The 69762-nt window shown below is 44.5% G+C and overlaps 6 protein-coding genes and 1 non-coding gene across 12 annotated transcripts; 5 read left to right on the top strand and 2 right to left on the bottom strand.

Moving 5' to 3' along the window:
* Window positions 1–1557: 1557 nt before the first annotated feature.
* chchd7 (coiled-coil-helix-coiled-coil-helix domain containing 7) lies at window positions 1558–4932 on the bottom strand. Of its 5 annotated transcripts, none has more exons than XM_018744276.2 (4): window positions 4913–4932; window positions 3471–3546; window positions 3231–3329; window positions 1558–2680 (listed from the first exon to the last, which is right to left on the bottom strand). In XM_018744276.2, exons 2-4 carry the CDS (start codon window positions 3522–3524, stop codon window positions 2576–2578), a joined length of 258 nt encoding a protein of 85 aa, XP_018599792.1. In that variant the 5' UTR covers window positions 3525–3546; window positions 4913–4932; the 3' UTR covers window positions 1558–2575. The 5 variants fall into 5 exon arrangements, with proteins under 5 accessions (XP_018599792.1, XP_018599790.1, XP_018599791.1 ...); XM_018744274.2 differs by having other exon boundaries at window positions 4853–4931; XM_018744275.2 differs by having other exon boundaries at window positions 4881–4925.
* Window positions 4933–11246: 6314 nt separating this feature from the next.
* plag1 (pleiomorphic adenoma gene 1) lies at window positions 11247–13226 on the top strand. 2 transcript variants are annotated; one of them, XM_029255098.1, is made up of 2 exons: window positions 11247–11506; window positions 11954–13226. In XM_029255098.1, exons 1-2 carry the CDS (start codon window positions 11247–11249, stop codon window positions 13224–13226), a joined length of 1533 nt encoding a protein of 510 aa, XP_029110931.1. The 2 variants fall into 2 exon arrangements, with proteins under 2 accessions (XP_029110931.1, XP_029110932.1); XM_029255099.1 differs by having other exon boundaries at window positions 11342–11414.
* A 7952-nt stretch (window positions 13227–21178) lies between these two features.
* On the top strand, window positions 21179–22504 carry mos (v-mos Moloney murine sarcoma viral oncogene homolog). Its single transcript, XM_018744287.2, has one exon. It carries the CDS (start codon window positions 21262–21264, stop codon window positions 22288–22290), a length of 1029 nt encoding a protein of 342 aa, XP_018599803.2. The 5' UTR covers window positions 21179–21261; the 3' UTR covers window positions 22291–22504.
* Window positions 22505–23487: 983 nt separating this feature from the next.
* On the top strand, window positions 23488–25385 carry rps20 (ribosomal protein S20). Its single transcript, XM_018744279.2, has 4 exons — window positions 23488–23600; window positions 24014–24113; window positions 24388–24461; window positions 25172–25385. Exons 1-4 carry the CDS (start codon window positions 23598–23600, stop codon window positions 25352–25354), a joined length of 360 nt encoding a protein of 119 aa, XP_018599795.1. The 5' UTR covers window positions 23488–23597; the 3' UTR covers window positions 25355–25385.
* LOC114911336 (small nucleolar RNA U54) lies at window positions 24244–24311 on the top strand. The gene has a single exon (XR_003797930.1). It is a non-coding gene; the product is annotated as a small nucleolar RNA U54 (small nucleolar RNA).
* Window positions 25386–26279: 894 nt separating the features above from the next.
* On the top strand, window positions 26280–33305 carry LOC108929622 (kinesin-like protein KIF20A). Its single transcript, XM_018744288.2, has 18 exons — window positions 26280–26643; window positions 26838–26933; window positions 27015–27134; window positions 27294–27432; window positions 27530–27714; window positions 28037–28127; window positions 28218–28397; window positions 28652–28763; window positions 28857–28919; window positions 29012–29158; window positions 30116–30281; window positions 30754–30933; window positions 31007–31146; window positions 31463–31628; window positions 31722–31851; window positions 32020–32090; window positions 32484–32603; window positions 32993–33305. Exons 1-18 carry the CDS (start codon window positions 26488–26490, stop codon window positions 33230–33232), a joined length of 2502 nt encoding a protein of 833 aa, XP_018599804.1. The 5' UTR covers window positions 26280–26487; the 3' UTR covers window positions 33233–33305.
* Window positions 33306–33824: 519 nt separating this feature from the next.
* LOC108929639 (tyrosine-protein kinase Lyn-like) lies at window positions 33825–52924 on the bottom strand. The gene is made up of 13 exons (XM_018744322.2): window positions 52615–52924; window positions 46958–47031; window positions 44901–44958; window positions 44711–44807; window positions 43851–43949; window positions 43269–43372; window positions 42509–42658; window positions 40701–40853; window positions 38269–38451; window positions 37623–37699; window positions 35818–35971; window positions 35367–35498; window positions 33825–34740 (listed from the first exon to the last, which is right to left on the bottom strand). Exons 1-13 carry the CDS (start codon window positions 52616–52618, stop codon window positions 34538–34540), a joined length of 1488 nt encoding a protein of 495 aa, XP_018599838.1. The 5' UTR covers window positions 52619–52924; the 3' UTR covers window positions 33825–34537.
* Window positions 52925–69762: the final 16838 nt, after the last annotated feature.

Raw genomic sequence — 69762 nt, forward strand, 5'->3', positions numbered from 1 at the left:
CACCTGTTCGTGATTCTCGTGTTTCTCTTCAGTGTTTTACAGACAGCCTCTTTTGCTAGCAGTTTGAAACATTTCTGATTGGTAGACACACCGAACAAAGGTGACACACCACTGGATGATGGGGAAATTGAGTGCAACAAAGGGCAATCTAGGAGGCTGCTTGTATTTTATCAGCATTTATTTGTTTCTGAGTTATGCTAAGAAGAAAAAAATATGTGTTGTTATGATGTTTTTTATGGGAATAAAAATAAATAGGAAGTGGCCCCTTCAGCTGGCAAGAGGAAGGCTAAAGAATGGTGCCTGTAGAGGGCTGATGCCGGGTTTCACTGTGCAAAATGTGGAAACACTGACCCCTGTTGGACAAAGTGAGAACATATGGAGACCCAGCCCTCTGTTCTCATGGTTCCATAATCTCTTTTTCTCAGTGTCCAAAGATGTCCTCAGGTGGATGATGCTCACAGGCCTGAGGAGATGGAAATAAAGCACTAAAACTTTCAAAATAACTTATCATTTTTATTATGATCAAAGATGATTACACATGAATGGATAAATAATTGTCGGTACCTCCATTCATTTCATTTGTTCATTTAAATGATCGTTTTCTCCAAAGCGACTTACAACGTTTGGGTACAAACGGGTGAGGTATAAATGGGTAAATACTTGTAAGTAGCTTAACACTGTAAGTTGCTTTGGAGAAATGTGTCAGCTAAATGAATAAATGTAAAATTGAAAATATCACCCAATGGGTCTTTAATGCCATGCAACTTCAGTTGATTTTACCCTCCTTAGACATTCTGACTGTAGTTATTTAGGGTGCAAAGGACTTTTATGTTTGAGACTTTAAGATTAACCAGCATTTTTCTTTAGAATGAAAAGTTTTCATGTAATATTTCGTGCAGTTTGTGCAGTTTTCAAGGATGTTTGGCAGTGGTTGTTTCTGCAGTGTTTATTTTTACTGGCCTGATGTTTCTTCTGAGTCAGTAACCTACGGCAAGTGGCACAACTGGAGAAAGATCCTCTAAAATTTAGTAGAAATGAAAGTGAGGGAATTCAGTAGTACTGACTTTATTGGACTTTCTCTGAGGGTTTCATGAGACCTTGAATAAACTGAGGGACATATGTATTAATGACCTTTTATAGCTTGTAACATAATGGTTGGCTTTACAAACTGAAATATAAGAAGACTGGTCCAAATTGTGTTTGAACGCAGAGGACCCAGCAGTTACAGGCAATTAACAATTAATCAAATATTATAATAGACACTATTAGACCCATCATCATATTCCATCTCTAGTAAAGTGTCAGTTTGTTACATTATACACTATATTCACAAAGTATATCTAACCCGGAAGAAGCAATTAAACAATGACTTTAAACTTTGCTGTTACTCTTTAGTCTTTGTTTTAACCCAGCAAAGTATTTTCCCAAAGCTCACAGCACCACCTAGTGCCCTTGACATCAGAAATTAATAAAAGAAAGGGATTACAGTACTTCCTATTTCTTTATTTACCAGGATATCCCTTTCAATCTTTCCATTAAGTACCAAAAAAAGGGGTGATTACTAATAGTACAGAATGCCTTGCACATTTTTGTGAAGACTCAACTACATTTCCAAAATGATTGCACATTTGGAATTATATGGATTCACAGGGGGCGGCTGGTGGTGTTGTGGTTTGAGTTGCTGCCTTGGCCTCCAAAGGTTTCCAGTTTGATCCCGGCCTTCTTGAAGTTGGATTCACGGCAAAACGACGACCCGTTACGCAACTCTTTTTCTTTCTTAATCGAGCACCAAAAATATCCAGTTAGTTGCAGCTGACTCACATCAATAACACAGTGATACACTGAGAGTTTCCGACAGTCCTTTATGTCATGCACTTTGTGTAGAAGATGCACTTACATAAAACTTTTTCCTCATCTCTTAGTGTGAGTGGTAAAGTACAGCAAACATTACATCCCTTTAGTACCGGAATTACTTTCACTGGGGAAGAAACTACAACACATTTTCTGTTTTTTGATCAAGAAAAACATTTTATATTGTGTTCAGTTTTTGAAAAATCATAAAATGTCTATTGATTACTTATAAATACATTAAAAGGCTAGTAATTTCATTCACAGTTAAACTGCTTAAACATTTCACTTACGAGAGCACCTCAAAGTCACTGGATACTCAGCAATCTCTTTGTGAGAGGCCAGCAAACACCAGGTCCAGAAAGGACATTAAGAGTACAGTACACACTGACGATTTTTCCTTCCAGAGATTTGTTCCAGGAAGCTAAACACAACCAATTATGAATGTTGCAGCGTTATGGTTTACCTTAACAGTACAAGAGCTCCCAGCATTCCACCCTTCATTTGACAAAAGTCATCCATCCTAGATGTTGCACAACATCTTATTCATAACGTTCACATTAAGCATACCACAAAGACTGTAAAGAAAAGTACGTCAGGAGTGCTTTTAATGACCATCTATATCCAAGCCGACCCACACGCACGCCTGCGCACTTGCACGGTCTCCGTCACTGTCACAAGTCGGTGAAAGCCGCTTGCAGCGGCAGCACCCCCCCACAGTTGTCCATCAGTAGGGCTTCTCCCCCATGGCCTCCAGGATGCGCTGCCTCTCCTCATAGGTGGGCATGTCTGGCTTCACTCCATCCCGCCTCCGCTGCACCATTATGTTGTGCTGGGAATATCAAGATGTATTAACACAAGTGGGCTGTTCATAACTAAACGCCTTGGAATATGAATTTGTACACATTACATATCTGCAACATGCAGGGAAACACGCAACATGCTGGTTAAAGGCAGGGAATTGTAACCTGAAGGTTGTTGATTCAAACCCAGTACTGCAGTACCCTTGTACAATTACCCTGAGCTGTCTCAGTAAAATACCATGCTGTAAATGATGTAAATTCTGTAGGTTGCTATGCAATATATTAAAAACACTGTCAAAATCTGAACTCCCAATAAAGCAAACTTCTCAGTGTGATACAACCAATATACTGTATAGTGTACAAGCTGGGTTAACTACTGTAAATATAATAGCTGAGTTTGATACAGAAAACATGAGAATAACACCTAAATCAAGCATAAAAGCACATACTGATAAATAACATCACCATTCTGGTATAATACATACAACCTGCCTTGATCAGATTTCTAACAAAAACATGACCGACGAGGGAACGAAACATGTACGGAATTCACAATTCAGTGTCACGAAAAGTACTCACCCAAAATTTCCTGCAGTTTTTGTACCTCATGAAATACGTCGAGCACATGTCCCTGTTGTAATTATTGGCATCTAAACACCTTCTAGAACCATCACTTTCCTTCAGATACAACAAGTGGGGAAAAAACATTACTCAATAGTATTTAAGGGTCTCTCCATGGATGCAGGAATAATTTCAATTTTTTTTTTTTTTTTAACGATAATATAATATGCGAAGCACATCTTGTAACAACGATGTTACCTCAATGCATGGGTTACTATCCTGGTTTCTAAGTCTCGCCACATTTTTAGACATCTTCCTGAAACATCAGACAAGTCTGTAATTGAAACAAATACATTATAAAGTGCAAATGCAGGCTCCTGCATTCATAAGCAAAAAAAAACTCAGTTATACATTTAGTAAAATATGAACGTAAATCATTTTGATAATGGGTTGTAAATTATGGAATTGCAACTTTTATGTAAATCTGGCAGCTACTTTAGAACTAAAACCATAAAACACATTCATGTACAATCAAATTGATATTTTTTGCAGAAAAACTTTAATTTGTAAAAACTTTAAGTTAATAGCTGGTTAAAGTGTTTGTTTCGGGACAAATACTTTGAAATGTTCACGTATGTTTGTATATTTCACATTACATACAAAGGTTAAAGAAGTTTATCATTTACTTGCTAATTTTAAGTAAGATGTCTCAAATCTACTTATAAAATTCAATCCTTGCCATAACAATGAAGCTCCTACGAGAATTTCCCGTTTGAGCTTCAAAGTAATAATGATTTTTTAAAAAAATGCAATGAATGTTACAGTGAAATGTTTTCCTTTATTAGAAGATCATCTTCTTAATAGTAACTTTAAATCTTGGTGTTATGGTCATTGCCGTAACTTTAAAAGTGGTGTAATAACGCACAAAAAAATATATTCCTGAAACAACTCAAATTACGACCAGGTCCAGGATGTCAATGGGAAGAACTTCTCACCCTTTAGCATTTAAAACCTACGTCACGAAAAGTCGCAAGCGGTCATTGGTCAGGCATGAAAACCCCAGCCAATTGCAGGTCAATCGTCTAAACCACAGCCAACCAGCTAGCCATTTCACACCTTAACCAATCATCGGTGAATCCTCAAACACCACCAGCCAATCGGCGACCAACCTTCAAAACTCCAGCCAATCATAATTGAATCCTCAAAATCCCGCCAATCATCATGTGCAAACAAAGTTGTAGTTCCCCGACCTGCTCTGACCGGATCCGTGAACTTCTAAACTGCAGGGCTAAGTTAACAAACTAAACGATGCATGTGTGTGACCTTCACGGTTTGGTTACCGAACGTAAGCGAAGTTGTCTTGTCTTAACTGCGGGTTAACAACAACAACAAAAATAGTGTTCAAAGAAAATACTGTCAGAACTAAATATTTATATTTTTGCCATTCATTGTTGGCAAAATTCATGCAAGTTCACGTAATCATTATTATGCTACACCACGGAAACACCGCGGAGGTTATCCAGCTGCAATTAGCCACAACAACAATTTCTTTTTTTTCCACACTCCGACAAAAAAAATCCTAAAAACCATCACCCACGTCGGCAGTGACATTTTACATTAAAGAGAGAGGCAGCCCGTACCCGTGGTCTAATAACGCCGCACACTTACAGCGCTCACTCGCCGCAATGTCGAGTACTCACGTTGCCAGTCGGGACGTCATTAACAACATCGCACAACCAAACAAACAAGGACGACTTTCGAAAACTGACGTTCGAATTGGCCAACCGCTGCACAGAGCAGGACTATGATGAAAGGCCACCAGTTTATTGTCACGTCTAACAGCCAATAGAAATCTCTCACTAGCCTATAGAGTCCACCTCTCGCCACAGATAACGGCAACGAAAATACATTCAGATTGACAGAACAATTGGCGAGTCCGCGTAAAGAGCATAAAAAGCAAAGACCAGTAGAAACGGTGAGCTGTGAGAATGACACCGTATGCCACCAATCGAAAGTAAGATGTGGGCGGGACTTTAAATGGGCGTGGCTAACACCAGGGTTTAGTTGCACCGCAGCGCATACACAATGGCTGCTGGAAAGAGGGGAAAGCAAACAATTTTCAGGCCCGCCGCGTCCAGCAAAAAATATGAGAAAAAAAATTATTAAAAATTCGGAAAATAGTTGAAAGTCAAGAAAAAGTCCGCAGAAAGGATGTTAAGGCTCCCGCGGTGAGTTTGACGTGAATTAAGTAAATTGTTACCTCCTTCTTGAATTAAAATATCGGGGTTATTCAAATTATGGGAGAGGGGTGAGCAAAGGAAAAAAGTTTGTGTTAATCAGCCCCCTGTTCGGGACCTCAGAGAAAGCCAGAGGAGCACACAAATAAGATTTAAAAAATTAAATAAATTGTGTTACCGTGTCACGCCGCATGCAAATCAGTGCCACTCATCAGGGGGAATTAATGGTGTTCTCCAAAGTTGCAAAAAAGTTTTGGAAAGATAGTTTGGCGCAAGTTTTTTTCCCCCTCAATATAATGACAACAGTGTTGCGAGGGGCATCCGACGGAGAAAGCTAAAGTAGCTCCAGTTATTGCTGCAGATGTTCCCAAATGCACGCTACGCGCGTGCCGTGTCAATTTTGACATGTATGTGTGCGTGGAAAAAGTGTGTGTGCGTGTTTGTGTGTGTCTACGTCGGCGCTTGTGTGGATTGCAAAGTGAGCTGGCAAGTCGCCTGGTTGCATTCTAACGCGAATCTCAACGCGTGCATTTAATTGTCATTAATTTATTTTCCTCAAAATGCCCCGATATTTTGCTTGAAGGATGACGCTGGAGCTGCGGTCCGGAGGACACATGTCCGCGGGGAAGGCGCGCGGGAGAGGGGAGAGGGGCAGTGTGTTAAGCGCGTGAGATTATTGCCTGTCAATATCACAAACAAGCAACATGGAGGGGGGATGTGGGGACAGTAATTAGGCTCCTCAACGTTTGCTCAACGTTTGCTCGCGCACGATCTCGTGCCAGCTCTCCCCATCGCAGACTTCCAGGACAGGAGGGAAAATCAATGGGGATTTTTTTTTTTTTTTTAAATTATTATTATTATTATTATTATTTTTCATTATCCATAAAGTCACTTTGTAATGGAAAAATTCTCCAACTGGATGTTGTGTGTGTGTGTGGGTGTGTGTGTGTTTTTAATTTTAATTTTTAATAATTATTTTCGCTATGAGAGATGATTGAATTAAAAGCTGGCAGGGCAGTGTTGGGACACTTTGTTGCAATGAACTGCTATTTGTGTTTGTAATGTAACGCTTAAGCGCTCACTTTGATCGTGGCCACTTTCATATTTTGTCTGGTTTATAGAGGGTGATCAGTTATGGAAGTTTATTTTGTAAGGTGATATGTTGGCGGGGAGGGGGGGCTGGAAATGCATTATGGAAAATTTGAGAGTGGGGACATCACTGCAGTGTTTGTGCCTCTGCTCTACTCCAGCCTGGGCTGCGACCCCACGCGTGGAGATGCACAGATGCAGGTCACGTCGCATTGCTCTGCTTTGTCTCATCCTGACGCATTTATTTTATCCCGACTGTTGTGTCGGAATATCCAGATGAGTGCCACACGGTCCACGCAGCCTCCATCCTTCCACGCGTGGGTGATCAGGGCTGTGATTTTTGTTTCCAGTGTGTTTTAAAGTGCAGCCGATGTTACTTTCACGTGGGAGCTGGGAGTTTGGCATCTTAAAGAGACAGTAACACTCAGCAGACACACTTGTGCAACTGCTGCCATAAGTTAGTCCAAGACCATGTCACTTAAAACACATCTAACATAACTAAAAGTGATGGTAAAATCACATTTACATTACACAGTTTGCATCTGTACAGTAAAATCCATTATTTGGATTGCCTTTCATTCTTTAGATACTGGTGGCTACCTTGTGATGTTTTTTCTTTTCTTTTAAATATTTAATGTGAATTATATAGAAACCATTATTGCAGTTTTACATGCAAATGTTTCAGGTAGAGGTGTGACTTGTGCTGCTGTGCAGTATGTGTTTGGATGTGAAGGTAGTCTGCTTGAGTTTCCTTGTAATTATTATTATTTTAGAAATTATATATGCACATTGTTGTGTACAAAAAAATGAAACATTTTAATATAAAAGTGAATTTTAGATTGGCTGAATTTTGAAACTTTCTTTCCTCCTTGTGCTAAATTAAGATGGAATTATTGATCTGAGTCAGAACTTTTAGCCAACATTGTATTGTTATGAAGTTGTTTCTATAAAAAAACTGTCCCTCTTTTCAGCAATGAATTCAAACGGTTGTTGTTTGTAACAGGTCACTTTTGGGGGACATTGCAATGGTTTAGGTGTGAAAAAACAGTGAACTAACTGCTCTACACAAGATCCTGTTGATGGTATTTCTTTGTACAGTATTTGTAAACTGCAACACCCCATGTGTCTGATAAGATGTAGAACTTACCTTAGAAATCTTTAATAATTATCAGTTATATTAATCTAAATTTTATCGGTTTACTCTGCTTGGGAATATACATTTAAAATGTTTATTTTTACCTTTGCAGTCAAATAGATAAATGTAGAAATGTAAAGCCTGGAATTTGATGGAAAATACTTTCTTCAGTTAAAGATTATTAAGCAATTATATTAGCATTTTTATGTATGAATGGTTTGTTTGTTAGTGTAATACTGGCTAGCTGAAAAACAAAATCTTTGTTTTTAAATAGATAGTTTGGTTTGAAAATATAATGCACATTTTCTTGAAAAATTTTAATCATTCATTGGACACTATTGCGTTGACATTTTATAAGAAAGTGGATAATTTCATTCCATTGATGTTGAAATTACACAATGGGTTTTAAAGATAATAAATTGCAAATAACATAATTTTTAACTACAATGTCTAAGTGAAATTATTCCTTAATAGAAAGTCCAGAGTTAGTTTGAGGAATGAAGGCATGCAAAATTCTGTACAATATGCTGTTGTTCTTTAAATTAGTTGATTTAATAACTTCCTGGCAAAGTTTTCTTGCTTGTTTGTTACACTGATGCAAGATTTAGTATGTTTTGTGTTTGCACAATTTTTCCTCAATTTCTGCCTTATTTATGTATACAGTAATGTCTGTAGCAATTCTACTGTAGAGAAGTGCTCACATAAGTTTTACGGAAAAAATGGAACTCTATCTCAGAATACAGATTTTTTTTTTCTAAGGTGTGTCCATGATTTTAGACCAAAGAGTGTCTTTACATTTTCACATGACAACGTACAGTAATTTCAAATTGTTTTTGCAATGCCAATAAGAGATGTTCCTGGGCTTTTCCCTGTAAAATGTTTTGGTGAAGCCCAAAATGCTGTCACTTACATAGTTCTAAAAAAAATCTAGATTTTACTGTACTGCAAGAGTTTGTGCTTTTAAGTAGTATAAACCTGATTAATCAAACTGTATTTATATGAATGGCTTCATCAGGTGGTTAAAAATTGGTAAACTGTTATGAGCAAATCAGATAGATTCAGGACTAATTATTTTTTCTGAAACTTTTTTGATGAAAGATGTGTCACTCAAAGCTTTTGAATGTCAGATTGAGTTATGAAGTGTTTTTGTTTTGCTGTACAGTTTATTTATATACTGCAAAACCAGATTCTGTGTTGTTGCAATCAATTCATGGGCATGGGTAATTTTAATTATCTTTAAGATTTGTTGTTTTTTTTATATATTATCTTTGTGGAAGAGAACTTCTGGTTTTGTAGATAGAATATGTGTTCTGTTCAGGAAAATTAACCTTTACATAAATGTCACTTTACATAAAATCATCATTTTAATTTAGTGGAAAACACACTTCTCAGTGGCATTAAAATATTCTTATTGTGTCTTAAACCTTTTTTTAAATATACATTTCTATGTTATGGTGCATAACAAATTCCAAATGGGATTATTTACACTTATGTTGTCCAAATTCTCACTAAGCGTGTGTGTGTGTGTGTATATATAATGTTCTTTTTTTTGAAAATGTACAAATAATGAATAGCATTGCCCATGTAAACAACAGAATTAAAATTGGATAGAACAGTTGTTTGAAAAGGCTTTGTTTTGTTTAGAAATCCTTGAGAATATGTTACGAAGAGAATGCGGTTGAGTAGAGGATGGAAGTATCCTTTACGTGTGGGACGTCATCTCAGAATCTGGCCAGTCGTGTGCTTTTCCGTAATGAATTGTTCTACTTCAAGGTGCACATGGGAGGTTAGTGGAGGACAACAGGAGATGACTTGTTCCTGGCTCAGAGAACGATGACAGCAACAGTCATATCCAATAGCTTTGTGTCACCCAGAGAGGAATTTGTTATTCCTAACAAAATCTTGTATTTCAGAGACTGACTACATGAACATGGATGTGTGCGGGGTTTTTTTTCCCCCCTGTGTGTTTACAATTTGGATAAACTTTATGAATGTGGCAAACAACTTTCCGTTAATGGATTTTGCTTTACGCCCAGACATCTTCAACAGCAAAGGTCTTCTTTATTAATACACGTTCATGTTATAACCTGCTCAAGTGGAACAACTGGCGCCCTGTCCTACTTTACATCCAGTCTTGTTTTCTCTTGGAATTTGTGAATATTTTACCATGATATATGAGCATGAACTGGCGAGCACACACGTGTAGCGGTGTGACTCGGACGCAGTGTGTTGCGGCCATCGCCGGTGGAAAAATGCTGCAGAAGGATGTTTCCCAACTAGGATTATTGAACAGAAAGCCTTGTTGACACAAAGGAGCCACTTTTCCTCTTAAAATACTTCTGTAGTTGGCTGTACCATCCTATTTTCAGAGAATGTGTTGTGGATTAATTTGTTTATAATTTCCTGCAAATATGGACTAAATATAAACTGGATGCAAGGCTTTGAATGTGATTATCTTGGCTTCCTCAATGTGTAGGTACTGAAATGCGCAAACAATCAAAATCAGCAGTTTTAAGATTTGTGTTTTCAGGAATTGCATTTGTTGTCATACTGATATTTTAAATGAGCATTTCTAGGGTGAAATTAAACTTTTTTTTTTTTCCAGACTTGCGTTTGCATTTCTACAATACTCCTGTGTACCTATAGATCACTTTATATATAGTTGTTCAATTTCAATAACTTCTTGTTAAGCTGTTTGTTTTATCTCTATGTTAAGAACCTGTTGTTTTAGTGAACTAGTAGATTATCCTAAATGTTCTTTAATTTTTTTTTATGACAACTTCAATTTTCTAGTCTGAAAATAAAAACATATCTTTGACATCAGAGGTTTTGCTTTTAATGATTTATTGTAAACTTATAAAATCTGCACTCCCAAATGTTTTTTTTTCTTTAAAAAATCACAACCGACAACACAGCACTGATACTTGTTCTCCTTTTCTTCTTAGATTTGCAGCCATGGGAAGTACTTATGTTTGGTTCCCGACAAGTATATTTAGATGAGCAGATCAAAGACTAGCACCTGGCTTTACCATCAGGTATGGCTTACATGATGATATGTCTAGTAAGTTTTTTTTTTTTTTTTTTTTTTATACATACTGTATATATAATTATTACATTCATTTACAAGCAACATGATAATGGATCGCACTGTGCTGGAGTAGCGTGCCATCTAGACATGAGAAGATCATGACCCTGCTTTGAAGAGTTGGTGATGGATGGATGGATGGGTGGTTAGATGGATGGATGGATGGATACTTAATTGTGTGAATAACAGGCAGTCCTTTTTCTTACTATTAGCTTATAAAACCACAGAGAAAAGTCCCAGGTTGTGTGAAAAGTCATCCATCTCCATACTAATTGCTGCTGTAGTTCACGTATGAAATGACCAGTTGCCATATTATCGCTCTTAACACTGATAAATGTGACCATGTTTGTGTTTCTCTGCACATTCCCAAGCAGCACGGAGCCTGTGGTGTCAATCGTGTGAAACTGGAGAGCATCCCTGAAGACCGAAAAGCCTCCCGCGTCAGCCCAAGTCCCCCCGTCCCGCCCGCAGGCCTGCCCTAGGCCGCGATGGCCACGGTAATTCCTGGGGATTTAGACAGAGTCAAGGATACCCAGAAGGCCCCGGCGGCGGCCGCGGTGGTGGCGGGGAGGCGCAAGCGTGGCGAAGGCAAGCCTGGGAAGAACTTCCCCTGCCACCTGTGCGAGAAGGCCTTCAACAGCGTGGAAAAGCTGAAGGTGCACTCCTACTCGCACACCGGGGAGCGGCCCTACCGCTGCTCGCACCAAGACTGCCCCAAGGCCTTTGTTTCTAAGTACAAGCTGCTAAGGTACATCGGCCACGTCTGCGCCGAGCCGGTCGCTACACCTCAGTTTGCTCGTTTGTCTTCTGTGTCTTGAGTTAGGCTGCAGACAAAACAACCTTTAACGGTGAAAGTTGGTTTTGTAGGTGTCGTTTCTTCTCCTGGCACCAGGGTGAGTTTTGAAGTGTTTAGCGGCTGTAGTGGTGTGAAGGAAGGAGTATATGTGGAGAATTACAGCGGTGTACGCATTTGGTATTGACCCGTGGACTGATTTTCTTGCGTGTCCTTTTTTTTTTTTTTTTTTTCCCTCCCCTTTCAAAGGTAACGGAAATTTATTGGCACTGAATGGATGTGATGAGTTGCACGGAAGTTCATTTGAAAGCATTAAATCCACTGTGCATAACGTGTGTTTGAAAGAATAAGTGAAAGGCTTCTCTAATGTAACCGCTTACAGAAAAATGTCTCTGTTCGAAGGCATATGGCTACTCATTCTCCCGAGAAAACCCACAAGTGTAACTATTGTGAGAAAATGTTTCACCGCAAGGATCACCTGAAGAATCACCTGCACACGCACGACCCCAACAAGGAGGCGTTCTCCTGCGAGGAGTGCGGCAAGAGCTACAACACCAAGCTGGGCTTCAAGCGCCACCTGGCCCTGCACGCTGCCAACAGCGGCGACCTCACCTGCAAGGTGTGCCTGCAGACGTTCTCCAGCACAGGCGTCCTGCTGGAGCACCTGAAGGCCCACGCCGGCAAGTCGTCAGGCGGGACCAAAGAGAAGAAGCACCAGTGCGAGCACTGCGACCGCCGCTTCTACACGCGCAAGGACGTGCGGCGCCACATGGTGGTGCACACAGGCCGCAAGGACTTCCTGTGCCAGTACTGCGCGCAGCGCTTCGGCCGCAAAGATCACCTGACCCGTCACGTGAAGAAGAGCCACACGCAGGAGCTGCTCAGGGTGAAGTCGGAGCCCGTGGACCTCCTGGACCCGTTCTCCTGCGGCTTCCTGCCACCGGTCAAGGACGAGCTGCACGCGGTGCTGTCCGGAGAGCTCGCGCCCAAGTCGTTCGGCGGGGGACTGCAGCTCGGCGCCTACGGCCCGACGGGCGCCGAAGGCTCCCTGCTACAGATGGGGTCCGCGGCCCTGGCCCTAGGGCTGACATGCCCGCTGGATGATGAATCCCCTGTCCACCCTTCCCACCAGCACTCGCTGAAGTATCCACTCAGTTCTACCTCATACCCGGCGCCCGCGCCGGGAAAGGAACAGCCTCTGAAGGGAGAAATAGAGACCTACCTTATGGAACTGCAGAGCAACCTGCCGCCGTCGGCCGAAGACAGCCAGCCTTCCGCTTCCAAGCTGGACCTGGGTGCCCAGGTGGGGGCGCTGGACGAGACGGCGGAGGACGTCTCTCTGTCGAAGCTGTCGGCCGTGGCCCCCGCCGGCGACTCGTTGCCCTCCTCCTCCTCCTCCCTGGACTTCTCCCAGCTGTTCAACTTCCTTCCTCTGAACGGACCCCCCTATGGCCATTCGGGCCACGGCGTGGGGCTGGGCCTCAGCTATGCCCAGGAGGAGGCGCTCTCGCTCCCCCAGCTGGCCCCGCAGCCCCAGGAGCCCCCGGACCCCCGCAGCGGTGTCGGCTCCACCCTCCTCGGGCTGTCGTCCTCTTTTGCGTCCAGCCTGAACTCCACGCCCACCACCACCACCACCACCACCACGCTGCCCCGTTTCCACCAGGCCTTTCAGTGAGCGAGCGGGACGGCGCCACAAACAAACTAAATGTATGTATCTGCCAAACATGACTTCTTCTTGTCATTCAGTCTCTTATTTTTTGCATTTTACGAAGCCAGTAACATGTTCTGAAATGCATCTGTCTATACAAATATACAACACGCATGAGCGTCCATGTGAGGTGGGTGCACGTATGCGTGTGTGTACCTCTGTGTAAATTTACACATCTTTGTATGTTGGTGTATAGCTATTAACTTCAATATACATTGAAATACATATTTATACATGTATAGCAATTTAGTGAATAGAAATGTGGTTTGGCTCCACCAAATGGTACAGCCCATGCGTTTTGTATGACTCTTTTGAAGTTGCAAATAATTATTTCACGATCACGGAAGACCAGCATTGACCTTTATATAACATGGAAACACCCATTTCGACGGCTGATTTTTATTATGCAGCAGTGAATTCCATTGTCTTTAAAACATTTTTAAGATGTTTATTCAAAAGTGTTTTTTGACAGTAATCTGGTTGCAGTGATTTTTTCTTTCTTTTTTTTTTTTTTTTTTTTAATAGTTATTTTACCTCCATTTGAGTTCAGTCGTTAAATTTTACATATAGCACTTTTACTGAGGTCTAAAGTCCAGTTGAAGCTACAAGCTTTTTAGAATCATAAGGTACGGATAATGATGGCCCATATGATAGTATTTTTAGTACCTTTGAAACCAAAAACAAAGAAACGTGAGAGCCAAGTAGAATATTGTTTTGCTGTTCCTTTTTTGTTCCATATAATGCTGCTCTTGAGATATCATACCTGTAAAGTATAGGCTGAAATAAGGATACTGGTGACCTGCTTGTCAATACTGTCGTATCTCTGAACATAATGGTAATTTGAGCAGTCTGTCATCCTCTCCTCTTCCTCTCGTCCAATAAGATCATAGTTCACGTGTACGTTTAAAAAAAGCTGTTGTCTCCAAATATTTGGACCCTGCAAGCAGTTTGGGCGTATGTGTATTTCTGTGAGTGTGTATGTAGATATTTTTAGAGAAAGGCTGGCAGATATAATGAGAAGCATTGACTAATCCTACTACAGACTTTTTGGGAGTATCCAGAGGGTTGCAAAACGATAGTGGTTTGGCCTGTCTGTGGCTGTTCAGTTTACCTTTTTTTTTTTCTTTTATTTTATTTTATTTTGATTTTTTTTTTTTTCTGTGTGGGAATGTGTATTGAGTTTCATTCTTAGGTGTGTTGTGTGTCTGTGTGAATGAAGGACATTTGTGCTTACACACGCGGAAACGGTCACGGTGGAGCTGGCTTATTATAGCGCGCGTCTATATAAAACTTTGGGTGTTTGGGTAATGCCGCGGCCCGGAAAAGTGGCACACTCTAACAATAACTTGACCGCTGGAATGGCATTTGTGACACAAGGGAGATGTCTGAGCATTGGCCGCGGTGGGGCACAGTGCTTGCAAATACTGGAATGTTATGAATGTAATTTGATATTGTAAAATATGTCAATCAGCAGTAAAACACCAACACTTAGTTGATTCACAGGCACAAACTTAAAATTTTTCTTACTCTTGTTTTCTGTTAATGCTGTAAAGGAAAACACTTTAGGGATAACAGGTGCGCTAATGTACTATATTGTAATTCAACTTCTAAGTGGTCCGACACTTAAAATTCAAAGCATGAGCAAAAGAAAGCACTTTTCACACGTGATGATTTAACGTTGCAAACACATTTTTGAAACTAGTTACTTCCATATAGCACTTCTTTCCCCCAGTTGTGTTATTTAGGGAGTATATCCAAATGCGTCGGGGAACATGGGAAGTTGCCTAAGTGTGGCTGAGATTACCCCTGTCAGATAGCCTTTGGGAACCATATGCAATCAAAATATGCATTGGTGAAACAAAAACAAAAGACAGATGTAGTAACATACCGCAAAGAACCCAGCTGGAGCTCAAGGGAGCTCGTCGTGTTTAGATGGCAGAGTGTTGGCGGTCAGAAGTGAGACGGCTGCACTGATCGGGGTTAGGAGTTTGGAGCTGGCATCGCCTTCGTAGGGTTTTCAAGAGGCTTGGCGTGGTATGCAGTGTTGATTCATGTAAAAAAAAAAAAAAAAAAAAAAAGTATTTGAGTTTTCTGAGATTCCTTCAGATGCCGAGACAATGAAAGAAAATGAGTTACTTTATCGTGACATATTGCCTATTTATGCTAATATCATATCTGTGGTCACTTACAGGGTTTAGCTATTTTTTATTTATCTGGAATAGAACATGAACTTCTAGCACTGAAAAAAAAGGCTGCATTTGAAGCATTGGCATGAAGGATACAGTCAGTCTCTATTTTCACAGTAACAGTACTGGTCATTCAAGAACCAAATGACATTCCAACACTTTCTGTGCGAGATACTGTAATAGAAGAATCTGCCATCGAAGTGGGCGACGCAGTTTCTGCTCGACTCGGTTACCTTGAATCGACACTTGTGCCAGAGAATCAAGTGGTCTGGTCAAAACCCATTTGAAAAATGTCACTTAAATGTGTATAGCACTGTGTGTGTGTGTGTGTGTGTGTGTGTGTGTGTGTGTGTGTGTGTGTGTGTGTGTGTGAGAGAGAGAGAGAGAGAGAGAGAATTTGAAAAGTTGTCATTTTGCGTGATCCTTCGTCATTTTATAGCACTCAGAAATGGTTTTTGTTGCCAGAATGTTTTTTTTATGTCTGCATTTTAGCAGCGTGAGACTGAAGAAAAAGGAAAAAAAAAAAAAAAAAGACTGATGGTTAAATAGCAGAATTTCCATGTTTCTTCAGTTTTTTTTTTTAATGTCAGAGCTGTTCAGAACCCTGTCATGTGATGATAGGCATGTTTTACCCTACGTTACCGGTTTTCTCCTCCTGTCCGCTGTACGTTCAGTTCACGCCCGTTGCCAATGACTTTGCCTCGTATAAAGGGAGACGGTTTAACAGAACCTCACACACAACTCTGGACCTCATTCACTTTAACGCAGTGGCTCCAATGAAAAGCAACCAATCAGTCTTTGCAGATAGCGTTTTAAACAAGTGCAGGAATTTGGCAAAGGCGACTTCTTCACTTCGCCTCCTTTGTCTTTTCTGTTGCATCCCCCCCCCCCCCCCCCCCCCCCCTTTTGTTTAAAACACATCTACGCTGCATTGCAAATTTGCAAGATATTAATCATAAATGTGTAAGTTTTCCCTTCTAACGTTATTTCCACAACGTAATTACAATTTCATCAAAGTGCTTGTGCAGAAAGGCGGTGACACATATTGAACACTTTGAGAAAGAAAGCATGTATTTTGTTTAAATTCACTAGTGCAGTTCAACTGTCCCCGTCATGTGCGTTTGCTCTGATTGAATAATGTCTGATTTTTGTATTATTTAAGGAAGGAAAATTTGGCTTGGAGTAACTCCCTCTCTGAATTAGGCTTATTTTTGTGTATATTGCCTTTGTCACATACAGTACACCTGAATATTATCCGAATCAAGGTTATTTTTCCGTCTCTTTTTACAGTGATGCACTGACAAAACAAACGGTTGTCATGATCAGATTTGTGACGTCACTTGATTAACAGTGAAGATCACAGGCGATTTGTGACCATGCCTCACGCAATACTGATTGACAAGGCTGGAAGGGACACACACCTATTGCTAAAGATGATAACCATGAGTTTCATTCACCCAACATGCGCAAACATCTCAATTGTTTAATCACTTTAATGTGTATTGACCCAATTAAATTTTGCTCAAGTAGCTCATGCCTGCAAACTGGTGCAAATAAATATATATATTTTTTTATATATAAAAAATAAAATATTTTCCACATTTTTTGAGTGTTGCCTGAAGACAAAAAAAGCACACAGCAGTGCCAAGGTCACAAGTCGCTGTATTCTGTGTCCATTACTAAGCACTTTAGATGCTGTTTTCAAGCTCCAATTTTATAATCCCCTAGAAATTAAAATGAGGAAAAACAAGCTTTAAAATATAGGTTGCTCTTTCTTTCAACAAATTAAATCATAATTCCACATGAGCCACATCTTACATCATGCAGTAGAAAGCTTTGTTGAATGTCTTCTTTCTGTCCTCCTTGCTATTCTTATAAAGTGGGTTGGGAAATTGCTATAAAATTACCTTGAAGGTGGTTTTCACAAAAATTGCTTGCTAAGCCTGTATATTGGGCATATTTGAATTATAGCACTTTCTGAAATCAGATGCCTTTTGAGTTGTCCCATAATCATTTCTATTGTAAAAGAACCCTTATTATAAATGGTGTGTGCCTTTTTAGATGTTATATTTAGTTGTCTAGGAAAATGTTAACATGTGTATATACAATGCTAAAAAATCTCTATTTTTACTGGTACAGTTTTTACAGTGTTTTTACTATCAGAGTGTCATTTTTGCTTTACTTGCACAGAACTTCTGTGTCTCTCTTTGAAGGGGACAGATGTCCGTTCAAAAACCCCATATCCCACTTCTGGCACCACTGACATACATTATGGTGTTTGAGAATGGGATGTTTGCTGTTTTGCCTGAGTAATCCACCTGGTTTCACTGCTGATTGTGATTTCTGTCAAATTAATTTGGTTTTAGTCTCTAGAAAAACTGAATGCATGTCACACACTTCTGTAGCGATGAGTTCCCGACTGAAAGTCGCCTAACGTTAACTGTTAAAGTTCAACAGGTGGCACAGGGACACCACAGGTAGCGCTTGTGCCAGACCTCTCCTGGGCTATGAATTTGGACGTAGGTTTGAATCTTGCTCATCTTGTGTGGAGTTTACAGGTTCTCTCTGTGTTTGTACAGATTTCTTCCCACAATCCAAAGACATGTGTTTGGGGTACATTGGAGAATCTAAATTGCTATTAGTGTGTCTATCATAGCTCTGTGATGGACTGATGTGCCATCCACTGTGTACACCCTTTGTTTCCAGGATAGACTCTATACCACCATGACTTTGCACTGGACAAGCTGTTATTGATTATGGATGGATTGATAATTTTCAGTGATATTGCTAGAAAATGCCGGCTTTTTAGTATAAAGTGGTTATAATGTATATACATTACTTTATTCCTAATAAGTGAGTTACTTTGTGAACTAATTGGGTGTCCTGCTGTGTCCAACTCCGCTTCACAGTTGCGAACATGTAGTCTACCTTTTAATTAAAAGGTAATCATTTCCATAAATTCATTAAATACGATATCCGCAATTTCCTTGGGTAGGCATGTTCTGTCACGTTTACTGCAGGTCTCAGTGACAAGTCCCATGGCTTTCATGGTAAGGGAGGGTACAGAAGTGATTTTTACCATTGCCTTCTTCCATACATGTCTTTGGGTTGCAAACACGGGAAGAACATGTGAACTCTGCACCCCTTGAACCGGATTCGAACATACACGCAGCCAAACGAACAAGTCGGGAACTGCGAGGCACCAGCGTTTCCGTTGCATCGGTTTTATAATTGAGTAAAAATCCCAAAAAAGCGTATGAATAATCCTATGGTCTGCTGCAAGCAGTGGCAGCCCCCTGGAATCAGAGATCCTTCAGCGAGAGACACGGACCTTTAGCAAATCATGTCTACGTTCAGTATAAGCTTCGGTGGTACCAAGTGAACCATATTGAATGTGTATGTTAGAAACACTCCTGCAATATTTTGGTAATGGATCAAGCTGCTAATGTATTCTTCAGAAAAGCCCCTAATGGTGCTACAGACCTCTTATTTTCTTTTTTTTTTTTTTAACTTGTTATGTATTTTTATTTTTTTTTTCAAAGTATCAAATTAAGCTGAATGGACAGAGATTGTGCTTAGTTGTACCATATATTTTTGTACTGTGATTTGTGTGGTCTTTTATGGACTGATCTGTAATGTCACCAGACACCTACATGCACTTGAGAGGACATCCTGTTCCTGCTCTCCAACTCCTACCCCCCCACTCCCCCTCATTTTCCTACCGTGCTGCTGTTTGTCGAGGTAAACTGTAAGGAAGTTTCCCCCTCGAGAGCTAACACTCTGGACTGGACCATGAGGAGGCGAGAAGGAGTGAAAAGATGGTATTGCTTCCCTTAAGAGCTCATTAAAGCAAAAGACTGAAGGAGGAACATCAATCGACTGGGGAAGGGGGAGGGGGGGCGTCACTGACACTGACGTGTGTTCACGTTGGAGAGGATTGTGCATTGCAGAGCGAGCAATTGCATTCAGAGGGAAATTTTCATTCCAGCCTTTTAGTCGTCGTTCATCACATTTCAGCAAATGCCATCCTGTGATTATACACTTGTGTTGCTAATCATGTATATTTTACTTAAATTTTATTTTACAAACTACTGTTGTATTTGTATAAATATAGACAGAATAATTCATATATATTTGTGTATAAGCTGTGTAAAATAGAAATTAACGCTGCAGCTTTCGTAAACTTCCTAACATTTTACATCATCCAAAGAAACAGATTATTTATTGTCTGGCAAATAACAATTGTTTTCCCCCATACCACTTTGCTGCTATAAAACAGAGCTGCAGATTACAGCCTACAGTGTTATTACTGTGTAAACAGTATATGGAAAGTTCAATAAACATACAAGAAGTACTCGTTGTTCAGAATATTTCTTTACGTAAACATGTCTCGGATGCTCTAATTTCTGTTGCCGATAAGGTGCTGCGGTGAGATGTGTCTTAAATGATAGAGGCATGTGGTGCGGATATGTACAAAACGTCTTTAAAGAAAATTCGTCCAGTGGAATGAACCAGATTTTAGGTGATTTGACTGGCACATTCATGTCCTGCGATATTTATTAAATTTTGTGGACAATCGGAATTGTCTGTAAATTATTACACCCATTCCTCAAACTCCTTTAGGTAAACTCTTGTTAGGGGGGTTTGTAGGGAAAAAATGGTGATGCCTTAAATGAAAATGTCACATTAATTTGAAAAACCAAAATAACAGGTATTTTCTGTGATGAACTGGCGTCCCTTCCAAGGCGTACCCCCACCCAGTGCTTCCGGAATAGGCTCTGGGTTCACCACAATGCTGCTGAGGACAAGAGGCTATTGAAATTGGATGGAACAGGTATTTCACAGATGAAAATAACACCAACATATTCCATTATATTTGTATTACAATGTTGAGCTTGTCTGGTACAAAGCTGCTCCCTTTTGGACCCAAAGATTGCAGGTTCAAATCCCCCCCACCTCCAGCTGTAGTACCCTGAGCAAAGTACTTACCCTAAATCACTCCAGTAAAACTACAAGCTGTATAAATGGGTAAATAATTGTAACCTTAACATTATAAGCTGCTTCGGAGAAAAGTGTCAGCTAAATGAATAAATGCAAGTCTGACTACTTTGAGCCCGATGAGTGTCCAGTACAAGTGTACATACTGCACAGTTTGATCATAGTAAAATTCCAGTGCAGAAGTCACTTAATTGCTTAGAACAGCGTGCAACTGACATCCCAGTGGCAGTAGAAACACAACATAAATATTCATTTGGTCCCTCTAACATCGTCTTTAAAAGCGCAAAAGAGTGACTGGAACACTTCGAGCCCCCAGCATGGTAGGGAATCAGATCTTGAACCCACTCGCGTCCAGGACCCTTGCGCGCGCACGTCGAGCGATTAGAACGCGCGGACCACTAACGCGCGCTCCCTCCCGCTGTTTAGCGCATGTTTTATGACACCCGAAGAGAACATCTGTTCTCGTTCCGTGTTGAAATGTATTCGGCTAATAAACATCAGCTCACACTCGTTGTTATTAATCATGCTGGTTTTGTTGTGTTTTCGAGAAGCGTAACAGTTCATGACGCTAAAAGGTTCGCAGCGTGTGGGTCACGGTGCGCTATACGAGGCTCGAGGCCGCCGCGCGGTGTGGTCACGAGCCCGACCGACACACACCTACAGAAGACACGTGATTCGCTGCGCCGCTTAATTGCTTAATTGGGCCACAGAGCGCAATCAGCCAGGCGTCGCTCCTTCAGCTGCGGGGAAGGCGAAGAGGAAACGCGGAGCGCGTGGGGCTTCCCGCCACACTCACTGCCGCACGTCTCGCGCACACGATGCCCTCCCCGATCCCGGTGAGCCGCCTGCTGCCGCCCAGGGCCCTCGGGCCGTACCTGCACCTGGGCGCGTGCAGCAGCCCCATGGCGAAGCGCCACGGCCAGGAGAACGCGCTGCGCGTGCCCGAGCGGGCGCCGCTCGACGAGCCCGCGCCCTGGCCCCACAAAAAGGCGGCGTGGTCGTCCGCGGTGAACTGGCAGGAGCTGCGCGCCCTGCGGCCCATCGGCTCCGGCGGCTTCGGCTCCGTATACGAGGCGCGTTACTACGGCGAGACGGTGGCCGTGAAGAAGGTGAAGCGCAGCGCGCGCAACCGGCTCGCCTCGCGCCGCAGCTTCTGGAGCGAGCTGAACGCGGCGCACCTGCGCCACGAGAACATCGTGCGCATCATCGCGGCCACCACGTGCGCGCCCGCCAGCGAGGACAGCGTGGGCACCATCGTGATGGAGTACGCGGGCAGCGTCAGCCTGCAGAGCCTCATCTACTGCGCCGCGGAGGAGCTCCGCGTGGACAGGTGCCTCAAGTACGCGAAGGACATCGCGCGCGGGCTCTGCTTCCTGCACGCGCACTGCATCGCGCACCTGGACCTGAAGCCCGCCAACGTGCTCGTCGCTCCCGACGACGTGTGCAAGATCGTGGACTTCGGCTGCTCCCAGAAGCTGGAGCCCGCTGAGCACGTGTCCCCCGCGACCCCCCACATCGGGGGCACGTACACGCACCGAGCCCCGGAGCTGCTCCGGGGTCAGGAGGTCACGCTGAAGGCCGACGTGTACTCCTTCGCCATCACCTTCTGGCAGCTCCTCACCAGAGATGAGCCCTACGAGGGCGACAGGCAACCCGTGCTCTACGCCGTCGTGGCCTTCAACCTGCGGCCCGCGCTCACCGGCGACTTCTTCAAGTCCGGCCTGGGCCGGAGGTGCGAGGCCCTTCTGGGCAGATGCTGGCACGGAGATCCCGGCCGCAGACCCTGCTCAAATGAGCTCCTCGGCGAACTGGAAATTCTCCACCTGTCCGCCACGAAAGTGACTTAGCAGAGATTTCTTGAATGAACGAACCCAAAAAAAAGTGATCAACTTTGCACTTGAACTTCGAATGTCATTTTAGATTGTCCCTCCTCATAACCTGAGCGAAACCGTATTTTTTATTTTTTTCCCCCACTTGTGCCTAATAAGAGATGTGGAAAGAGAATCGAGCGAAGAACTTGAACTCAGCTGGCAGCTCAGGTGTTGGAAGGAAGGTACCCCCCCCCCCTTTTTTTTTTTTTTTTTTGACTAACCCCCTTTATTCCTTACTTTTACCCTAGATTGAGTTTTTGTTACATAAAAAAAACTGATGTACAGGGGAAGGGGATTCTGAGATCTTTCTCTTGGTAACAATGTAGTTAGCAGCACTTGCTATACATGTCTAAAGAATGTAAAACTTTTTCTGATGACTATATGGTGAAGATGTTTGAAAAGGACTGTCAGTGAACTATATTTGTTAAAACTGTATTCAGCTAATTGTATGAAGGCTTTTTATGTCCAAGTTCTTAGAAAAATTATTAAACAATTATTTTTATCTGCTGTTTCGGTGTTACTGCTCCTGCCAAAAAAGGTTACGCGTAAGTGCAATGAGTGGAACAAGTGTGTTAAACATGCAATTTCTGCACCCCTGACTCAACAGACCCTCCATCCAGAAGCTGAATTTGTTTAAAAGGTCATTTATATTGTTACTCTTGCATTAATAAATGAGTTGAACTAATAGGGGATTGACTTATAGTTTAGAATATTACTGTAGTGTAATATTCGTATTCTATGTGATGTTTCTTTTGGATTCAACATCAGGTTATGGAGAGTTTCATTTAGTATGGTTTTCAGAATAGCAGGAAATGCCCGTCTAAAAAATTTTTTTTTTTTTTTTTTTTTTTTTGACAAAATATGGAACGTCAGAGATGTATTGAAATGAATTATTGGAAGATTTCATAGTATGTGCAAATCAGTAGGACTGCGTACGGAGTTCTTCGAAGAGGTAACGCGGGTGTCAAACATTACCTGTAGATCTGACTCTGGACCAGTTTATATTATCTGTCCGAAGTCGAGACTGATTAAACTGCTGCTTATCCGCTGATTTTGGATCGGTTTTTTTTGTACCGATGCGGTAGTGACGTGGGGGTAACGCGATTGGCTTCTTGCCTCAGTGGAAAGGTCACAGAGTCCCCGTATGTTCAATTTATATATGATTCCAGGCCTACATCCTGTCCTTTTCAGGAAGATCTGCGTCGTAGGTGGCTGCCGATTTCCTGGCTCACCGCTGTTCGCCTTTAATTCTAAAGAATAAGTCGGTCAGGAATATTTAAAACATGGTAAGGATGTTAACTTCAGTCATTACTTTCGCTGCGAGCCTGGTTGTTAGAAGATTTAGGGAACAGGATGTCTAGCAAGAGAAAAGTCTTGTTTACATCCAGTCGCACGTGTCATAGACATTCTGTCTGAGTCTGACTGACTGACCGACCGAGACAGTGGTCGTAACAGTTTGGAAGGACATGCGATGCATCATTGGCTGATTATGTACAGTTGGGGTTTATTTTAGGGAATGAGCACGATATTGAATTCTTTACTTAAATGCTTTGTTATCGAAACAATGACGTTACAGCAGAGAGCTGTTAGCTATATTAGCTAATGCTAGTCGACCCAAACTGTCATGGTCGACGTTTGTCCCGAAGTTGTGCTGTTGTAATGTTTTAATTTATTTAAAGAGGATTTTGTCTATATGTAGGCATTTAAGGATACTGGCAAAGCCCCGGTGGAGGCTGAGGTGGCCATTCACCGCATCAGGATCACACTGACCAGCCGCAACGTGAAGTCTCTGGAGAAAGGTAAACTACTACTAGTAGTACAGTTTCATCATCATCATTTTCGTCCGCAATTTATCTAATATTCTCTAATGCTTGACATTGCAATTGTGTTTCTGCTGCTGTTAGACTTGGCACAGAGTTTATACGATGCTGGCTATGAGGAGAAAACTTGACACATGAGAAAAGCTGATTTTGTCTATACGCTATTCTGAGCCACCGACAACTGAAACTTTCTCTTTTTTTTTTTTTTGAAGCAGACATTGTTTTCTTAATTTTTTTTTTTTTTAACTTTCAGTCTGTGCAGATTTGATTCGTGGTGCCAAGGAGAAGAACCTGAAAGTGAAGGGGCCGGTCCGCATGCCAACCAAGGTACCCCGCAGTACCAGCACTGATCAGTGTTTTGCCCTGAACTTAAAGCTAGAGACTTGCATAAGATGGAAAGATTTACCTGGGGGAAAAAAATCTGTAGAAAACTGCCTTCCTATAGCAGATCACCGCTGGGATGAGCACTCCTGTTATTTCATTATACTTACATGTATTCATTTAGGTGACACTTTTTTTTTCCAAAACCACTTACAGTGTTTGGGTATTTCAAAGTCAAAAGTCACTCTACTTTATTGTCACTTTCCCAGTATGTTTAGAACATACATCGGAGTGAAATTGAGTTTCTCCTGGATCACGGTGTGACGGAGAACAAGATGTACTGTTACTACTACAGTACAATTTGCCGTAACTACTAAACTAACAACACTATGGAATAAAGTGTAGTACTTACAATTATTTACCCATTTATACAGCTGGGTAACTTTTTTTACTGAAGCAATTTTAGGGTAAATACCTTTGTTAAGGGTATTGCAGCCAAAGGTGGGAATCGAACCTGTAACCTTTGGGTTCAAAGGCAGTAGCTGGCAGTAAGTAGTCCACTTTTACGGTTGAACTGTTTGCTAGTATGTTACATGTAGTGTACATTCTAGAATCTAGTCCGATTTGTCTTTTGGGTTGATATAGTAAGCAGCGTAAATATGTGCATTTCAGTTTACTGAAGGGGTGCATTTGTAAATTGTTCATTTCCTTCCTAGACCCTGCGCATCACAACCAGGAAGACCCCCTGTGGCGAAGGTTCAAAAACCTGGGATCGTTTCCAAATGCGCATCCACAAGCGCCTAATTGATCTGCACAGTCCTTCTGAGATTGTCAAGCAGATCACCTCCATCAGCATTGAGCCTGGTGTTGAAGTTGAAGTTACCATTGCAGATGCATAACTGTTGTAATGCAATAAAGTTTGGAATGTGATGTTTTGTTGTGGTGTGAATGCTCAGTTTTGAATGTATCTGGAACAAAGATTGGGCTTTCTGAGCACCCAAAGCAAAAAGAGTCACTGGAAATTTAGCATTGATAAATCACATTTAGCAATATACAGAAGTTGGGATTGCACAAAGCTAAAGTGTACCATGTGTCTATGGTCTGCTGAAGTTAATAGTAATCACAATTTGAAGTGGTAGGACTGGTAGCTTATTTCAAAGACTTAAAAAAAAAAAAACTATATGGAAGTGTGCAGTTCTCCAGTTGAGAAGCTGGAGCATGTTATAAGTAGAAGTTTAGAGGACCTCACCTTCCTACCTCTACTTATATTTGGCAGCTCTGAAATAAGTATAGCCCCCTCTCTTTCAGTCAGGTGTTCCTGGTGGTGCCTTTATCCAAAACATTCAAGAATCTTTAGAAATACATCAGGCCTTGGGAAAGGGGCCATTTAAAGTGTTCTGTTGTGAAAGTATCCAATTATTAATCTAAACAATTAGTTCTATAGCCACCCTGGTACCATTGCAGCAATAAGTATCTTTGCTGTACTTATTTAAAACAAAATACACAAGTTCAGCAATAACTCCTGACCACTTTTGATCATTATATATTTTATTTATAAAAGAAAGTTACATGGGAACTGGTTATTCTCAGTTCCTGTTCAGTTGCTAGGAGACAGAGACAGCCATTGGGCCCCACCCTCTTGCCCAGGTGGTCTCTTCCAATTAAACACATCACCTGAGTTTGGCTAATTAGGAAAAAGTCAAATGAACACAGCAGCATGAGCATATCTTGATGTTTCAGTGAAAACCAGGGATATCTTTAAAGAAACCAAGAGAAAGGGCTAGTTTTTGTTTTTAAATGTACATATATCTTAACTTCTTCATTTTCAAATCTCACCTCATCTACTTGCCTTTTACAGCAGCACAGATAACTAAGTTGCAGAACTTTAAAAGTCTCCTCTTTAGATTATATTAAGTGGGGGAGTTAAACATTTTCTGACTTTTATTTTTTAAATAGATTAAGTTATTTTTTTTTAGCTTATTTGACACAGCAGTGCTCCTGTAGGTTAGTTGGGCTGTTAGCGCACACCGGGATGTCCACCCTCATCGACCTCACAGACGAATGCACAGTTCTTGTCCATCCGGACCTGGAGGCTATGCAGTCCACATGTAACGGCCTCCACCCGGGCCACCTGCACGATGGCTTGCTGTCAGAGCTCTCCACCATCTCCTCCATCGTTTCAGCACAGGTAGCCTGTTCTCATGCCATGTCCTTAACCATCCACTTCTGCACTAGAAGTTTCACATCTTCTAAAAGATGTAGTTTCCCCCACCGGTTTCTGTTTCTGAAGCAGAGAACGTGACCTGTTGTCTGCATGTACCTGCTCATAGAGATTCAAAAAGATCATGTCAGGCTTCCACCTGATCTCTCATGTCTTTTCAGAGTGATCCAAGTAGCTGCTCAGAACAGCAGCAACTGAAGGTCTACCTAAGGGTAAGACCCTTTTCCAAAGAGGAGCTGTCTTCTGATGAAGACCAGGTAATTATGGAATCTGATGTATGGATTGTCTCTAATCCTAAGGAAGAGCCTATTGTTTCACATTCCTGTGATCTCCTTCAGGGATGTATAGTGTTGGAGAACACCAAAACTGTTTTGTTACAAGCGCCGAAAGGTTCAGCCACCCTGAAGAGCAGTGAGAAGGGCGTTGGACAGGCCTTGCATAAGTTTTCCTTCTCCAAGGTTAGGGTTCTTTGTCCTTTTCTGGGTTTGCTTTTTTTATTTCAAATAAACATTTAACCTTTGATGCTTGGAGTCTTTTCTCCTCATAAATGTATGGGTATTTATACTTTGCCTGGGAATGTACTTAACTGTGCATTTTGAACAAAATCATCTGTCTAGATCTTTGGGCCTGACACTAATCAGGGCAGGTTCTTTGAGGGCACCATAAAAGCTCAGGTGCTTGACTACCTGGAAGGAAAAAACGCACTCGTTTTCACCTATGGGGTCACCAACGCAGGGAAGACTTACACGATTCAAGGTAAGATCAATATATTCACTAATCTGCACACATTCGGGCCTATGAATTTGACTTTGCAAGACCTAAGTGTGTAAATGTGCATTTCTACAAATTGCAGGATCCCAGAAAGACCCTGGAATTTTGCCACAAGCACTAGACGTGATCTTTTATCATGTGAAGGGGAAGCAGTATGACCAAATGGACTTGAAGCCCTATCTCAGCTGCGACGTCCAATATCTCAATCCAGATGAGGTCAAACAGGAGAGAAGTGCTAAAGCAGCAATCTTGTCATTGCTGAAGGAGGTGAGGGTTTAGACTGCAGTGTAGCTCCAGGCTTATCATAATGTACCTTTTGACTCCCAGATGGTTCCTCTGAGGACAACTGGGCTGCAAAATAGTGGCGTGAGTAACGGGTTGTGAACTTAAATTAAACACTGCTATTAGAAATTGACATCGCTCTTCAAGGTGAAGCAAAAGCGTTCTTGAAGTTCTTGCAGGTTGTTTGATGGGTGGCAACATATTACTTCCACATAAATGGAGTAATATGGGAAGTTCTAGCTTTGAGGTGCAATGTCAGACCAAGGTTACCTGGTGGTGGTGTTTTAACAGTGGTCCTACTCCACAGGAAAATGACCAATATTCAAAAAGTTCTTCCAGCACATCAGCATCTTATCCCTCCAGCCTGTCCTTTTCTTCGGTTTCCTACGACCAAACCGGTAATGTGCATTAAACTCTAAGGGCTGTTTAATGGGTGCTGAGTAGGGTTTCATTTTTGAGTTGTCACCTCCCTTTGTCTTTCCAACCAGCAGACTCAACGGACACAGCTGCTGATAGAGAGAGACTCCGCTTTGCTGTGTGGGTCTCCTTCTACGAGATATACAACGAGTGTGTGTATGACCTCCTGCAGCCCCTTCCATCTGGCAAGGCCAGGAAACGGGGTGCACTGAGGGTCTGTGAGGACAGTTCAGGAAACTCGTACATTCGAGGTAAGTGTTGTAAGAACATGGTAAGAGGAGTGTGAAATTTCTACTTCAACACATTTGGAGCCACTAGAGGGAGCAGCACAGCTTTTTTTTTTTTTTTTTTTTTTTTTCCCTCTTCTCTCCTCCCCGGCCCCAGGTGTGTGTGTGTGTGTGTGTGTGTGTGTGTGTGTGTGTGTGTGTGGTGGAGGGACGTATTCAATTTAAAATTTGAAAGCAGTAAGTACTCGGAGCAATTTAACTGACAATTTCCCTGTTAGATTTAAGATGGATCAATGTTCATAACTCGGAAGAAGCTTGCAAAATTTTGAAAGTTGGTAATAAGAACAGAAGTGCTGCTTCAACCAAGATGAATCAGTCTTCAAGCAGAAGGTAACTTATACAAGAAATCTCTACTCCTTTTAAGAGTAGATTCACTTGAATGGAAACATTTGGCTAATTTATTCCTTTTTTTGGGGCAATAAGCCACAGTATATTCACCATCAAACTCCTGAAAATTGATGGAACTGAGGTCCAGAGGGTAACAGAGTAAGTGTGTAACTGCCCCTATACCTTATTAGCTTACTGTTTCTGTTGAGGAAAAACTCCAAACTAAACACGAACCGCCTTCTTTGGAACAGGTTGTCGCTCTGTGACTTGGCTGGTTCTGAAAGATGCAACAAGACCAAGACTTTTGGCGAGCGTCTCAAGGAAGCGGGAAACATCAACAACTCCCTGCTCATACTGGGGAAGTGCATTGCGGCTCTGCGCCACAACCAAAGTGACAGGTAGAGAGTGCCACCAAGTGCGACCAAAGCCATTCAATCAGGGGACCCCTGTTCTGTTTGAGGGCCCAGTCTGAGACTCTTCCATGAGTCACCCTGTTAAAGCTGCACTGATATTACATGTCGGTGATACTTTGTACATGTCCACTTAAGTGGTCACAAGCAAGTAACATTTTTTTTTCCCCCATGTAAACATCTACACCTACTTTACTCTTAGTGTCTAGATCTGTAAGCAAAATTAAGATATTACCTCATGTGGTGTAAGGGTACAGTACAGGCAGTCCTCGGGATACAAACATCCGACTTGCATACAACCCGTAGTTACAAACCACCCCCTGTAAAGCCTACTATATTAAAAATTCGAGCTACATACAATGGTTCGTAATAAACGGGCCCAGCTTTGCAACACACATCAAAACATTACGTGTCCAACAGCGGTTCATCGGCTCGTGAACCCAAGGTAGGATCAAGACGTCTTTCTTTTCAGTCGGCCTACGTTGCTGTTAAGTGTCTCATCTGTTACTGTATTTGAATTTTTTTGTTTTACCCTCCTAACAATGGCAAAAAAGCTTAAATGAGATGCAAGTGATGGTGATGCATCAAAGAACAGGAAAGCAATCACGACTGAAACTAAAGTAGAAATAAAGCGATTGGGGAAAAACTTGAAACGAACATTGGAAAAGTAAACGTTAAATTTTTAATACTTACACACACACACACATTCTCTCTGTCTATTATAAAAACAGTAGTTATTGCATTAGAAATGTTTTGCTGTATCTGGAAGTGTTTCTTTAATGTTTTTTATGCATAGAAAGTACTTGATATACTAAGACAAACATTTGACTGATGATAGACAGACTTAGGAACGGAACTCGTTCATAACCTGGGGACTGTCTGTAATGTTACTAGTGCCAATTCTGGAATGATGGAGGTTCTTACAATCTTCTGCTCTTTTTTTAGAATGAAGAATAACTACATCCCTTTTCGTGAGAGCAAGCTGACCCGCCTCTTTCAGTCCATTTTTTGCGGGAAGGGCGTAGCATCCATGATTGTCAACGTCAACCAGTGTGCCTCCACCTATGATGAAACTCTTCACGTTATGAAGTTTTCTGCTGTAGCCAAGCAGGTCTTTTTCAGAAATGTTCACTTCAGTCCTGCTTTGGAGAACACGCAGTAGCCAATTTCTTGGTTTATGGGATTTATTGATAACCACTTTGATTTTTAAATCACTGATTCTCGTTTCTGGTCCTGATGACCCCATGCTTGATTTTTTTTTTTTTTTTTTTTGTTCGTTCCACCTCTACTTGCTTGATCCTTTAGAGCACTTAATGAGGGCTTTTTTTCACATTTGTAAGTTGTGGAACCTGTGTACTTTAACAAATGTGATTTCCTTCCACATTTCAATTGGCCAGTTAATTTTGGATCAACACAGCTAATTTAAATATTGTCTGTTGTAATGGGTGTTGCCCTCTCACAAGTGTCAATCACCAGTGAGAACTTGCCATGACTTGAGGTAACTTGCCATTAAATCTGCTTCTAATAATGCAAATCCAATGCTGTAGTCCCCTTCACCTTTCCTCATTAGGAATGTCTGTCAGGTTGTCCAGATCATCCCCCCAAAGTCCTTGGAGAGTCTGGCCCCCAGACTGGTGGGCAAGGATGGGAAGCCTCTACTGAGAAATGGAGTTATTGACACAGAGGCCTTGGACAGCTACCTGGAAGAGGAGGAGCTCTTGGATGAGGAGGATGAAGAGGACATGTCTATCCTGCCCCAAGAGGTATTGCCTGGCCCACTTTGCCTATAACAAAGGTTTCTGTGACTGAGCTCGGATTGATCGCTTCTTACTTCAGGACCTCCTGAACATCATCGAAAGCCTGAAGGAGAAGCTTCTGGCAGAGCGGCGCAGAAACCTGGTGCAGGAGATCGAGATCCGCAAGGAGATGGGTGACGCCATGCTGCAGCAGCTGATGGAAAGCGAGGAGCTGCGGAGGTGAGGTCTGATGTTCCTGAAATGGCTCCTTTCTCTGCTGGGACCTTCTTCCAAACAGCTGCTCCTTGCCAGCACAGCTGGAGATGTGTAGCACCTGCAGGCTGTTCCATCAGATTGCTGAATGAAATTTTGGTTGTTGACTTCATCTCCAGAGTTACAGCTTTAGTCTGACATTTCATGATCTTGTGTCCATGAACAACTTGGACACATGAGGCGGCTTTCTGTCTGGGATTTGAACTTAGCGAAATTCTCAACATGCAAACAGCTATTGGTGTGTGTATAAAACTAACCCCCACCACACCCAATGCACCAACAGCCGTCAAATGGCTGAGCTCAAGGAGAGCTATCAGGAGAAGCTGGAGAACACATTTGAGCTCTACAAGGATGCGCTCAAGGAGCACGCCTACCAGTGTGCCCTGGAGCGTGTCGGAGAGGAGTATGTGCCCATGGACGAATTCATTGCTGAGCAGGAGAAAGTGGAGGTATACCTAGCACTGCCATGGCTACAGCTTTCCTGGTTGGCCTTGAGTTCAGGGTTTTCAGTCTGCTGCTTGTACCTCCTACATGTGCTTTAGGAGTTGAAGACAAAGCTGTTGGTGGTTGAGCAGAGGATGCAGGGTTTTCCCCAGCCCTTCCCAGCTATACTTACTTTGGAAAAGGCCTGTCAGTGTCCCTCAGACCCCCTTGTCCAGGAGTCTCTCACAGGTACTCTACACATTTGTGGTCCATATGCTTGGGAAGAAGATGGACATGAAGGTTCTGCTTTCCAGGAATGTTTAAAAGCAGTTACTTTATTGACTTGTAATCCAGGACTGCTTTTTTCTGGTTTTTTTTTTTTTCTCCCCTCTCCTTCCCCCATGCTGCTCTTTGTAGATCGAGAGAGTTACGAAGCTTTATACGAGGCCAAATGTGCCGCTGAGCAGCTGTGTGAAGCCAGAGAGAAGGTACATCTGGTCTTGACTTGATATGTGGTGTAAAATTCCCCCCCCCCCCCCAGTTTATTTTTATAGAGCTCTGTCACACAGTGACACAGAGCACTTTAGCACAGGCATAAAGCAAGAAAAACAGATAGAAACAAAGAAGAGTCAACTAATGGCTACCATAATGAAGAACTTATAGAGCTAAGTATACCTGCTGGCCACTGGGGAAAGGAACAAAAACTCCCAACTGAAGGTTGAGGGAGGAGAGAACCTCTGGGGGTCCATGGGCCAGTGGTTGCCCACCCCTCCTGGGCATTCTAGGAAGTAATAATTGTAAGCCAGTATGTAACAATGATACATGCATGGAAATTTATTACTATATATTATATGCGCTACATGCAAGTTTTTCTGCCCCAGACTATTAAGTCCTTGGAAAAGCGGGTTAAGGAGCTGAACGAAACCCTGCAAGAGGCAGGGGAAAGCTTCATGGAGAAGGTGGATGAAATTGAGAAACTGGAGAGGAAGCTTGCTGACAAGGTAGGCGAGAATTTCTGCAATTCCATCGCAAGATGTTTTGAGATACTTGAATGTTGAGAGGGATTCAGTAGCTCTGAGAGAGACAGGGAGCTTATTCAACTGCTCTTGTTGGACTCTTTCAACATACTGCATTGTTCTGCCCCAAATGTAAAGCTTTTATTTCAGTCATGTACACTGCTTATGCCCTGTTATAGAAAATGAAAAGATCAACAATGGTTGATGCAGAGAGGAATCCAAATCAGTTATACTGCTGTGTTGGTTCATTTGTATAAGCAAATGGCACCTCTACTCTTATCCATCAATATGGATTCTAATAGTAAAACTTGGTTCCTGTTTTTGAGCTTTAGATCATTCTTTCCTTATGTTCCCCCTCCCATCATCCTGGACAGGGCCATGAGGTTGAGGTGTTGAGAAAAGAGCTGGAGGAGAAGGACAGGCTGGTAATCTTCTTGACCAAGGAGAAAGCTGAGTCTTCCCAGGAGTCCCCATCCAAAGGGAAGGTTAAGAAGGGTCTTCTGGCTAACATTAAGGAATCTGTCACTTCCCCCAGGAAAGGGGCCCTTGGAAGAACCCTGAGGAAATCTGTTAGGACTGCTCCCATGTCTCTGAAGAAGAAGCCAATGAACTGAAGTTGACTCATTCTGTTATGTTTAAATGCTTTTAATTGTTCTAAATGTATTAATAAATCCTACTTTAAATTGTCATTTTTAGGAACTTATTTAATGGCCCTTGGTTCAGGGCAGCTTTTAGGAAGGGAGATGTTCACTCGGGCACAGCAGCATAAGTCTGAACTTGGCAGTGGAGGCTCCATTTGGGGCAACATCACCGTTCATCACATGTGACTGGAACACTGGAGTCCTGAATGAAGCGTTAATGTAGTGGTTGAGGCACTGTAGTCATACTGGTTCAGCTTTTATTTGTTCATTGAGCTGATGTTGGGTTTATATGCTAAACTAATGGATGATTTGCCTATTTACACAGCAAAGCATTTTAGTGTAAGCACTATACCTTGACCAATTGTACTACAGCAGTGGTCTAGATGAACCCAAGACTTTGGACTGCAGTTACTTTCACCACAGCTACCTGCTGCCTCTAATTAGCTAGAACTTTCCTTTCTACCCTCATGCTTAAAGTACTGGTATATCAGTGAGCAAGGGGGGGAATATCCACCTGCATAAAGGGGCAAAGTTTAAACTTTGCTTTTAAATCAAAGCACGGAGGGGGGGGAAAAAAAGTCATAACTGGTTTAAAGTCTTTACTTAGAAAACCCTGCTACCTTAAATTTGTACATCTATTGCACACAGCTCATTTTAAAGAATCACATATACAAAATATAATTTATAAGTTGGTTAACAAACAGGAATTTACAACCCTTTGGTAGAGGCTGGTAGAAAAAAGCTGAAGGACTAAATTGCTGCCCTTGTATGGAACAGGAAGTATAGGTCAAGTCCTCATTAATGTGGCAAAGCCCTTCTCTGGTAAAATCATGTCTGTGAGATCATAATATCTGCTGAAAATGCTTGAATGTAATCAACATGTTTTTCTTCCATATGCTGTACATCCAACACTGGTTCCCGTTTCCATGACTTCTTGTATGTAAAGCGGAGGTGGTTTCGTCCGAGAATTTACATGTTCCCCTTCGTATCGGGACGATGAAAGACGATCCTTGTGCCTAAACAACATTTACTGCAGCAGCGGGGAAATAAGTTCAGCTTGCTTGACCAGACATTTGCAAGTCATAGGTTAAATACACAGCCCTGGTTTTGTTTTGCATCTTCCGGCTTATAAAAAAAAAAAGAGGGGGGGGAAAAATAGAAGGTTCATATTTGCTTGAAAAAATTTTTTCCTCAGTGCTACTGCCTGGTAACAAAGTGTCTTTGCAACATTATCCAGTGTGTAAAAGTGAGATGGGTCCCAGAGCAGGAGCACCACCTCTAAGGCTGCTGCTGGTACTGTCCTTCTGTGGCTGTGTAGAAGTCATCCACCACACTCTGGATGTAGTCGAAGGTGGGCCTATCCTCTGGTTTGGTCTTCCAGCATGTGAGCATGATGTCGTAGAGTTCAGGGGGACAGCTCTCTGGAATGGGCATCCGGTAACCCCGCTGGACGCTTGTCATGACCTCGCCGTTGGACATTCCTGCACAAAATAAATGTTCAGTTAATAACCTCCTCCTGTGCCTGGCATAGGCACCCTGTTTTGTGATTAACCTTTATTTACCCTGTGCTCTTGTCCAAGCTGGCATACAACGTTAGATAATTGACTGAATGATGATTTACCCATTTACACTGAAGGGTGTTTTTCATGGGGTCAGCTGAGATACGAACACAAACCCCATGTAAGGGTTTGAATGTCTATAAAGTAGTAAATAACTGGGGCAGCTGGTAGTGTAGTGGTTAGAGCTGCTGCCTTTGAACCCAAAGGTCACAGGGTCAAATCTCATCTCCAACTGTAATACCCTTGAGCAAGGTACTTACCCTAAATTCCTCCAGTAAAATTACCCAGCTGTATAAATGGGTAAATAATTGTAAACATTAACACTGTTAAGCAAAGAGAAAAGCATCAGCTAAATCAGTAAATGTAATAACACTACAACTTGGTCATATGTGGAATAAGAAGCAACACTACTCGTATTAACCACTAGATGTCACTAAATCCATATATAGGAAGCCCTTACATTCCTCCTGGATACATTCTCATTCCTAATATTATCAGCACCAGAATAAATGATCAGCTTCTAGGACTCACACCCCTGGTTGTCTCACCTGGATATGGAATTTTCCCATAAGTAACAATTTCATAGAGAAGGATCCCAAAAGACCACATGTCTGATTTGATGGTGAACAACCCGTAGTTAATGGCCTCTGGGGCAGTCCACTTGATGGGGAACTTGGCTCCTATAACAGAAGAGGGATTTACAGTTATTTATGCAGGATGAACTTAACTGCAACTGGACAGCCTTTTACTGTGACAAACTTTGTGATGTGGAATGAGTTTCGCTCGTGATTTTTCATCTAGCGTTTCGCTTTATCGCATCCATAGTATTACTGTTGAAGTGCAGCTACAGTAGAAGATCAAAACAAAATATTAAGCCTATTAATTGAAGAAAAAATATTCTTTGGACCCTTTTTTGAACAAATGGTGCACGTACTAAAGAAAGAATGGTTCTTAGGCCTTGCTGACACTTCCAAATAAGTGTCCAGGCTGAGAGCTCACCTTCCCTGGCGGTGTACTGGTCATCCTCAATGACTCTCGCTAGGCCGAAATCGGCGATTTTGCACAGGAGGCTCTCGGACACCAGGACGTTGGCGGCTCTCAGGTCCCTGTGGATGTAGTTCTTCTTCTCGATGTAGGCCATGCCCTCGGCAATCTGCAAACACAGCGCCACCCTCAGTACGATCCACATCAGCAGCTGCACAAAAATCGTCTCTGAATACCGTGGTAGACACACAGACTCTGTGCAGTAACAGCTTTTGCTGTTATCTGGTTTATTTTTAACTGCATTTTATCGTTCTTTCTTCCCAAATTTTGTGGCTTTTGAAGACACAAACATTTCCGGTTTGTCTATTTTTAACTGCATGTTATACGCCCCCCCCAATCTTGTTGCTTTTTGAAGACAGAAACATTTTCTGGTTTGTTTATTTTCACTGCATCTTCCCCACCCCCCAAATTTTGTTGTTATTTTCATGTTCAGCTGATAGAGGTCAGCAACATGCAACCTAACAGGCTATGAGTTTGAGTGAAATGACTAGGACACTACGGACTTTGTGGACAATGGTAGTGGATCTCTCCCATTTTCATATATAATTATATATCTATAATTGTTGTTGCCTGAGGCCCAGTCTTGCTGTTCAGGCAATAAAAAGAAAGAAAAAAAGGCCACCTTACTTCAACTCCCTTCCCCAGTGCTTACAGCTTGTATCTGGTGCTTCTGAGAATGGTGATCAGTAACAAGATGACAAACATTGCAGACGTCTTTGGGATTAATTGACTAATGATCTGCATGAAATAAGATTTTGTGGGGAGAACACATTTTTTTTTTTCCATTTTTCTTCCCAGTCATTTCATTTGCTATACTGCCATTATTTATTTGCACAGCATACCTACTGTACATAAACTGATATAAGAGGATATTGATGAAATTAAGTACCATTCTTGAAGGGGGGCGTGGTGGCGCAGCGGGTTCTGGGGTTTGAACCCTGCTTGGGGTGTCTTGTGATGGACTAGCGTCCCATCCTAGGTGTCTCCCCTCCCCTTGCGCCCCGTGTTGCCGGTTAGTCTCCGGCTTCCCGTGACCCCGCTCGGGACAAGCAGTTGTAGGCATTGCATTACATTTATAAAAAGCACAGAGAAAGCAGCATATATGAGGGTATCAACACGGGTAGGGCTCGAAAAACTAAATGCTCTGAGTAACATCTGAATGCCAATTAGAGCACCGGTCTCCATCTCTCGTGGTCTTGTCATCATAGCACCACACACGCGAGTGACCGCAGCTGTGCCGACTCCCAGCACAGCCCAAGGGCGTGGTTTCACTTCTCTGCCAAACCGTAGATCCTCTTTCGCTCTCAGATCAAGGAAGCGCGATTCTCCGTATTTCAACACGCCATTTCGACCGCATCAGCTCAACTTGCTGGGAAAGGGGTTCAAATCTCGTTATTCACCTCTCGCTCTTCGCCGTGTTCATGCGGCCCGTTTACGTTCATCGTTAAAAGTGGATAGCAAATATATCATTTTCGGAATGTGCATTGTATCAAGACTCTTAGCTACTGTATTGGATAAATGGCAATTTCAAGTTGACTTAATATTTAATCCACACAGTGAAAAGATGAGGAAACCAGAGTGCCCCTTAAGGTGGTGCGAAGAGCTCAACCACACATTACCAAGGAACGCTCTTGTGCAACCAAGGTTCCTTTTCTAGTTTAGTCTGGAAAAAAAAATGACCTCACTGCTTATCTCTGAATGCGGGATGTTGTGAAAGAGGCGTTCGCCCCGATTTCGGAGGAAAGCAGACAACAAGCTACCTGGGCGGAAAAATCGATGAGTTTGGGTAGCTGCTGTTTTCGCCCAGCTTCGCTCTTCAGGAAGTCCAACAAGCTACCTGGAGGTGACAGAGCAGAATAAAGGCATTTGTGGTTATTACAAAAAAGCTTTTCACGTCATAAATAAAACAAATAGTAAATACATTTCGATTTGATGTAATGCTGTTGGTATAGGAATCATATAATATTGCTATGTTGTACATAGAAGTCTTTCTACATATAACACATATACATATAATTTTGCACATATACCCGTTGTAAAATACATATACATTTCATACATATACATTTCATGCATGGGGGCAGTCGAGAGTGCAGTGGTTAGAGCTGCTGCTTTTGGCTCTGAAGGTTGCTGGTTCGAATACAGCTACCGTTGTAGTACCCAAGGTACTTACCCTACATTGCTCCAGTAAAAATGACCCCTTTGTATAAATGGGTAAATAATTGTAAGTAGCTTAACACAGTCACTTACAAGAAATGTCTCAGCTAAATGATTTAATGTAAATGTGACAAACGTCATACATATTCTGTGAAATGTGATCAACGACTGATTAGTTGTGAGAACTGCGCTTGTCACAGTTGGAGAAGTGGACGAGGTGAGCGCCTGGAGGATGTGGGCTCGCTTTACCATTGGCCATGAACTCGGTGATGATGTAGATGGGCTCGGTCTTGGTGACCACGGCGTAGAGTCGCACCAGTCGATCGTGCTGCAGGGTCTTCATCAGGTTGGCCTCCTCCAGGAAGGCCTCCGGCGACATGGTGCCCGGCTTCAGGGTCTTCACCGCCACCTTTGTAGTGTTGTTGTAGAACGCTGAAAAGGATGTCGATGGGGGAGGGGGGGGTGAGTGTCACTGACACGCATCACTAATCCAGCTAACCACACGCGTGTACAAATAGAACGACACTCAAATACTGACCCTAACAGACCTTTTTTTTTTTTTTTTTTTTAAAGCTGTTATTATTATTGTCATTATATCATCCGCCGCCGATAATTGCTTGTCCAGTGCAGAGTCCTGGTGGTCTAGAGCCTATCCCAAAAGCAGAAGGTATGAGGCAGGGTACCAGTTCACCACATGCCCGAGCACACACTACATGCAATTTTCAGTCACCAACTCAACTGAAAAACATGTCTTTGGACTGTGTGAGGAAACCAGAGCACCTGGTGTGAGCCCACATTAGACGGGGAGAACAAACTTCATACACGTTGAGCTGAATTCGAACCTGCGTGTAAATCCAAAACCCGCTGCTACAATTATTACACGACGCCACTATTTATATCACACTTTTTTCAGAAGCAGTTTACACTTCCTTAGACCTTAAAGTTAGAATCCAGTCATTTACTTCTAATTATAACTTAGTGTGCAATCGTTGTAATTTAGCTCTTCACTTGCGTTCACGGCAAAACGCGGTGAAATTAGCCAGGCGAGCCGAGCGCCGAGCTCCAGAACTCGAGGCGGAAAGGGCTCTCGCGGGCGGCCTTCGCCGGTCGAACCCCGACGGCCGAGGGGAACGTGCCGTCGTTCTGACGGAGTGACCCCGAAACAGGAAGCGGTGAAGCGGCCGAGCCGCAGAGCAGCCGTGCCTCTCGCGTTCGGTCACCAAGCGCACGCTTTGGCAACAGCTGCTACTTGAGCGTCACGAACACGCACCGCAGCCCTTAAAGGAGGCGTAAAAGCACAACAAAACAAACTGTTTTCATTAGCAAAGTGAGCTACTGCTAAAGACGCGTTCGGCTCCAAACGCTCGCCGAGGGAAACGAAACGGTAAATCGCCGTAACTGTGCCGAAGCTCCGGCAGGGCGAAGCCAACAGCGCAGGATATTAATACAAACAATTCATAATGAGGCCTCTGCGGAGAACGAAGTGTCACTCTTTAAGAAATTATTTTGTGTACAATTAGCGGGAAAAAGAAGCGCTGGCGAGGCGCCGCGGACGGTCACAGGAGCGTGGCAGAGGTTTCTCAGCCGCTTCCTGGAGCCGTTCGCGCCCAGCGGGGGCCCAGTAAACAAAGGGAAACATCTTGAAGCGGCCAGCGCGACACGGACCTGCTTCCTGGAGACTGCGACACGAGCGTAAACCCCCCGCGGAGCGCGTCGGGTCGCTGTTGCTGCCGTTTGGCGCAACGCGTTAGCAGAACCGTGAACTACGTGCGTTATATGAGCGTGTGGTGTGCGATACGCCCTGGGAAACTCCCGAAAAACGGGTGCGGTGGGAGGGAAATGGGAATCGGGGGGGCGGGGGTGGCGCTGACCCTTTCACTCTGCTCATGCAAGACTTTCCGCCCGACTTAGGGCTCCTTTAAACGTGACCTGTAGGGGGGCCGGACACTGCCGGGGTGGGTTGTGGGGCAGTGGTTGGAGCCCCTTGTAATCCAAAGACACGGCTTCGAACCCCACCGAACGCTGTCGTACCCCTCATCGACGCGTTCGCCCTGCACCGACACGGTAAAAACGACCCCGTCCGAACAGGTAAATCGCGGCGAGTAGCTGCGCGCACAAAAGCAGCACCAAGTCACCTTGGACAAAAGTGTCAGAAAAATAAGGGCTCTAATAATTGCTGCAATAATACCCTTCAGCAAGGGGCTTTCCCCAAACTGCGCAGTAAAAATTACCCAGCTCTGTAAGTGGTTCAAGGATTATAGGCAGGTTGTCATTGTAGGTTTTCTCAAGGGAGGAAAGTGCCCGCTAAATGAATAATGGAAATGTAATAACAGTACATAATAATGTGTGTGTGTGTGAGAGAGAGAGAGAGAGAGAGAGAGAGAGAGAGAGAGAGAGAGAGAGAGAGAGAGAGAAAATGGCAAGCTGCTGGTGAGTAATGCAGTGTGAACGGACACATTACCACAAACGCCTCTTACTGTACCAGCGCTAACTGGAAGTCGCCGAGGTTAAACTCTAATCAATTCCTCTTTTGCACTTGTGGAGCGGTTAACTGGGCTCGATTAAATCTACTGGTTTCTCCCTCTCCCTCCCCCCCCCCCCGATACGAGACACTGTAAGGGGCGTGACCTCCGAGCGCGTCGCTCGTTCTCCTCGCGCACGGCCGGCGGGCGCTCTCTCACCCATCCACACCTCCCCGAACTGGCCCGCTCCCAGCTTCTTCACCATCTTGATGGACTCTTTGGAGATCTCCCAGGCATCTTTGCCCCACGGCTGCTGGGCTTTGGGCTTCGCGCACGGCTTCTCCAGCTTCCGACAGAGGCCGTCGGCCTGCTCTGCACGACACACACACACACACACACACACACACACACACACACACAGTTTCACCGGGTTGCCACGGGGTGTCTTTTCATGCCTAGTCGGACCAAGTCTAGGCTCCTTGCACTCAGCAACAATTACTCGGTGTAAGACATACAGTGCTGCTTCGAAGTATGTGAAGCCTTTGCGTCGTTTAGTTTTACCACAAAATGGGTATTTCATTACAATCAATGTTTCTCGTGAGACATAACAGGTGCGTAACGACCCATTCCGTATGTTACTTTAGTGGAAATCATGTCTGTAGTAGAAACAGGGAAGTAATGCAGGTGTAAAAGAAGTGAACCCAAGTTGTATTGTTTGTACCAAGTATGTAAGTGAGATCAGCTGTGTAAATCAGACATTTATTAATTTTACAAGTTTATTTCAAAATGTATTATTAAGCTTGTATAAGTTTGTTATAATTTTTAATACAAGAATAATGAGCATCCCCGCGGGGTTCGAATACTTTCAAGCAGCACTGCATTTCTTCTTGGCAGCTGTGGGTCCAGTAAACATGTTTTCATTTTGAGTCATCATGTCCTGCTTGGGTTAAACCACTGTTAGAAAATAAAAATCATCAGTGCATCATCGGAATCTTGGAGGGAGCCGATGAGTATTACGGCGAGAGCCGCTGCCTTCAAATCCTGTCCGCTGCAGTTATACCCTTGAGCAAGGTACAGTGAAAGTTAACCCAGCTGCTTAAATGGGTAAATCGCTGTAGGTAACTTACCACTGTAAGTCACTGTGGAGAAGAATCCCCATAATCGGATGATTCTCAGTCGAGGATGTCACAGTACAAGTGATCCTCGACTTACGACCATCCAGACTTACAAAGGTGCGCCATTGACCTTATAATATTATTTCCGAGTCTCAATAATTAGTCTAATGACACCTAATGACGACGCACCATCAGCTGGCCACATTTTTTGTTTTTCTTTGGGTCTCGTTATTTAGGTGTCTGGCAGCGACTGTGTTTTACTTACGGAACTTTTTTGCTTGCGATTCCCTTCAAGTTACCTTTTATTTAAAATGGCTAGAGGGCAAAGGTCTGGTGGTGATTAAAAAAAAAAAAAGTGGGAGACAACAGATTTAAAAATGAAAGCGGGGGGGGAAAAAAAAAAAGTGCCGCACGAAAAATGCGACCCTATCATATTTATAGAATTATTCCATATTAGTATTAGTTTATCATGAGTAATGTATGATTGATGAATAAATAACAAAGCCCTGTTATTTAATGCAGAACTCATGCATTTTAATTGTTTAAACATGACTGCGGTTCACAAAAGGGGATTTCTGACTCATGACGGGGTTGTTAGAACGAGACCTGGTCATATGATGAGGACCTCCTATATGAAGTTTCCATAATGCGAACTGAGGAATTAATGCCCTAATGGAAAAAATGTGTGGAAGTGTTGAAGAGGACGCAGAGGGATGGTCAGTCCTCTGTGTGTGTATGTGTGTGTGTGTGTACCGCAGCGTATGCGGGTCTTTCGGCTTCTCCGCGTTCAGTCGTGTGATAAAATTCAGTCAGTCGGGAGCTGAAGCTGTCAACACGATGAGAAACCGCAGACTCCGCATCTCCTGGGAGCAGCGGCGAAGTCCTCTCTTACACCGCGGTAATGAGACTTACTCTGATAGTGCTTCACCATGCTGGTCAAGTCAGTGAAGGTGATCTTGGGCGAGACGTAGTAGCCGCCGTTGTCCAGGGTTCGGACCTTGTAGTGCTTGACGGCGTCTGTCCCCGTGCTGTCCGAGTCTCGGATCGAGAGCGAGTAACTGCCTGGTGAGGAACAACCACACATCAGTCAGCGGTGGAACCATCTGAGGTCCAATCCCCACGTCCAGGTTGTTCAGTGCAGCTCAAGGACCCTCCGACATGAAACGGGCCCCTTTCCCCATCAGGTAACACCAATAAAACCCACTTTTACACTAAAATCTCCAGAAATGTACTTTGTTGCAGCATTTTACCTCCCCCGTGCAAAACTGTACACCTTATAATAGGGTTTTTTTTTTTTTATTATTATTAGATATATGAGCAGCAGTGGGTTGCAGCAACATACAGGCGGGAAGAGTGCACTCTCAAGGCTTTTAACAAGAAGGTGCATTAATACTTGCGCTAATATCTAGATTTGTTCTTCTCAGTAATCACACTAGAAGAACATCCCTTTAATGGTTTCAATAGGAGCACATCAGACCGTCTCGATCTCGAACTCTGAAGCTTCTGCAGCGCACGTGCCACCGTAGGTTTTCGGAGACGGTCAAGAGCCGACTGAAAAACCCACCGAGTGCTTATTATATTTATGAAAGCACGTCAAAATGTCACACGTGAGCCGAGCGGCTGTCGGGAGCGAGGGGGGGGGAGAGCTGAAGGTCACGAGAGGCCTTCGCACCTTTCGACGTCTCGCTCTCCCGAATGAGGAAGGAGCCCGGCTTGTTCGCAGGCGCCAGCAGCTGCCTCTCAGCATCTTTCCTGGAGATGTCTTTAAAGAACCACCTGTAACGGGACAGGAAGCCGTTTGAAAAACACGGCGAGGGGGATGAGTTGGCATTTTTGTCATCCCTGTTTACCTAAACACGTTTTCCGAAGTTTTCTTGTGCCCCCCCCATGCCATGGCTTTCTCTGGCCGAGGAACCCCGTAACTTGGTCAATGGTCAATACAGCATATTCGATAACTGGTGGTCAACGTATTCTTTATTCAATGAAAAGTGAGTAAGGGTAAAATGGCAGCAAAGATTATCTTGGCCATTAAAGAGCAGGCAGTGTAACGGTTACAGCCGTCGCCACTCAAAAGACACAGGTTCAAATCCCCGCTTCTGCAACTGTCCCCATGAAGGAGTACCGGAGGTATTTACTCTGAACTAAAACAGCGATAATTTCCCGGCTGTGTAAGTGGGTCACGTAGTTTAGTGCACTAACCTAACATTGTAACCTGGGGGTAAAAAATGAAGAAAGAAGAAAAAAAAAAACTTACGGCTCCATTTCCATGGTGTCTGCTTCGGCCACATAATTGAAGGGGATGTAACCCTCTTTCTTGGAAGTCAGTGATTTTGCTTTCCACCACTCCCCCTTCCTGAAGGCCAGCAGAAGAAGAACAAAACAGACGTGTAAGCGGAGCAGTGACGCCGCAAGTGGTCTATGTTGCAGGTTAAAATCCTAGAAAGTATCAACTAAATCGCATTCATGCATAAATAAATAAATAAATAAATAAAAAATTATATATGTATGTATGTATTGGAGGCAGGCAATGTAGTGGTTACGGCTACTGCCGTCCACTCAAAGGTCCCAGGTCCCAATCCCTTCTCCCGCTGTGCTGACCCCGAGCACGGTACAAACCCTAATGGGCCCCAGTAAAAGTTACCCGGCCGTATAAATAGCTAAATCATTGGAAGCGGCTTCACACCGTAGGCGGCATTGAAGAGAAGCGTCTGCGAGACGAGTAAACGTTATCAGGAGCGGGTGAATAACAGCAGCAATACGTGGGAGGCTCAAGCGCAGGCTCGCACGCGCCGCAGCAGCCAGTCTCGAAACTTATCGACTGGACGCGGCGCCAAATAAATTGCGGAAACTGAAAAGTACGCTGCGCGTTTAAGTCGCTCCCGTCGCACCCTTGAGAAATGGACTCAAACCCCGATGGAATGAGGCTTATTCAGCTGTACAAAGGGGTTATAAGGACAAAACGGACTGCGCTTCAACATTTGGGAGCACGTTTTCGCGATCCACGGAGTAGCGAGCAAACTTTGCCGCGGTCGTACTCTTAGCGGACCGCGTCGGAGGGCGCGAGAGAGACGGCATCGTCCCCGTTTCACACAGGAAAGTCAGAGAAATACTCACTCCTCGAGAATTTTTAGCCTTTCGCCCTTCTTAAACGCCAGGTCGTCAGGGTGTATGGCTTCGTAGGGGTACAGGGCCACCACTATTTTACCGCGCTCTGTGGACGAAGAAGAGTTACCGTGTTTTACTCCCGTCCCCGTACAAGGACGTGAGCTGTGCCCACTCGTGCAGCTCATCTCAGGAGACGTACCTTCCATCTTCTGGAGCATCTGACCCGGGAGCAGAGGGCCATCGTGAACAGCGTTTTTCTGGGGAAAAGTAAAAGTGAAATGAATCAAGATGATGCAAAATTCGCTTCTCTGCTCCGTTTCCCTCATAATATTTATGGAGAACAATGAAGGTCTTGCTGGAGCGCGCTCACTTTTTACTATTTTACTTTAATATTTACTAGCCTTCACCGTATTATTCATCATATCTTTGCATTCTTTTCCTTTTCTTATTAGTTATTATATCTCTTATGAATAACAAGATGAAATTCTGAAGGAAATAGAAATAAACAGGGGGAAAAAAAAAAAAAAAAAAAAAAAAAAAAAAACCTCTTTTTAAGCTTTACTGTGTCTCATCATTGAGATGCCAAAGAACCTCATATTGTCTGAAAAATAACCAATAATCACTTAATGGCGATCTCACTCTTTTTACCAAATCTAACCTACAATTTTTATCCGAAAACATGACACTGACCGACCACAAGTGGTTTCATAATCCAGTTCATGGATGTTGTGAATACAGTATATATCGAAAAAAAGTAACTGGGGTATAGGTAATAAAGGAACGATATTGATTTTAAAAGTATTGCTCTTCGAACCTGAATGGAACAAGGTAAACACATGGTAATTATTTACAGTTATCGGATACGTATGTTCGCTGTCCCAATATTGTATGAACTTTGCTTTCATGGCACCTCTAGCCTCCATTCAAATTAAGTGGGGAAAAATGTACTTCTACAAACAATAAGACTCACTAACTGTGCAGACACTCAATAATCATGGAAGCATTAATGGTTTATTCGTATGACACATAGTGGACTGTAATTTTACACTATATGGAAATGGTGAAAAGTCAAAAATCAAAGTGTAGGGTGATGCGACATGAAGCAGCGTAGTTCAGGTTCACGTGTTGAGTTATTTTCACCGTGTAATTACATCAGTCGTTTCCCTGCACGTACCAACGACCCTAAATGGGAAGTGACGAATTAATATGACATAACCATATTTCAGTAATTCTGGCTACTGACTTGCACTCACACCAGTGCAACTCATTGCTCACTACAGTGTGCGGCTTCCTGGAAGTCGGATCTGGGCACGTACCGTGGGTGTACGAAGTACACCCCCAGCCCATGCTGCTACCACTATGTACTGTGTTACTGTAGGCGGCACGGTGGCACAGCGAGTAGCACTGCTGTCTTACAGCATCTGGGGGGTGTGAGAGGATGTGGGTTCGACCCCCTTCAGTGTGTGAGGAGCTTGTATGTTCTCCCCATGTCTGTGTGGGTTTCCTCCGGGTGCTCTGGTTTCCTCCCACACTCCATAGACATGCTGTTCAGGTTTGCCCATAGTGTGTCAGTGACAGAGAGAGTGTTTCACTGATGTATGGTTGAGTGACCCAGTGTAAGTAGTGTATCTAGCAGCGTAAATCACCACGGTGAATAAGGTGTGTGGGCTGATAACACTACACAGAGTTCATTGGAAGTGGCTTTGGAGAAAAGCGTCTGATAAATGAATAAATGTTATAATCAAAAGTGCATTAAAAGTGGATTTATTTTGTATGGGGCAGTTTAGTGGGACAGTGTAGTGGTTAAAGCTGCTGCCTTTGATAAAAGTTGCAAGTTCGAATCTCTCCTCTTGCTGTAGTACCCTTGAGCAAGGTGCTTACCCTAAAAATTACTCCAGTAAAATTACCCAGCCGTATAAATGGGTAAATACTAGTAGATGGCTTGTAAGTGGCTTTGGGGAAAAACGTCTGATAGATGAATAGATGTAAACATGTGGTAAAACCAAACACAGTTAACATTTATACGGTCCATAACCATTTTTACTACAAAAGTACACTCCAAATACAAAACTGGAAAATCCAACTTTGAAAAGTATTCACCTCCCTTCAGTTCTTAGGCATTAAATAGCTGCCTTTTGCGCAGAAATTACAGCCACAAGTCTTATGTGGTGTGTTGTAACCTGTTTTTCCCACCAAGTTAAATGTGTAATATTTGCTCACTTTGAAAGACTGCATATTATGGTCTACATTTACTACCTGATTTTTCTTCGCATCTCCCCCGGCTTCCTTGCTGCCGTCAGCCAGCTTGGATTTTCGACATCCCATGTTCCCTGTTGGAAGAAAAAAATTTGTTTCCAGCTGTATTACTTTTTTCATCCATCTTCTGTCCCGCTTGTCCTAAAAGGGTCGCGGTGGCAGCAGGGAGAGCAGAGAGGCCCAGCTGCCCCTGTCCCTCGCAACTTCCTCCAGCTCAACCTGGGGGATCCCCAGCCGTTCCCAGGCCAACTGCGAGATGTAATCCCTCCAGCGGGTCCTGGGCCGACCTCGGGGCCTCGTCCCAGTTGGCCGTGCCCGGTATACCTCCGAAGGGAGGCGCCCAGGGGGCATCCTTATCAGATGCCCGAACCACCCCAACTGGCTCCTCTCAATGTGAAGGAGTAGTGGCTCTACTCTCAGCTCCTCCCGGATGTCCGAACTCCTCACCCTGTCACGGAGAGCGAGTCCCAGCACCCTGCGGAGAAAACTCATTTCGGCCGCTTATATCTGCGATCTTATTCTTTCGGTCATCACCCAGAGTTGATGACCATAGGTGAGGGTAGGGACGTAGATCGACCGGTAAATGGAGAGCTTCGCCTTATGGCTCAGCTCCCCCTTCACCACTACGGTCCGGTACAGCGACCGCATTACTGCTGCTGCTCCCAGTCTGTGGCCGATCTCACGCCCCCTTCTTCCCTCACTCGTGAGCAAGACCCCAGGATACTTGAACTCCTCCACCTGGGGCAAAAACTCTCCCCTTACCTGGAGAGGGCATACCACCCTTTTCCGTGTATTTTTTTTAAATTAACATTAAATGTTACACATGACTCCATGGTTTCGATTGATTGGTTAACCATAAACCATAAGTCACGCACACACACTGTCTGAAACTGCTTGTCCCAAGTGGGCTCACAGTGAGCCCGAGCCTAACCTGGCAACACAGGGCATAAGGCCGGAGGGGGAGGGGGACACACCCAGGACAGGACGCCAGTCCATCACAAGGTTCCCCAGGCAGGACTCGAACCCCAGACCCAACGGAGAGCAGGACCCAGTCAAACCCGCTGTGCCACCGCACCCCCCTTAAACCATAACTGCCTACACCAATATTTAACTGTGCTGAGAAAGAGAGACCAAAAAAGAAAAAAAAAAATAAAAAAAAAAAAACAAGCCTGAAATGTTCCCTCCGAAATAAAACAGACAGAGGCCGTCAAACAAAATTAGTTTGCTAATCCAAACTATTTATAGAAGGAAAACCTATTCTATCATAGGAAGTTCCAGTTACCTTCACAAACTATGATTTACTTCGGCAGGGCGAACGTCTGGGCAAATGTGCAGACTGATATTATCAGTGTTTCACCAAATATTTTCTTCCCCGAGGAAATGGTAAACTCCGGGGTATTATTTCCTGACACACTGGTACTTAAAGGAAACGTTCAGCGCTTCTGCTTATCCTCCAAAAGACATGGTTTAAAAGCAACAAACGCACATTAAGTGCTCCTTCCACCGCAGCGCCATCTGATTTAAAATGTAATTATCAATATAATATTTTCCCCAATGTTTTCAAAGGCTCAGGAATTGAAAAAAATAAATAAATAAAAAAAAGAATAATTTTCTACAAGAAACATTAGATGGGCACAAAAGCACTGTGCGGATTTACTCGTGCAATCGCTCCGGAGGGTGATTAAGTTTAAAATATCACATATTAACTGTGCTTTGCATCTTTTACCTCTCTGTCATTGACTCTAATGGCATGGGGCTAGACATTAAATAAGGGAATAAGGAAAAGGGAAGTATGATTTAAAAAAAATAACTGCTATGCAAGGCAGTTTTTTTTTTTTTTTTTTTTTTTTTTAAAAATCTTCCTGCTGCGTTGAGCATGAGGAAAAAGATTTAACGTCGATGCACAAACTGCAGAAGTGCATAAGAAACGGCCCTCCGTTGTTCGCTAAGTGAGGACGGGAAAATGACACAATATAATGCTTGTTGTTCTTTTTCCGAGGGATGCCGACTGTCAAGTCAGTGTACTTCAGGTTCCGGTCAGGAAACTGGAGCGGGGTTTCGGTGAGATTACAGAGACGGGTCCAGCGCCGACAACGGCTCACATTTCCTCCGTAAACTGGGGCCTCTCGCGCCCGAGCGGGAGACCCCGAAAGCAGGCGAGCAGCGGCACGAAGCTCGATGCGGCGCGGAGCCGCCGTCTCACCCAAACACCTCCGCGATAATTTGGAACGGAAACCAGCTGGTTCAGCGCACTGTTCGCGGTTATGGGGTGCGAAGGGACGCTACATTTGCATTGCCATTTGCTTAGCCTTCAGTCTCATGTCAAATGACGTATTGTATGTTATTCATTTGTTTACCTCATTCAAAACATTTCATTGTCAACAGCAGGATACTGCAGGACATGGGAATGGGAGAAAATATAGCTGGCACCCTGCCCTACCCCTCCATGACTCACACCCATGGAGATAAAGTGACCTGTCGCGCTTCCCAGGTGTAGCGGCACATTTTCATTTACATTTATTCACCCAACTGACACTTTTCTCCAAAGAGGTCGAGGTAAACAAAAGCACGTGTCACCATGGAGCCGACGGGAGCCCGAGTGTTTCGAGACCCTTCTTGAATGTAGAAATGTAGAGAAGGATTCAGCAGCTCTGAGGGACCATGGACACGCTACTGGCTCAGTTGCAAGAGCAGCACTAATACAAGAACACGAGCTCGTTGCAGGAATAGTTCAAAGTTCGGTTCTAAGACCATCTCCTAGAGAATTCTCTACTCAAGTCACATGGTACATTTAGGAGGAGGACTTTTTAATATATATGTATTTTTTGTAACATATCCTCATTTATACATGTGAGTGACATTTCTACTAATGGAAAATGGCCTGTAAGGGAGGAGAAAGGTTGGGATTAGGAAAGCAGGGAGCAGCTCTTTGAAAGAGCAGAACCTGGAATGATTTCAGCTTCTGGTAGGGGTTCAAATGCAGGAAATGAGGCTTTGCTGGGAGTCCCTTCATGGATAAGGTAGGTGGATGCTGAGAACTTGTCGGTGATGGAATTGACTACGAACGAATAATATGACTGGTTTCTCAGTAGAACAGTTCGGGTTAAGAAGCATCTTCAAGAGCCCAACAGCAGATACCCCCTTGGAAATGGAAGTTCACTTTTGCACGTGCTGCTCGAAGTGGGCCAATGGCAATGAGCGTCAAGAGCTAAAAAGACCTGAGGAAATTCACATGGTCACACGCTCAAACCACAGAACTATATTCGAACCATTGTTCACAGCTGCGATCACTTGTGGCTTCAGGGGTGCGAAAAAGCACAAAAGTTAGTCAGAGTATACGACTATTCTATTTCCTGTCTGTCTGTTCCAATGTGTCTCTGTCCACCACTATCTGGATGACGTCTGAAATGTGGCTGACAAATTCATGAAGCTCAAGCACGCAGCTTCTAGAGTCAAGCACACACTCGTGCTGCGTGCCGAGGCCGATGCGATGGCCAACCTTGCTACCCAAAAATTACGTCCCGCAACGGTCTCATTGGTCACGCTCTAGAGTGAAGGTCACCGACAAGGACCTTCAGATTCTCCAATCTGAAAGTAGCATGGGGTCAAGGACTCCAAGAGTCTGTCGTAATTTCCAGACAGCCATCTGTCACTCATCACAAATCCTCAAAAGTGAACTGAGTCTTGATTCCTTTACCGAGGAGCGGTTCCAACTTCAAGAAGAACAGTTGCAGAACCTCACTGGCACCGTGCAGCGTTAACTGCACGATCATGAAAACATCATCAGATCGACACTTGATCATCTCAGATCGACGCTTTTTTTAACGGAAAGTAGCGGAAAAATATATGCATCCCTCAAATTTTCAGTCTGGATTTACACGCGAGGCTCACGCCTGTACACAGTTTCACGGCTTCAGCGCCGGCCAGACGTTTGCATCCACTGATCTTCACGCTGCTGTATAGACGGATATTTACAGGTTTCATTTGTATTGACATTCATTCGTTAGCAGACACTTTTCTCCAAAACTGCGTACAGCTCAGTGCAAACAGGAGTGCATTAAACTATTAAACTAACAAAGAGCTTTAGATATAAAGAGATGATTACTGACCCATGGAATTCTTCTCTGATGTCACCACTTTGCTGGTACATATCAGTCAAGCGGCCGCATGTAGAAATGAGAGTCATGACTGACTGATCAAGGCAGACAGTGCTGGGATAGCTAGCTTATGTGGAGATCTGGAGAGAAGGGATGGGTTTGAGACCCTTCTTCAATGCTGGGAGGGATTCAGCAGCTCTGAGGGCCTAAGGGAGCCTGCAGCTCGGTTGCAAGAGCAGTACTAATACACAAATTGGAGCTCATCGCTCTCCGAGCAGCGAAACAGTTCTGAACACCCTACTGTACTAAAGTGGCACATCCTGAAGAAATCCATACCAAAGTCATTCCGCTTTACACCAAGTATCAAATTGCTGCGCACTTTTTCAACGAAACACATTCTTTACATATAATGTTTCACCCGGATATAAAGCCGAATAGTTCCTCAGACGTCATTCAGATTAAGTACCTTTCTCAAGGTTAAGTGGCAGGGCTGGCCCTGTGACTTGGACTAGCCATTATTATTATTAATAATAATAATTATAATAAATTATTATTATTATCTGACTCATTTGTCCAAGGTGACTTGCAATGTTACGTTTGTAGGTCCTTAACAGCTACGTTCTGCTCTATGTGACGAAGCTTCCAGAGAGGTTTAAAGCAAGGTACCAAATAGGGCATCCATCAATGAATCAATCAGTGAATCAGTCAATGAATCAATCAATTGCATATGTGGCCCATATTAACTGATGCTGCTGTAAAAGAGAACCTAACATGCTATTTTGTCAGGCAAGCAAGTTTTACATGCAGACATTCATTTCAGTTCCTAATTACATTTCCTCCTCTTCCTTCTTCATTTTCTTCCAATAAAAGCAATGATAATAATAACCACAGCAGTTATTGTTCTTATTAGTGTGTAAATTAATTTTACTCAGTCTTTCACACTTGTAAAGCTACACAAAGCATTACGTAAATGAATGCGAGCCGTTAGATATCTAATTATAAAATCAGATTTCTCATTTGTTTTCCAGCAGTGTTCATAAGTCCTGCTGCTCAGCTGTGTCTAAAAAAAATTAAAAAAAACGGAAAAAAATTAATAAAAAAGGCCCAGCCACGTGCGCGGCTGGGGGACCGAGGTCCGTTTCAAAAAGTGAAACAAATGTGTTTGGGTAAAAAAACAAGAGACACTACAGTAACCGGGCAACCCACTGAAATACTGTACATATTTTACACTCGGAGAAACGTTCCGAGCGCGCGGCCGCGCCTGTCAAAGGGCACGTGCTCGGTGCACGCGAGCAAATGTACCGATTACATTGAGTTTTACTGTATTTCTCTGTCGCGAGTCCTTGTGATACAGTCGGACTTGGGGCCAGAGGGAGCTGATGCGGAGAGAAATGTAAGAAACACAGTGAGTGTGTAAAAGCTCACGGGCGAGGAGGAGGAGAGGCAGAGGGGTGTAAAACAGAGTAAAACGCCGGCGTGTTTGGAAAGCGGGAGGACTTCGAGGAGGGTGTAAAAACAGGGTAAAAAGTGAGTGGCGCGTTGGAGAAGCAAGTGACTCACCCATGATGATCGGACGTCCACGCGTGCGTGTGAGTGTGTGTGTGTCCCTGTCCTCCTGGCTCGGACGGTACCGGAGTGTGTGGGACAGGGGCACAGCGGACAGCGCGCGGAGCGCCGCAGAAACAGGAACTTCACACAGAGCCGCTTTACTGCACTTTTACTGCGGCATACAGCCGTACTCCGCTTTTTACTGCAGCTTCCTCAACCCCGGGCCGTCCGTCCGTCCGCGCAGGTCGGCACGCGATTTGCATAACGTCCCACAGACTGGTGTACACTGTTCTACACTGTTTTACTCTGTTCTAACACAGCCCGCGCGGTGTGTTCTGTCGCGCGCGTCTCCGGCGGCCGGACGCTCACATTTGTCTCCGTGCGCGCCCCCCCCGCCCACACACACTGAGTGCGACACCCTGGGGGGTTAGAGCTGTGTGTGTGTGTGTGTGTGTGTGTGTGTGTGTGTGAGAGAGAGAGAGAGAGAGAGAGAGAGGCAGAGTGCACCGACGCACAGAAAAACACACATGACGTGTTATTATTATTTATTACTGACTGTTATTGTTGTTATAAAGTATTTATATATAATATACAATATAATATACATATGTGTATGATTTTCAAATACTATATATATAGTTCTTTATAAAAAACCAACAGAACAATATTTTAGCGTTTTAGACAAGTCAATAATAAAAATAATAATAATAATGATAATGATAATAAATAATAATAGTTGTCCACTAGTAGCACAATGGTTGGAGCTGCTGCCTTTGGACTCTAAGGTCACAGGTTTGAATCTCACTTCCAGCTGTAGTACCTTTGAACAAAGTACTTACCCTAAATTACCGAGCTGTATAAATGTGTAAGTAATTGTAACAAGTCACTTTGGAAAAAGGCATCGGTTTCATGAATACCTCCGTGTGTCTGGGTGGTAAGAGGATGTGGGTTCGATCCCTGCTCAATCTATGTGGAGTTTGCATATTTTCCCCGTGTTTGTCTGGGTTTCCTCCCACAGTCCGAGACATGCAGTTCAGGTGGGCCGGTGACTCTAAATAGAGCGTGTGTGCTGTGATGGACTGGCATCCCATCCAGGGTGTACCCGCATCAACCTTGCGCCCAGTGTTTCTGGGATACCTGGGATAGGCTCCGGATCGCTGTGACCCTGATAGGACTAGCAGAAAGTGAAATTGGATGGATGGATAATAGTAATAATAATAATAATTGGCAAGATGATGGTACAGCGAGTAGCGCTGCTGCCTCACAGCGACTGGGTGATGGAAAGGATGTGGGTTGATCCCCGCTCAGTCTGTGTGGAGTTTGTATATTCTCCCCATGTCTGTGTGGGTTTCCTCCAGGTGCTCTGGTTTCCTCCCACAATCCAAAGACATGCTGTTCAGGTTCACCCATAGTGTGTGTGTGTGTGTGTGTGTGTGTGTGTGTGTGCCTGCCTATCAGTAAGGTTTTCCAGTTCACAGAGCTTCCTGTGGCCTGTGAGCTCCTCCCTCACTAATACCAGCTAGTGGTGCCTGCAGCGATGCAGCGTGTTGCACACTGGGATACTTGTTTGCTATACATCTTTTATATGCTTAATTATTTCTTTTAAAAAAAAGTGGAAGTAGAAACTTTTCAGAGGTCCGGCTCTCTTCTTCTCAGATCGTCCGAAACTTGCTCGGCATGTTCGAGAAGAACTGAGTCACTGACAGCGGTTTGGAGACTGTGGTCAGAGGCCTGTCGACACACTGCGCCCTCCAGACAGCGCACACTTGAGCTGCCGCCGTTTCGCAGGTAACACGGTGCAGTCGAGAAACTCGGGCGAGCCCTACCTCTGCAGTGTATTTTACCGCACCGGCTCCAGGTAAGTACCTCGATCTGGGTCCTGCAGCAGGAGTGGGGAATGAGGCTCGAACCCGAAACCCTCGGCTTCTAAGTCCACGACCTTAACTAATACTCTGCCTGCTTATAAATGTCTTTACCTCCCTGGGGCTGTGACCTGGGAGTGGAATGGTGTAATAAACTGTCCTTCTACCCAGTTTTACCACCAAGCTCAAGGGTCTGACCTTGACTGAAAGGGAGGGGCACAGAGTCGCACCTTTGTGGTGCCATGTTCTCATCAGTCTCTCCAGCAGGTGGCACAGTTGTTAGAGTCATCAACTGGGTTCAAATCCATGCTCCTGCTGTAGTACCCTTGAGTGAGGTACTTACCCTGGATTCATGCAGTAAAAGTTACCCTGTTGTAAAAATAAGTAAATTACTGTAAGTCAGTTAATCATCAAGCCTGACAGTGTGAGTCACTTTGTACAGAGGTGTCAGATAAATAAATAAAATCTAATGACTGTCCGTTTAGTGCGTGGAGAGCTGGAGAGCCCACGGCACTTTCACCGGTGACCCTCAGAAGGGCTTGGGGCCCGAATACGGCTTCGCGGGGGACATTTTTTCCGCGGACTTGCTCAAGAACGCCAACCGAGGGGAAGCGATTCGCTTCGTCAAACTCCCCTGGGTGCGTCCCACCAACAAACAGGAAGCAATCGCTTCTTGGAAAATAATGCAAGGGAAAAGGAATAAACCCGAGAAGGGGGTCATGGGTGTTTGCGGCGGCTAGCGCACCCACCTGCTGTCGTGTTCTGCGGCACAGTTGGTGATTCTGAGAGTGGCGAAAGAGGAACTGCGCCCCGGACTCACGACTGCGCAGCCGAGGGGAGAAAACACTCGGAGTCGACTCCCACGCAGCGCTGGGGGTCGGCACAGGCGCGGCAGCGATTCGTATCCCCATTATGACCCACGCCCAGAGAAGTCCTACCTCAACTTCTCCAAAACCTTGAATGGAAATCAAAACAGTGGCCTGTATTGATCATAAAGTGTCCATGGCAGCAACAGTAGCACTTCTACTTATTTGAACAAATCCCCTAAGGAAACTCAGTTTTAATTTTTATTAATATTATATGTATTAATTTAGCAGATGCTTTTCTCCAGAGCAACTTACAATCTTAATTACTTACAATTATTTACTAATTTGGGTAATTTTTTACTGAAACAGTTTAGGGTAAGTACCTTACATTAGGCTACTATAGCTGCAGGGGAGGCTTGAACCTATAACCTTTGGGTTCAGATGCAGTAGCTCTAAATACTATACTACCAGCTGTCTGTAAGTGTGTGTGTTAGTAATTCATTTAGTTGAGGCCAATCTCTAAGGCAGCATAGAATGTTAGGTTGTCAACAATGGTTTACCCATTTATACAGATGGGTAATTTTTTACTCTATCAGTTCAGGGTAAGTACCTTGATTAAGGGGACTATGGCAGGATACGAGCCCAGGACCTTCCAAATTCACATAAACATTTAGTGTATCTGACAGCTTTGTCTGAGATGACCTATAACCCTATAATTATTGTGATTGCTATTATATCTTTATTGTATTATCTGATGCTTTTCCAGTGACTTTGATGTCAGGTTTGTACACTGCACTACTTAAATTGATTTACATTTATTTATCTAGCAGATGCTGTTCCCCAAAGCAACTTCCAATGAACTCTATGTAGTGTTATCAGGCCACACACCTTATTCACAGCGGTGACTTACACTGCTAGATACACTACTTACACTGGGTCACTCATCCATACATCAATGGAACACACTCTCTCCGTCACTCACACAGTACGGGTGAACCGGAACAGCATATCTTTGGACTGTGGGAGGAAACCAGAGCACTTGGAGGAAACCCACACAGACACAGGGAGAACATGCAAACTACACACACACCGAGCAGGGATCGAACCCACGTCCTCTCGCACCACCCAGGCACTATGAGACAGTAGCACTACTCACTGTGCTGCTGTGATTTAGCCATTTATGCAGCTGGGTCATTTTTACTGAATCAGCTCAAGGTGAGTAGTTGATCAGGGGTACTATGGGTGATGGTAGTCATACCTGGGCTCTTTGAGTACAAGGCAGCAGCTCTAAGTGCTACACCACCTTCTGCACTTTTTTGTCTTTCACTGTTCAGGTTCCCCCACAGTGTGTGAGTGACAGAGAGAGAGTGTGTGTGTGTTCCACTGATGTATGGATGAGTGACCCAGTGTAAGTAGTGTATCTAGCAATGTAAGTCTTTGGATGCTCTGGTTTCCTCCCACACTCCAAAGACATGCCGTTCAGGTTCACCTATTGTGTGTGAATGACAGAGAGAGTGTGTGTGTGTTCCACTGATGTATGGATGAGTGACCCAGTGTAAGTAGTGTATCTAGCAATGTAAGTCTTTGGATGCTCTGGTTTCCTCCCACACTCCAAAGACATGCCGTTCAGGTTCACCTATTGTGTGTGAATGACAGAGAGAGTGTGTGTGTGTTCCACTGATGTATGGATGAGTGACCCAGTGTAAGTAGTGTATCTAGCAATGTAAGTCTTTGGATGCTCTGGTTTCCTCCCACACTCCAAAGACATGCCGTTCAGGTTCACCTATTGTGTGTGAATGACAGAGAGAGTGTGTGTGTGTTCCACTGATGTATGGATGAGTGACCCAGTGCAAGTGGTGTATCTAGCAGTGTAAGTCACCGCGGTGAATAAGGTGTGTGAGCTGGTAACACTACATAGAGTTCATTGGAAGTCCCTTTGAAGAAAAGCATCTGCTGAATAAATAAATGTAAATGTAATGTAAATTTAATAAGAAAAAATGGAAACCAGGTTCTCTATCTCATTTTAGTTTTCCTTGACTTTTGTTCCTCCATAGTCTTCACGCAGGACTTGGCTCTGTGCCGTACAGAACTGACATGTCTTCAGTCATTCGTTTAAATCATAGCTTCCCAGAAAGCCCCTTAGCTCTCGTCCAGCTGTCGTACAGAACAAAAGTGTTCATTTGCGCCGAAATACCGGTTATGTCACGGCTGCGCCAAAAAACACAGGAAGAGCAGAAAAGCTGAGGAAGTGTGCGAGATGAGAAAGGGGAAGAAGCGCAACATGTAATAATGTCATGAGCAAATAAAAAAAAGGCACGTCTTGTTGATAGAGGGCTTAGTGCAGCCAGCCTGCCTGCAGCAGCAAGGAGAAAAACGAAGAGCGCGCAGGGGCCGCGCGACGCGCTTCCTGGAACAGTGGGGCAAAGTTAGCGCGGCCGCTCTGCAGCCGTGCCCGTCTGCCCTGTTTAAGCATCTTTAATGATTCCTCGGCCTCTTATAGTCGGCAAGGCCGCCGTTCGGAGAGCAAGTGAATGTGTGGCGGTAGGAGCGCGTCTTTTTGTGGGGTGTGGCATCAGACGGCGCGCCTCCGGGGCTTACGCTGCTCAAGCCTTTCAGGAAATCCTGAGCGAAGGTGACGCAAGGCGTGAGCGATAACAGGGCCGTCGTGGCAGGGGCGCGCTTGTCATGTTGTCGTGCGTCTCGGTCAATAGATCGTTCCAGGAGCACGACCTTCCCGTAGCGTTAACAACCTGAATGGCTAAAAATTAAGCACATATAAAACAAGCTAATTGCCCATGGTAGCGTAGTGGTTAGAGCTACTACTTTGTGCTTAGTACCCTTGAGGGAAGTAATGACCCTGCTGAAAATGGGTAAATCATTGTACAAATGTATACACTGTATAAATCACCTTACCATTTTAAGGTGGTACAGTGAAAGGAGTGAGTTAAAGAAGTAAATGTAACATGTATGTTTGATTGCTTTGCACTGGAATAGTGTCCTGTCCAGGGCGTGTACCCTGCTCCATACCTGCTTCTTCTGGGGTAGACTTTGAACCATCACCCGTCATCGGACAAGCAGTTACTCTTTCCCTAATAACATTTTGTCACAATTCAGGGTTGTGGTGGTCCAGAGCATAACCTGGAAGCATTTTTTTTTTTAAATTATTACCCATCTATCCATCATCAAGAACCACCTGTCGGGAGAAGGGACCTACATGGCAACACAGGGTGCAAGGCCAAAGGGGAAGGGACACATGCTGAATAGGACACCAGTCTGCTGCAAGGCACCCTAAGTAGGGCTTGAACCCCAGACCCACCACACAGCCAGCACTGGCCAAACCTTCCATGCCACTTTGCCCCCTGGGTAATAATCGTATCACTATATAATAAATATTGGGTAGAGCGCATGTGATTGTCTCCAGCCATAGTCCCTAGTGTATCCTGGGCCAGAAGTTGTTCTCTACCACACTGATTTCTTCGGGCACCAGGCAGAGGAATAGTGCTACCTTTGAACTCCATGGAGATGGGTTTGAATCCCATCCCCTGCTATAGTGCCCTTGATCAGGGTACTTACCCCAAGTCGCTCCAGTAAAACTGGTCCAACTGTATAAATGGGTAAATCTGTGAAAGCAGCTTTGGAGTGGAGAGGAAAAAGTGTCAGGGAAACAAATGCAAATTATTAATACCAGGTTCTTTTTCGAAATGACTAAAAGACGCGGTCTGTTTAGCCCAGTCTCCTTGGATGCCTTGAACCTTGGTGGGTGGGATGGGGTGGGTTGAGAGTGGGGGTGTGCAGGGAATTCCCAGGAAGGTTGACAACACAACCTCCGGCTACCGCTTTGTTCTCCAATGCACACAGTTCAGTGAGTTCCCAACAGGGGGCACTAGAGCGCCGGGCCCCACGTCACAAATGAGAAATGGATTTAGCGCAACCACCAGGCACCGTGCCACTCTTGTCAAAGTTCACATTATTCCTGAATGCTGTAGCATGAAGGTGACACCGGACAACTGTGCAGAAATCCCTGTCAGCCGTTTAACTGGTGGTACCCAAGCAGGAAAACCAGAATAAATAATGAGGGCATTTCCTGTTGAAGTTTGGGAGTATCCAAGGAAGATGATAATCAGCACCCGGCCTATCTACAGATCTCTTAGTGGGTGCTGTAGCATATACCAGGATAGGCGGGTTTTTTTAAAACAGTTATGATCGTTAAAATAAAAAAAATAGAAGCTTTGTTAAAGGGGGTGGTGGAAGGAAGGGATTTAATATAAAGGGTTATGGACGTAACTTCATATATCCACAGTGAAAGAGTACCATCTAAAATACAGTGTATTTCATGTAGCAACCATTCATAAAAGGGGCAACAAGTAGTGTAGTGTAGTGGTTACTTGTGCTCCTTTGAAGGATACCTGTTCAAATCCCTCCTTCAGCTGTAGTACCCTTAGGCAATTTGTTTGCTCTAAATTGCACTAGAAAAAAATCATCCTGCTGTATAAATATGTAAGTCATTGTTGCTTTGGGAAATCCATCTACGAATAGCAACATTTTGAAGACACAAACGCTTTCCAATTGATTGATTTTTAAATTTCTGTGCATCTATTTTCTTAAAATGTTGTCTGTTGAAGCTACCTGCGTTTCTCCCGCTAGCCACTAGTTGGCAGTAAAATGCAGAAAAACCAAACAAAAGTACGAGACCACACACACACACACATTTTCAGAACCGCTTGTCCCATACGGGGTCACGGGGAACCGGAGCCTAACCCGGCAACTCAGGGCGTAAGGCTGGAGGGGGAGGGGACACACCCAGGACGGGACGCCAGTCCGTCGCAAGGCACCCCAAGCGGGACTCGAACCCCAGACCCACCGGAGAGCAGGACTGTGGTCCAACCCACTGCGCCACTGCACCCCCCTCAAGTACGAGACCAACTTCATTCAATTTGCTTACAGTGTTTGCAGCTCGAGTCTGGCGCTCCTTAGTATAAGTTCAGTAACGAGACGAGGAACATTGCACGTGTTTGTTTATGGGGTGAATTGGTCAAAAATCAGCATTGAACAGGAGTTCATGGAGACAATGATTTTTATTTTCAGCAGTAAAACTAGTTCTAATTCTAATGAAACTCAGGCTTAATAAAATGCTGAAATAAAGTCTTATAAAGAATCTGTTTAAATTATTACATCTTTATAATAATTATGTGTCACTGGGCTGTATGGACAGTTCCGTGACACTGGAATTCCCCCGCCCCCCAACAAGGTCCTGCTGCTGCCGCTGTCTCCCTGGGTTGTGGGGTGGGTCTCACACCTAAATGCTGTTACACACTTATCTCAGTGCCCTCAGCTACACTGTGAGTTTGGTGCTCTGGTCCCTTATGGGAATAAACTGAAATGCCCGCGTTAGTGCAACGTCATCATGGTTCCAGTATCTAGTGGAAATATGACAAAATAGGTAATCAGGGAACCCCCCGCTACCGCCCGTAATAGTACTTTTAAATTATTAGAATGATACGATGACATCAGGAAATGGAGAAAAAGATGGGAGGGCAGCTACTTTCTCTCACATGGCAGCCTGTATTCTGATGTGATTCAGGCGTGAGACGGCGGCGCTACGACAGCTCCCTCCGCCATCTGCCGTGAACCCTTGACTACATGATCGCAACAAGGTGACCCTTGACCACAAAGGGTTACTCTGCCTGAATTCGCGGAGACCGAGGTGCGTCCCACGAGTACTCCCAGCGCGCCGAGCACGGCCTAGAATCACAGGACATCCAGCATGACTGCATGCAGTTAAAGAGCTCATACATTATTTTAATATACTCTACATGCACATTAGCTGATATTCTAACGGTGACTCTAACCACTGCTCCACCTGCTGGCCAAGAACGGTTACCTCTCAATAAGTGGATTTTAAACATCAGACACTGTAGATGCTCACGCGGAGTTATAGCGGAACGTAATACATGCACCCTGTAATTTTTGCATATCTTTACATTTGAATGGTATAATGAGTACCTTGAAATTACTCTTCTTACCTCAGATGCCAGTCCATGACCTCAGCGAGCATGGCACGGATGAGGCAAATTTAAATATGATAAAAAGCTCGAGATTTCATTCAGATGAAATAACACATAACAGCTCCTGCTGCGTTACACCTAAGGGAATTACAGCATCCATTTAAATGCTTGAAATTAACATTTCAGACGGAGCCGATTTAAATTCTAAATATTCATGTTTCGTATACTAAGAATAAGTCTTGGTTTTGCACCTCCGTTGCAACATATACAGAAAGGAGACACGACTTCAGTAAAAGATACAGCTTCTGTTGGAATATTAACATTATAAGTGTGTCCCTGCAACAATATTTTTGACGTTACGTAACGGCATTTCTGAGCAATGATCCAGACTGACAAGTGATGATGCCCCAAATTCGCGGCAGTCTTTCCCACCATGAATAATACACGCTGTCAGATTTGCAGCAGAACATAAATATTGTAAGGAACTTCTATTTTTAGGTGTTTTCTGTTTCGTTTGCATTAAGACACTGCAGAAACAGCGAGGGCCGGCGGAGGGAGGCGAGCAGAGCGGACCTGGCGGACTCGTGCCGCTCTCCCGCACCACCACTAGGGGGCGCCCGGAGCCGCACCCGTCTCCAGCGTGCGCTCAGGTGAAGGGCCTTTGCTTACATTACATCAGCTGCAACCTTGAGTGCCGCACCTCCGGGAATTACATCACCCGCTCCAGCGAGGGAGCGACACGCGGCGAAGGGTCTTCCTGCACAATCGAGAGCCCCAAAGGACCCCCCACCCCTGCCCCTCCCCTCCGCACCCCACGCTCAGAGCTCGTGCTGCTTTGCCTCGCATACCGTATCATGAGACACTTTGCATTGCGCAGCGACAGGTAACACCTGCTGCGGGAGCCGCGGCTCCAGGGAGCGCCGAATGGAAAAGGAGCATCTCGAGCTCGGCTCCGCTCGCCAGGGCCGCTCGGGCGGAGCGCGGGACCTGCACGCACGCGCCGCGGTTCAGCCACGTAGCTAGGCAACGAGCGCTTCTATTCCCTTTCAAGTCGCTAATAAAAGCCGGCACCGCGTTTGTCAATAGCGCCCGTTTGGCGCGCGAAAAAAAAAACAAAACAAAAAACAAGGAGAGTGGAGCCGACTTTCGGAGCCCGTGCCCCACTACTGGGCTGCGGCTGGCGCTCAGTGCGTTATGTGAGGCCTGCCGTCTCCCAGGCAACGGTGCCCCCCCCCCCCCCTCCCAGGACGCTTAGGTGCGTGTCGGAATTGGGACCGCCGTCGCCAAGCGGCCCATCGGTCGAGCCTGTCAGCAGAAAAATGTGAGAAAGACTTTTTTTCTGTCGTGAGCTGCTGACGGCGGTCTTTCTGGCCAGGGCAAAGCGGGTTTGGAAAGATAAGCGACTTGTCGGTAAGGAGAGGCTCACCAGCAGAGGCTGCAGTGCCTTCACCCCCTTGGCCCCCGGGACTCGACTCCACCAACTGCTGTTTGCGTTGAGCCTCTCCGGTTTGCTTCTCTCCGACTCTCGTACACCGCAGCCCCTGGGAGCAAACCAGCCCCAGCATCACCTTCTGTCAGCCTCCCCGGTAGGACAGGAGAGCACCACGGTTAATGGACAGGGGCTCATCCTTGATTCCACCCTGGGAGGAGTGTGAGAGCAGAGTAATTCAAAGTAACTACAGAATGCAGTGACGCGGGTTGTGTTTCACCTACGAAAGTGTTCCCATGTATCTCCCCCGCCTTGTCTCTCTCCATTGGTTTCCTGTAGCTCCCTGTATCAAGTTCAACCCTGTGGCTACGGCCTACAGGACCAGTGGTGGATCTGCTCCCCGATATCTAAAGGACCTGATCACTCGTTGCTTCCCAACCACACTGCTACGCACTTGCACCTCCAGCTGCCAAGAGGTCCAAAAGTCAAAAGCTCAAAAGTCCTTGGTTCTGGCTCCATTGTGGGGTAATGATCTCCCTCTGCCCCTCAGAACTGCTGAATCCCTCCCAGAGTTCAGGAACAGTCTCGAAACATCTCTTTCAGCACTATTTCCCTCCTGATCGCCCATCTGCTCCATGAACTTTCACCACATTATCTAAATCCGTGACAATGACCCATCTGTAAAGCTGAATAAGTAAGTAATAAGTAAGTGGCCAGTTATACAAACCGAACATTGAAAATGACTTTGGAGAAAAGCTTATGCAAAATACAGAAATAACTTCCACCTAAAATGACAAAAATGCTGTTCAAATTATCTGGGAACGTCTTAAATACCTTTGACGGTAAGCCGAACTTTTAGTTATGCATTTCAGTCATACATGTGAGTGTGAAACAGGAGCCGTGCTCACACACACACACACACACACACACACACACACACACACACACACACACACACACACACACACTCGCACACAGATGTTCAGGCCCGAGGCCCATTGAGGTGCAAGTAAATGGCGGGTGGGACACAAGGCTGAAGCTGCTGTCACAGAAAACTCCCCAGGAGCCCGCAGTGAGCAGCAGGAGGCGCCGTTGAGAGCAGTGCGCTCCTATCAGCGTCTCTCCTGGCGGAGTTTCCCTGGTTCCGGCTGCTGCTCGCTTTTGTGTGTGTGTGTGTGCGCGTGTGTGCCTTGGCAGCCCCCCTCTCACCTTGCATTCTCTACCACCAGCAAGGTGGCACGACTCACTGTCACAAAAAACTAAGCTGCACTCAGTTGCAGAGCTTTCTTGGACTCTATAAATAAAATAAATAAATAAAACGTGTCCTTTCACTGACCTGTTCAGTGTCCGTTTGCCGCTCTGCTCCAAAGATTTTGGGAGCCTCTACTTTTGGAGGTAAACCCCACCCACAGAATATAAATTTTTTTTCTTCTGACCAACACTTTTCTCCTAAGCAACTTACAGTCTTAACTAAGAACAATTTACACAGCTGGGTAATTTTTACTGTATCAATTTAGGGTAAGTACCTTGGTCAAGGGTACTACAGCCAGAGGTGGGATTTGATCTTGTGTCTTTCGAGTGGAAATTGACTCCTCTCACCACCACATCAGCTGCTAACCCCCCACGTAGGGCTAGAAGTTTCCTTGTCAGCGCCAGAGACACCGGTTTTGTATGCGCTCAGAGCGGGTCGCCTCATACTACATGGCCTTAGAAACAATAGCTCCACTAGAGCCCATATCCATGGCGAGTCGCACCTTAGCAGTGATGAGCTTCATCGGAGCGCTGATGTAAATCTCCCCGTAACGCTCATTAGATGGGCCAACAGCATGAGCTAAGTTGATTTACTCTGCACTTCCCGGTAAAAACGCTCTTAAGCAAATATTTAATTAACCTCAGACATAATGAAGCTGATCCAGCTTAAGTGAAAACATGCTTTTGAGACACGAGTACGACTGCGAGAACTTCTGACGCCGTCAGTGTGTGGGGTGCGTGCGCCTTAACCGCTCACGCAAGCGCAGACATTGATTTGTTTCGCTCACGCTTTTCTCCAGATCGACTTGCGACGCTACGGTAGGTGGTGCAGCAGGCTTGGCCTTTGCCTGCTCTCTGGTGAGTCTGGGGTTTGAGTCCTGCTTGGAGTGCCTTGCGATGGACTGGCATCCTGTCCTGGGTGTGTCCCTTCCCTCTCCAGCTCTGTGCCCTGTGCTGCCTGGATCGGCTCTGTCTCCACGCAACTCTGCTTGGGATGAGCGGTTTCGGTTTGTGTGTGTGTGTGTGTGTGTGTGTGTATGTGTGTATCCAGGTGTTTTGGCAAGGAAACAGCAGCCCTTGAACCCACAGCCCTGCCTTCGGTCCCATATCCTTCAGAAAGCCCTGGCAACGCATGCAGCAGCACTTGAAAAGGGGGGGCAGGCTGGACGGGGGAGTGTGTTCATATCCCCAGAGGGACGCTACAGCTTTGGCTTTGTCCTCAAGTGAACTCCGGTTCCAACACCAGCGCTTCTGCCTCTAGATCTTTCCGTCTCAGGGGACGTCGGCGCTGGTTTCTTCTTCCCGCCCCCGCCATCTCCCTCTCGCCCCCGTGCTTTCTGCTCCTATCGCTCCTGCATTCCCGGGGCCTTTGATGGCTGACAGTGCCACACACACGCTCTCTGAAAAACACACGGAGCATCACTCGTAGACACTTGGAAAGGAAGTGCATTTTAGCGTTCCGGTTCATGCCAGGAGACCTTTACGGCTGAAGTGTAACTGAAAAATTAATATTAGAATTAATTTGAAAAATTAAGGTTTGACCTGACAAATTCTGGAAAGTCTGGGCACCCGTGTGGAAATTCCTCGATTGCGCTGCAAGATCATGCCTGTGAAATATTGCCACCTTTTAATTTTCATTCATTCAGTTAGCAGATGCTTTTTCTCCAGAGCGACGTACCGCTTAGTGTAAACGAAGTGCATGTCACTGACAAACTGAGGTATAAATGCAGTCGCATGATTCCCGTGGCACAGCCACTTTGTCCGATATTTGCCAACACATATTACAGTAGTAACATAGAATTAATATGCAATACAAATTTAATTTTAGCAGATAATTTTGTGAAAATGTGTGGAGCCTGTAGGAGATTAGGTGAGAAATGAGTATGGAGGTGATGGGTTTTGAGACTCTTGTTGAATAGTGGGAGGGATCCAGCAGTTCTGAGGGACTGAGAGAGCTCATCGAAACGACTAGTACATACTGCTCTAAAAATTATAGGGTGGGAAGAGAAACGACCCATACAGGAGTTGTATGAGGTATCTATTTTAAAACAAGCTAAAAAAATTGCTGCTGATGACACACATATTTTACATGAGAATTTTAACATGTTGCCCTCAGGGAGACGATTTAGGATTCTGATGTGTAAATCAAATCGTTCTAAAAATTCTTTTGTACCAACTGCCATTAAATTATTGAATAGAGAATTCCAAAACTGAGATTCGAGATTGGTACACGGTAGGTTTTTAATATATTTTGATTGTTGCTTTATTTCTTATTTTATTGTATGTTATGGTATGTATTGTTTTATGTGAATCCAATGTTGTGCGCACTGGCCATGTCATGGTTGTCCAAGACAAATTTCCCAGAAATGGGACAATAAAGTTTTTTCTATTCACCAAAACCAAACACACACACACACACACACACACACACTTTCTGAACCACTTGTCCCATCCAGGGTCACAGAGCCTAACCTGGCAACAGAGGGCATAAGGCTGGAGGGGGAGGGGACACACCCAGGACAGGATGCCAGTCTGTCACAAGGCACCCCAAGCGGGACTCAAACCCCAGGCCCACTGGAGAGCAAGACCCGAGCCAACCCGGTCCAAACCACTGCACCACCACGCCCCTCTCCAAAACCAAACACTTTTTTCGGAAACGGTCCACAGTCTCCAAGGTAAAGCAACAGCCCGGCCATGTAATGTGGCGATGGGGTGGGGGGGAGAAGCAGCCGGACCCAGGTTTGGGTATCAGCTGCATCAGGCACATGTACCCGGACACACCTCATTACTCACGCTGAGATTTCATAGTGACACCATCAGGGTAATACAGGTGGTGTAGTGGTTCAAGTCCCAGGAGCACCTGCTTCGTCCTCAAAAAAGGAAGTTCATCTGAATTTTCCAAGTAAAAATACCCAGGAGTGTAAACTGCAAAAAGGGACACCTGAAGCTATGTGGTGCAGGGCGCTCCAGCCTAGAGCATCAAGCAAGCACTAAGGGGTCCGGTGTTGATGGAGGTTGGGTCTGATGTGCCCACCGGCTGTGTGTTTTCCGAACTGCCTCCAGCATTCAGGACGCTGTTAGTAGGAAGACTGACCAGGGAAATATTAAGAAACGTTCAAGGTAGGACGTTGTCCACATTGTCTGACGAACGTCCCTCTTTGCCGACATCGTGACCTTTTTTAAATCAGTGACTTCTGATGCACACCCAGGGGTGTGTGTTTCACGGCTCCCGCTGTCCCCGCCCGATCTTCACGCTGTCCGTACCTTTTAGTCCCCGTTTCATCCGTGGACCGTGTCCCACCGTGACAGCTCGAACCTCAGCCCAGGCCCAGAGCTGTGTCGCTGGAGCGGGCGACGTACTTCAGCTTGCAAATGGGTTCGAACAGGTCGAACAGATGCGTACCGGAGATAAAACCGCCCGACTGCTTGGCTAAAAATGGTCACTTTGGACAGAGCTGAACATGTCTGCAGGAGACCGTGTGTGATGTTTTACTGTGTTTCACGCGTTTTCATCGTGACCACTTGAAGGCCTCCTTTTCTCTCGCCTTTGGGCTCACAGGTTGCACGCCTGAATCCTGCATCCCCCTCTAGTACCCTTGAGTAAGGTACTTACCCTGAGTTGCTCCAGTAAAAATTACTCTGCTGTAATGACACAGTCTGAACTGCTTGTCCCATACAGGGTCGCAGGGAGCCGGAGCCTAACCCGGCAACACAGGGCATAAGTCTGGAGGGGGAGGGGACACACCCAGGACGGGACGCCAGTCCATCGCAAGGCACCCCAAGCAGGGCTCAAACCCCAGACCCACCGGAAAGCAGGACCCGGTCTAACCCACTGCACCACCGCACCACTGCGCCACTGCACCCCCCCTTACCCAGCTGTATAATTTGGTAAAAAATAAATAAATAATTGCAGGTTGCTTAAGATTGTACAGTGTGCTGGAGAAAAGTGTCAGTTAAATGAGTAAATGTAAATGAATGATTGTCTACTAGGAGGGATAAATACCTATGAAGGTTAGTGGGAAAGAAATACAGAACACTATGTTGTCAGCATGGCTCTCAGGGTACATTTACCTTATGCTTTTCTCTAAAGCCACTTACAATTATTTACCTATTTATACAGCTGGCTAATTCCAGGTAAGTAGCTTACTTGTGGGTATTACTGGTGGAGGGGGGATGTGAACCTGTGGGTCCAAAGGTAGCAGCACTAACCGTTACTCCACCAGTTGTCCTCGGTACCATGCATGCCCAGTAAAAGCTGGGGTAGTGATCAGCTGGTCCTAGGTTCAAATCCTTGCTTCTGCTGTAATGTACATTGTCAACAAGCACTCATCCTGAGCTGGGTTGCAGGAAGCCAGAGCCTTGCCTGGCAACACAGGGTACAAGGCTAAAGGGGGGAGGGGACGCACTCACAGGAAAGGCACCAGTCCATCACAAGATACCCCCAGCAGGGCTCAAACCCCAGGCCCACCACACAGTGGCTACCAGCTGAACCCGTTACACCACCACATCCCCCACTCTGCTGTAATGCCCTTGACTAATCTACCTACCTTGAATTGATACAGTAAAAATTACCCAGCTCTACAAATGGTTAAGGGGGGGGCGTGGTGGTGCAGCAGGTTTGGACAGGTCCTGCTCGCTGGTGGGTCTGGGGTTTGAGTCCTCCTTGGGGTGTCTTGTGACAGACTGCCATCCCGTCCTGGGTGTGTCCCCTCTCCCTCCAGCCTTGCACCCTGTGTTGCAGGGTTAGGCTCCAGCTTGCCATGACCCCTGTGTGTGTGTGTGTGTGTGTGTGTAAATTACAGTATGTAGTGTACAAATCTAACAATGTAAGTGAAGTCGGAGTAAGGTGTCAGACACACAAGTAATAATAATGATTCTCTCAGATTGTTGCCCAATGTTCATGGTCTACAATTTCTTGTACAAACAGCTCTCTTTTGTCCAACATTGGTGGTAAAAAAATATATATATATATATATACTGTATATATAATGTAATTGTTAGCCGAAGTAAACTCTCCTAGCGTCAGCGGAGAATCCTTTTTGTGAGTTTCGGAGAAGGAATCAATATCACACCACCGGCGTCTGTACGTTCCCTCTCTACACAGTACAAGACAGATAACGGCTCCTTAATAATTCCTTTGTCCCCTGGCAGATTCTCATGAGTTCAGGACCAACTACAATATATTTAATGTGAAAGAGAAAGGAATTGAGCAAAATCAAAAGGGACAGCTGAAAGACCGTAAGGAACGTCTCTTTATTATAAATGCATCAAACTTACATTTTGCTTTTTATTGCTTTTTATTGTTTATTTGCAACAGAACCGGGTAACAATATACAAACATAATCTGTATACTAGGAAAATGCAAGTGCACTGCAGCATGCTGGGGGTGCCCGCTAAGGGAGTGGCTAGGTGTGATGTGGCACAGGTGGGTCTGATGGAGATTTTATTAGAAAATCTAGAATAAACAGCAGAACAAATACAAAAGAACATAAGGCAGATGCTTCGGGCAGTCTTTACGTTCACCCCAGTTCTGAGCTCCGCAGCGGAATGCCTTCTGGCCTTAGAAAGTTCAGGTAAATAGCATCACTGCACCTGAGCCAATAATGTCAGAGGTGGGTATGGCCATATTTCTATTTACGCCATACATATACAGCTCAGAGGGTTACAGTAGTCAGCAAGGTGGGTCATACATCTATAACCTCTTTTTCATCAGTCTAAGGTGCGTTTTCTCCTATTCAGGTGAGTGATGGGTGTCAGCCCTGTGAGCCCAGTTCTTCCGTCTTACATTTATTCATTTAGCTCATGCT

The sequence above is a fragment of the Scleropages formosus genome, chromosome 9 (genome assembly GCF_900964775.1).
Source record: "Scleropages formosus chromosome 9, fSclFor1.1, whole genome shotgun sequence".
Classification (NCBI taxonomy): domain Eukaryota; kingdom Metazoa; phylum Chordata; class Actinopteri; order Osteoglossiformes; family Osteoglossidae; genus Scleropages; species Scleropages formosus.

Coding starts and splice junctions, on each gene's coding strand:
- chchd7 (XM_018744276.2), bottom strand. CDS start 3,524: ATGTCTAAAAATGTGGCGAGACTTAGAAACCAGGATAGTAACCCATGC. Junction 3,330..3,470: donor ATAGTAACCCATGCATTGAG/GTAACATCGTTG, acceptor TTGTATCTGAAG/GAAAGTGATGGTTCTAGAAG. Junction 2,681..3,230: donor AAAACTGCAGGAAATTTTGG/GTGAGTACTTTT, acceptor TGATATTCCCAG/CACAACATAATGGTGCAGCG.
- plag1 (XM_029255098.1), top strand. CDS start 11,247: ATGGCCACGGTAATTCCTGGGGATTTAGACAGAGTCAAGGATACCCAG. Junction 11,507..11,953: donor TCTAAGTACAAGCTGCTAAG/GTACATCGGCCA, acceptor CTCTGTTCGAAG/GCATATGGCTACTCATTCTC.
- mos (XM_018744287.2), top strand. CDS start 21,262: ATGCCCTCCCCGATCCCGGTGAGCCGCCTGCTGCCGCCCAGGGCCCTC.
- rps20 (XM_018744279.2), top strand. Junction 24,114..24,387: donor CGTGAAGTCTCTGGAGAAAG/GTAAACTACTAC, acceptor TTTAACTTTCAG/TCTGTGCAGATTTGATTCGT. Junction 24,462..25,171: donor CGGTCCGCATGCCAACCAAG/GTACCCCGCAGT, acceptor TTTCCTTCCTAG/ACCCTGCGCATCACAACCAG.
- LOC108929622 (XM_018744288.2), top strand. CDS start 26,488: ATGTCCACCCTCATCGACCTCACAGACGAATGCACAGTTCTTGTCCAT. Junction 28,920..29,011: donor GAGGTCCAGAGGGTAACAGA/GTAAGTGTGTAA, acceptor TCTTTGGAACAG/GTTGTCGCTCTGTGACTTGG. Junction 31,147..31,462: donor GAAAGCGAGGAGCTGCGGAG/GTGAGGTCTGAT, acceptor ATGCACCAACAG/CCGTCAAATGGCTGAGCTCA.
- LOC108929639 (XM_018744322.2), bottom strand. Junction 35,499..35,817: donor CCAGTACACCGCCAGGGAAG/GTGAGCTCTCAG, acceptor CTTCTGTTATAG/GAGCCAAGTTCCCCATCAAG. Junction 34,741..35,366: donor TGGGAAAATTCCATATCCAG/GTGAGACAACCA, acceptor TATTTTGTGCAG/GAATGTCCAACGGCGAGGTC.